Source organism: Mercenaria mercenaria, chromosome 3 (genome assembly GCF_021730395.1).
Source record: "Mercenaria mercenaria strain notata chromosome 3, MADL_Memer_1, whole genome shotgun sequence".
In the NCBI taxonomy this organism is placed as follows: domain Eukaryota; kingdom Metazoa; phylum Mollusca; class Bivalvia; order Venerida; family Veneridae; genus Mercenaria; species Mercenaria mercenaria.
In genome coordinates, this window is record NC_069363.1 from 23,092,308 (window position 1) to 23,164,396 (window position 72,089).

Here is a 72,089-nt window from a genome sequence, read left to right on the forward strand (position 1 = left end):
TCAGTAACCAATATAAAATTAAATGTACTGGGTGCTTAAATGCGTTTTGGGCATGCAACCTTACAAGAGTTTTAATTTTAATTACTTAGACACACAAATGTAACTAAAATAATTCCTTGCTGAGATAGGACAAAATACCACAACTGTCACATTTTTACAAAAACGAAAGTAAAATGAAATATTTAGTGCCAACTTCACCTTTGAAACTAAATCAAAAACATTATCAAACATGGATGTCAAACTGTTTCGGCATTTGGTAAACGTTTTCTGTCTCATCTGTTTTCAATATCCAGCCACACTTCACTAAAAAACAAGTGAAGATGAATGTTAATGTAGATGACTGAAGAAGTAGATAAAACCGAGCCATTCATGCGTGTGGAATGACTATAACTTAGCTGATGATGACCTGCAAATGACGCAAACAGATTTTAAATGTCAAACTAGTCCTGGGATTTCAATATATACTTAACAAAACAGCTAACTCGCCACTTGTTTCTTTGATATTATCTTTGTATTTACTGAAAGTGTTTCTTTTATATTTAGCTTAATTTCAGAGCAATTCTTCAAAATTTTAACAATGTCAAGCTCTGCCGTCATATTCATTCACTCACTTTACGACCTCAGTGCATTTCGAGAAAGTCACATATATACATGAACTTAAAAACTTGCAAAAAATGTTATGAGAGAATGAAATGACAATAAAAAATTAAAATAATGTTTTTTTTTTGTGATGCTCTACCTAAAAATACTTTATTAAATCTGAAAGGTTTTCTTTTTAATACACTTATCTGAAAATTCACGTAACATGAAAAATGCAACCGTTAACTTTAATAAAACATTTCAGTTGTCATTATTTGAAATTTATTTTTTTGTGTTGGGTTTAAACATCACACGACACAATTATAGGTTATATGGCGACTTCCCAGCTTTGATGGTGGAGGATGACCCCAGGTGTCCCTTCTTTACGAGCAGGCATTTGGGTAGAACCATTGACATTCCGTAAGCCAGCTGGATGACTTCCTCACATGATGAATTCAACGCCCCGAGTGAGGCTTGAACCCTCATCGGTGAGGGGCAAGTGATTTGAAGTCAGCGACCATAACCACTCGGCCAAAGAAGCCCCCTTGAAATTTTATGATGTATAATAATCAAAAAATTGATTGAGTCACTTTTCTGGTATAAAAAGTATATAAACAATTATATTCTGACGTTTCAGATCCGTAAACATTTAATCCCATACTGTGCTTATTTACAATTTTTGCATCTGCTTAGACAGCACAAACTGAGTAAGGGAATACTGTTTGCTATGGACATCAGACAACTCCACTAGATGCCGAGTTTATCCTTGTGAAATCTAACATCTGAGAGTTTGATGAAAATGTTATAAATCACCTCTAGTGTTACTGTTACTTATGTGTACGTTTTTTATGTACTGAAAATGGTACAAAAAAATAAACCATATCTCATTTTGTCTTGCTAAAGTGCTGAAGTAGCACTGTTATTTTGATTAAAGAATATTAAGTGTTGCTCCGGTAACTATATATTTGTCTACGCGTTATAAATAAATTTTACGTTATGTATTGCAGGTCAGCAAGAAACAAAACTGATTTAGCCGGCTGAATCAATATTATTGCAGTATTTGAACAGGGTAATGATATTTGTACACCACAGATTAAGGGATTGCAATTTGGCGGCAGTTTTATTGTTGTATATTTGGAAAAATCGGATTTCCCTACCAAATTATCATTTTTCCTTCTGAAGTATAACTTATTTTCACAAGTCGGCAGATATAAATGATAGTGAGGAGTGCATCATTATAGAAAACTTTAAAGGGTAGAGTAGATTTTACATCACGAAGGAAATATATCTGTCTTTTTTGTATCACATTTTGTAGAAAGGTATTTATAATCATCTGCACCAAGACTAATTCTAGATGGCATTAAAATAATACAAAATTGAAATCTAAGCCATCAGTATTAGTGGCAGTGCATCTGAATACAGGATAAACTTTTAAGTGGCACAGTCCTACAATACCTAACTCATGCATAATAAATACGGTTCAAGTCTGTGTGTATTACTAAATATGGCTCTTTACATAATGATTATATCCTAATAAAAGCTAATATTGGTACTTCATAAACACTCATCATCTCATCATGGAGGTCAAAGTAATTATGTACATAATATGTAATTAAAGTATCATAAATAAAGTGTCGAATTAATAAGACAACGGACGAAACGTTTTTGGCACAAGTGCTGAAGAAACATAAATGATTTTCAACTAAACTATAAACCATACGATATATGATAAGAGACCTACTAGACGAAAAGTAGAAACAATTCTGATATCATTTGATTTCATAATATTCCTATTAGTAGATGAGTTCACAAGTAGTGTCATTGGTCTTAGAAGGGTAGATATCAATTCTTTGCATTTAGAAATTTCGACATGGATTTAAAAAAATTACACGGTGTCATCGTTTTCTACATGCGAGTCGTATGGAAAAGAACTTTTGATGACCGAGGATGAACCACCGTTACCACCCCAGGCATTACTTCATCGTGGAGAACAATTGGCGTTCCGAAAGCCAGCTGGAAGGCTTCGTCACACGAAAGAACTTTTTACTCGAAGCAAAGATTAGGGGCAAGAGATTCGAAGTCTGCGACCTTAGCTGCTCGGCCACGGGGGTCCCATTGTCAGACTTTTTGCTGAGATCACGTCAGTTCTGGTGTAGAACCCACAAACTGGTTAGGTTGACTCACCACAGTGGTGTATATTTTGTTTTAATTTGATTTAAACAGTATTTATTGACATAATTATAATTGTTACAGTAAATTGTTAAATGTACAAACATAGAAGATTGAGTAGAAAGCTATAAGCTTTTTTAGAAACCCTCTCCCTTTTATTTGTAATACGATTGTGCTATTTTATAGGTTTTGACATCATAGGTTTAACTACTTTGAAACTGCATTGTACATATGCACTTCTGAAGGCATAACCCCTAAACAAAATTGTATCAAAAATAATTATGTGCTTGAAAGATTTAAATTACAACTATCAATCTGAAAATTGTTTCTTTCAGGACAAAACACTGTATATAAATAATTCCTTGTGACTTTGACACCATGTTTGGCACATCTCTAATCTACTGGCTCGATCAGGATATAACGAGTACGATTCGAATAGATGCAAAATCTGCTTTTGAAAAGGGATAGTGTCAGAGAGCTGTTTATCGTACAAACGAGTGTCACTTGTCGTAGCGTATCAGACACTAACAAGCCGCTAACTAAATTCCGCGAAGTTGCACATATATTTCTACAATGCAGGTAAACATAACGCAGTTGTTTGATTTCGTATTTGTTTAAAATTTGAAAAATGAATTCAAGCTTTACACATTAAAATTTAATATTATTTACTACCATTTTAACGTTTTCAAGCAAGGTTTTTAGTAGGGTTATGAATCACCTTTACTTATAGGTCTCGTTAACTTTATTTTTGTTTAGTGTAATGAATATAGTTTGATAAAAATTGTACTACTCAATGCATTATTAGATTTAAACAAGAAATATCTTTAAAAATGATGGTCGGCGAATTGTAATAAGGAAAGAAGTGTATGAATTTTTCATCGAACATTCATCTTTCATCTAACATGTTTCAAATTGCAAAACTAAACACCGCACTTTAACAATTTAAATGGTTCTCTTTTAATTTTTCGCAAAGGTTTCGTAGGGTTGCAATTTTGTTTCGTTTATCCTAAGACGAATAATTACAGCAGTAGTTTGATGAAGATTCATGAAGCGGTTCATGAGAAGAGGTCATTAAACGTGTTTATATTTTTAGCTAAATTGGTCCCTATCTCCATTTGTAACAAAAGAGGAGACCTTACAATATTGTTACACATCGAGTTTGATAAAAATCCATTACATTTTAGTGGTTAATGCGAAGAAAGGCATATCTACGTTTAGCTAAAGTGGTCCCTAATAGGGCCCAAGTTCCTATATAAATAAATTTGGAAGAGGACCTTATAATGATGCTCCAGACCAAGTATGACAAAGATCCACCAAGCTGTTCATGAGACGCTGTATAAAGGCATTTCTAGTTTTAGCTCTAGCAGCCCCTAAAAGGGGTTAAATGTCCCAGCTGAACAAAGTTGGCTGCGGGCCTAATAAAGATGCTACAAATCAAGTTTGATTAGAATACATGAGAAAAAATCAATTAAAGGATTTTTTTATTTATTTCTAACATAGGCTAACTGATCCCGCTTTAACAAATGCATATTCGCTATTCATGAATCTTTGGACAATGAGGCCACACCTATAAAAAAGTGAAGGTCAAGCAAAACATACACTTGTAATTATTTCAATATTTCTGTTTATAAGCAAAGTTTGACCGTAGTCATATCACATAGATAAACTGTATGCAGCGTACCTTCATTTCAGAGTAATGAGATTCAGTCATTATATAGCATATATATAATAAAACAGATTTCAACTGAGTTCAATATTTGCATTCCATACTAAAGATTAATATTCATATATAATAAATCAGTTAAATAATTTATAACAAATATAGCAAAGCAAACAAGTACTCATTTTAATATGCAATCTGAATAAGTCACAAAAGCAAGAAACCTTTTCATACGCAGACGACAACTGTAACAAGGAATATCTTTTAAAAAGCACTTCTCTACATAAAAGACTCTTATCACACCCTTATTCATGTGATACGCAGACCGTATTCAGCTCTTTCTTTAATTTGATATATGTTGGTATTTGAACAGGTTTTTATCAAATTTATTAAACTTACTTATCATTTTGAGATATATCAATATTCTTGCTAAATATACTGAGCCAAAGTTAGCTTTAAAACTGTGAACAGCGTCGTTTAGGATAAACGCTTTGTCTACATTTCACTCAGCGTAGCACAATCAACAGAGTGAAAGAAATTGACACTCTCGTCCAATCAGGCATAAATCTTCCATTTTGATAAATTATCTATAATGTGTTATCAAGTTGTTTGATTTGCAAACTGAAGTCACGTGGCATAGGTAACGAAAACGAATTTAGACGGCGTCGCCGAAAAAATATTTCATACTAATCATTATTAGTTAGACAGTATCAAAATTGAAACATTGTTTTAACTGTATAAAAACCAATAAAAACAACATAACTCTCAGAGGATGTTGATCCTTAAACACTTTATCCCATACTGTGCATCTTTATATTTTTCCATCTGCTTAGACGAAAAAACCTGATAAGGATTAACGGAGTATTGTTTGCCATGGAATTCACCTCATATCATCAGACAACTCCATGGGATACTTCCATTTTCCTTGTGAAATCTGACATCTCCGATTATTAGGAGAAATGATTAAGACAAAAAATGATCTCTTGTGTTACTGTTACTTTTTCATACATTTTTGCGGCGGGCCACACGTAGGGTGACCCTGCTGCTTCTGTGCCATACACAGAATATTTGCTGCTGCAAGGAAATGCTTGGTAATCTATCAAATAAAACCCAAGCATATGAATAGGCGTTGGTTAAGGTAAGAGTAGCATATACCTTAGACATATGATATGTTATCAATATAAAGTTATTTTAGACACATTTACAAACATATTTTAAGTTGTAGAGACGTGTCTGTTTGACTACGCGTACTCTTTACAGCCTAAACGAATGACAAAAAAAACCAACAACAACAAGAAAATGAGTCTAAGAATCTACCTTTATAAGAGTTAAATATCTTTGACGAAGTCAATACATAATTATTTTTTATCGTAATGGCAAAATTGATAATCAGCTGCATGACCAATTCAGATAAATAGGACTCTAAGTAGAATATGACCTATATCTGTAACATACGGTAAAATACGTTGTCGTAGCAATATTACGAATTAAATGAAAACTGTAATGATATATTTTTACATTTATTATTGGCCCTGTCCCTGTTCTCTAATATGAATAGCAATGCTTAAATGATCACAACGATATTATGTTGACACCACGTCGACGTGATATTTAGCTCTATGTATGCATCTAGAAGTAGCGCTTTCAAATTTGATTAAATAGTTCACTTAATAGCATATTCATAACGAACACCTGTCTTGATTGATTTACAGATATACTGAGGTGACTATTCTTTTTGCGGAAGAATTCGCCATCAGTTTCGTCCGCAAGACGTATTACCATTTCCGGTTCTGGCGTGTATAAACAAAGGAGCGTGATGAGCTACCATTTGGCGCCATGCATGCGCGAAGAAAAGTTCTATTGTATTTGAAGTAAATTTTACAATTAAAGACATACGATCAAAATAGGATCAAAATGGTTTATAGTAAAGCCGTGTTTGAACACTATTTATACACTCGGGCGGATATACGTCGTTTGGAGTAATTTACTCCGTCCGACGTATAAATAATACGTAAACATGGTTTTGCTATAAGTTATTTCTTGATTAGAAAGAGTAATTTGATAGTAAATTCAGTTTATTTATTCTTCATATATAGTTACTGAAATTGATAGAAGCAAACTTCCTGTGCATTTTCTTTCTGTTCTGGTGCCAGTGGCTTAAGCGTCCTATTTTAGGGTAAATAAAGAATGCTGTAATTTTGTTTGGTTTTTAACACTTTCAAATTATTAGAATCCCATCACCTCACCGTTAAAATAAATGGCAACTATTAAAAAAGCACATACCGTCGGGAATATGAAAATGATTGTGTGATTTACCCTGTACGTACTATAGCTGTTAGTCTGAGTTTTATTTTTTGATCGCCTCGGTAGCCTAGTGGTAGAGTGTCCGCTTCGAGTGCGGGAGGTCGTGGGTTCGATCCCCGGCCGCGTCATACCAAAGACGTAAAAAATGATACTAGTAGCTTCCTCGCTTGGCGCTCAGCATTAAGAGGGTAGTGCTAGGACTGGTCAGCCCGGTGTCAGTATAATGTGACTGGGTGGGGTATCGTGTCTACGGCGTGGTATTCCAATGAGGCAGCACTATAAAGTTGGGCATTGTGCTCACTACTACAAGTAGACACCGTCGTTTATATAACTGAAAAATTGTTGAAAAAGATGTTGAACCCGAACACACACACACATAGTCTGAGTTTTGAACATTTCCTTTACCAATTTCAATATAACTATGTCCAAATAAACCCCGCCCTTAAGACTCTTGAAGCTTGAAATTATTTTTCGTGTCTTTCTTTACAATGTAGACAATAAATAGGATACAGTTATACTTTATGCTTTATGGAGAATTCAGGAAAACAAGTATTAATGGCTTTCAAATTTGAGCCAATATTTCCGCAATATGCAAGCCGAACATTTGCGACTATAAAATAGGAATTATACTTACCTAACAGCAAACCATATTGCGTATTGGAGTGCGTTGTATTGCCGATTTTGCATTACATAAAAATGACAAAAGAGCATTATTATCTCAAGCATAAAATGTTTTCAAGGCTATCCTGTACGAATGATTTTCGTGGGATCATCAGTTTCAGAGATCAGGTAAATCACACTATACATACAACACAAAATCTTCAGCTTAACCTCCTATAGACTGGAACTACAACATATTACTTGTCGTTTCGATTAAATTCCTTTCCGTGGAAGCTTATGAATCATATGACGGTTGTGGAAATGCAGGCTATCGTCCACGACCTTAAGCCACAGGTTGAGCAGAAATCAACATTAATAGTTTTACTGGTACAACATAGTATTTATAGACATCCGTAGATACAAAAGTTAAAAAAGAAACAACCTTGATTACCCTAAGCATTTCCTATATTTCAAGATAGCAATAGCTCCTTCTTCTTTCGGTCTTTAAGACATTTATGTGTCGTGGCTTGATCAGAAGTCCACTACGATTTCAGATGTCAAGTGATCACTCATATCTAGCAATGCCGTTTACTTTTTGAAGAACAAACCACGGCATGACTACAATGCGTGTCTATTTAAGTGTACATGCCAGTTAGAATGTTTTGGAAAACGGTACATCAGAAGATGCTCTAACTCCAGAATTGTTTGCTCGTTATTTAACAAGCAAGATGAAATATCCATTTTACATAATTTTCATCTAGAAAAAACTAGAAAAACAAGCAAATTCGATGAATTGGAATCCCCCGCCGAAAGGGTCAGAGTTGAGGAACGGCAAAAAATATATCCAGCAAAAAGTTAAGAATGTTACCAAGAAGCAAATAATTTCATTAGTCAAAATCAAATTAAAAGAAAATGAATGGTTTGTTTGGGTGGGGGTGGGGTGAGGATACAACAGTTTACATGTTGATTATAAATATTGATAGAAAACGAAAAATGAAAAAAAAAAAAAAAAAAAATTGGGGTGGGGTGTGAGGGGGGTGACCAAGGTAAGGTGGTGACCAGGTGTACACAACATCACATGTTTATAATAAATATTCATGGATAAGAATGAAAGAAGTTTAATGAAATTCTTCCAATTGGTTGGTTTGTTATGTACAGATCTGTGGATTTTTAAACAATTAAAGGGCAATAACTATATGGAAAATTGACCAATCGAAAAAAAAAAAACTTGAAGGGCATCGTCGCAGTATCTTGGTTCATGTCTATTTCAAGTTTGATGAAATTCTACCTGCTAGTTACTGAGAAATGGCTGCAGACGGACATTTTTCATTAAATCAAGGGCAATAACTCTGAGGGAAATTGACCTATCAAAGAAAAAACTTGACGGGCATCAGCGCAGTATCTTGGTTCATGTCTATTTCAAATTTGATGAAATTCTACCTGCTAGTTACTGAGAAATGGCTGCAGACAGACATTTTTTATTAAATCAAGGGCAATAACTCTGAGGGAAATTGACCAATCAAAAAAAAAACTTGACGGGCATCATCGCAGTATGTTGGTTCATGTTTATTTCAAGTTTCATGAAATTCTACCAAGTAGTTACTGAGAAATGACTGCGGACGGACGGACTGACGGACTAACGCCATTTCAATACCCCCCTCCCGATTTCATCGGCGGGGGATAAAAATGTTCAAGGCTTCCCCGACTTGAAATATAGACTAACAAGTCACTAAAATGAATTTATCAAATAATGCAGTCTCAGTCTATTAAAAGATAGTTTCTTTGAATGTTTATTTAATTTCACACCTTTATATATCAGTACATTTTATCAATATCTTTCCACACAAGTCGTGATCAAAGTTCAGGCTTATCAGACTTAAGCAGGTACTATGTATAAGGTTGGATAACAGTTTGTTTGTAAAGTTGGATTATGGTGTTTATTATTGTGTATAATGAAGAGTATAGTTTATCGATATAAGGTAAATAATAAACACTGAAGTGCTGAAATAATAATAAACACTGAAGTGCTGAAATGTTTGCATTGAAGTCACGTTTGTGAAGATGGCTGCTATTTAATCTGAACTGTTATAACGATGTATAGTTTTAAAATCTTTAACTGATAATTGTTGTAATCTTAAACTAGATGTAAACGAAAACGTTATATCACAGGGGATGTTTTTGAATAAACGTTTATTCAACCTATAAATATTCCGTGGCTTTCTTGACCGAATTGTTTATGTGGTTAACTTGCTATTTACTCTTCTCGTTTCGAAAACCAGCTTGAGTTGAAAATATTCTTGCATGTAAGAATGCTATCCACCTGACTAACGGAATGTCGATGGTTCTACCCTGGCAGCCGCCAATGTATGACATAATGTTCGGACGGACATGTCGGTCTTCATTCGTCGTCAACAGCTGGAAAGTTGTCATATGATCTACCATAGTTTTAGTTTGACGTCCAGCAAAGCAAATAAAGCAAAAAGACTAAGTTTTGCCTTTGTGATTCTAATCATTTTATACTAATGCAAACCATTTGAAAGGACATGAAATATGTAAATATTTTAGTTGGTATCAGAAATACAAATGAGAGCCCTCTTGATCAGGCGTTTTTTTTTCATGACATTCTTAAATCTTATGAACGGGATTATAATTGTTTATTTTCGTACATGTATAACTTATACACATTTTGATCTAAATTCAATATAAAAGCAGTTAATTCTTTTATTACTGCAAATGTTGCACTCTTTAAACCGATAACGTTAAAATTCTTCTTCTAAACATAAAGTCATAATACAAAAGCCATAATAACTTAGTTAGTATATCCTAGAGTCTTCACATAACCATAGTTTACCAGTCCATTAAACACAATGACACAAATACAATTTTGCCTTTGTAAGAATAACACAATATCTACATTGTCCTGGCTACTGTTCTGACCTCACATCCTGTTTTGGCTGATCAGCATTTGTCGTATTATATAGTTAAACAAGATAGAAGTAAAATTGAGTTAGTATATGCATATGCTAAATAGAAAAGGTATTTTTACGCAAATTCATTTGAAGAGCGCATGGGACGGATTACGGTTTGTGAGCAAAAGAAGTTGAATAAATTTTCAATGTTTTACGTTGGTTTAATATGTAGCAATATACCGGTAATTAAATTTTCTGACCCAAAACGTTTCAAAACGTCATGGTTGTACAAAAATGCTCTTCGTAATCTTGTGATTAAAAGACTCCCGGGACTTCTCCAAACTCTTTAATATTTTATCATTATAGTTTGTGATTGCCATTTAATAAATATTTAGTAAGGTTTCAATGTTCCTCTTGTAATTTCACATACAGTCACATCTATTCCAATCATCGCTCTCATTCACTCCAAACTTTATTTTTTCTATTTAATACTTGCTGCTCTATCCATATTTAGTAATTTCCAAGTGTTTTTGTGACTGGTGGGTGTCTTTGTTTCTCTGTTATTTCTCAATTTGTAAACTTTTTATTCCAGCATTACCGTGACACAAACTCGGTTTAATGTCATTGAAATTCAATTTTATCTTTCAGCTGTTTATGTGGCTTTTGATTGTTTTTTGGGGTGGGTGGGGAGGAGTGGGTAATATAAAATGTCAAATAACATAAAAACCAAAAATACGATTAAACTAAAAGTTGTTGTTTTGAATTGAATGTAAAATGCCCTCGTGATTATAAATGTTAGGAAACAAAAGGAGATAAATCTAACTTGAATATCTGAACTGTGTTTTAAATTATCATTGTTTCAACTTTTAATTTTCGGGCTTTGTTACAATAACAATGTGTTCCTTCAGAAAATGAAAACAAATCTTATTATTCTAATTATTCAGTCATTTTTTGAACATGAAGTAGCCCATTCTGGTTTTATCTAATTAAAATCAATTTCATAATTTCGAACTTCTAAAGTCGTGACCATAGTTAACGCTTAAGTGGCAGGGGCCAGTTTCGTATTTGGCCCGGGTACGCTTTTTAAATAAAATAAGTAAATGTACTTTGAAGGCATTTATATTCAACAGATAAATTATTGGATTTTATAGAAATAAGGATTCCTGCGTACGAGTAGTTATTGTGTAAAATGAATATATGCTTAGTTCCGTGTTGACGGCCGGATCTAAAATCTTACTTGAGGTAACGTAAGTCAGACGAAATGGAAACGGTCATACATCCGTCCAGATTCAGCTCAAATTTGCGGCAAAAATAAACGGTTATGAGACAATTTTCTTCCCACCATTATTTTCGTCTGGTTGCATGCTTTTAGAATATACATATGTTTAAGGTCAGCCATTTGCAGATAATACGGTACAGGTGGCGCAAAGCTTGCATTCTGGGCCATTTTTGCCTCAAAATTAAGTGTCCTGAAACTGGAGCTTTACTCGTTTTTATCATAGAAACAACGGAATCGGCAGACTGAAAATGTCACATGATAATGTGCTAAGTATATGCAATACATCCGCTCAAAACTTACCTGGAATTTCTCCAAACTGGAATTTTTTTATGATTTTTTTGCCCTGGTATCAGCGCAGGTTTGTGGAATTTTCAAATTTACTTTCCCTTGCCCCCATAATCTAATTCTGTAGGAACTACGTCTTAGATTGTATGCCAGATGTGATGTTTGAAGAAAGCTTGTGTTTAATCTGAAGCATGGAAAATGTTGATCTGTTTGTTAGGATAGCACTTGTGAAACCAGTTGTTTTATGCTGTAAATGATTTTATCTTCATCTAGAATTTAATAGAATATAAATACGGTATGAAAACTTAGATGGTATATTCTATGTACATTTCTAATAATAAATGTCAGCTCTTTTATAAAACGCAATTCCCCTGGCATTTCTGAGAATAAACAATACTGCTTACCATCACACAACATGATTCCCAAGATGGTAACAAATTGTATAAAGATTTCTCCTGCCAATTCTATTATCATGTTAACACAAAACTGTATGGCATTATACTTTCGTAGGTAAGTAAACTCCAACTCCAACTCAAACATTTTATTACTATATGGCCACCGTCCTGGTACAGATAATATATACTGAACAAACAATCAGACGATACAATAAACAGTACAGTACAGTAAACAGTTTAGCAGCAGTTATTAAAGAACAACTTACGTCAAACATTTACGTTTCTCAAACGCATAATATATATACATTGCCACATTCCTAACCAACTTTTAATCTTTACTAGTAATAATTGTTACAACTGTAGTAACTGCCGACCAAAATTATTTATTTTACTGTCACAAGACTCGCTATTTCTAATAAACTAACTGCTATCAAAAATGTCACTACAATTACTTAAAACAGGAATGCGTTCGTTAACATGTACTGTATCGCTACATCTACCGACTCTCGCATTCAAACCTCCTGAAACTAGGATAATATTATCGGATGAAAATATATCATACTCTGTTAAAAATGGTTCAACTATTTCTATGCCAGGTCAGTAATATGAAAAACTAGCTTCAGCATTGCCAGCGTTGGGTCATTTTCTCTAAATTAATTAACTTGAATTAAGGTCTTGAAACAAGCAAAGGAGCGTGGTTAACATGATGCATTTACAAAGCTATATTTCAGTGTTTAATGACAAAGTAGAAAGTGTATTATGGCTTTGATTATGCGAAAGGCGTACTTAAAGAATGAAATTGTTTTGTCCTTTTTTGTGTCTCGTGTCATTATTTGCTTCTCCCTAGCTCTAATTTGTACACAGTTATTTGTCTTCTTTTAAGGTTCTCAATAACACTTTTGAATGCTAAAGTTAAAATAATGCCTGATATTCGTCAGTTAGTGTTGCTTTTTGTAAATGTCTTAGGTATGTCATCTAGTCACCCTAGGTGATTAATTCATTAACAATAAAAACCTCACATATTCGATATACTTACACCACAACTACAAAAATAAAGCATAACACACCACATAAGTAAGCTTGGAATAAAATTAATCGTTGATACTTAGACGCATTTTACGGAGGATGTTGTTTGACAAAAGAAAAATCAACAATAAATAGCTAACTGTCAAGTCAATTACAGACATTGCGGTCAGTTCTAGAAATAAGTAAATTTTATAAAAAGTCGAGGTATCCATATTTATTTTATTTCTGCAAATATAGATATGAAATTGTATTTGAGAAATTTCTCTGACAGGCTGGTGATAACTTTCGTTAAGATAAAGATAATAACCTGTTTTTGAGACATCTTTAATTTTAGTTTCATTCTATTGGTCAAATTGCTTTACTTGAAAATTTACAAAAAAATGTAATGAAAACATGTTAAATGTTCATGCCCAAACTGTGTCAAATATATACTCCAGATTGTACCATTTTAGGTATACTGGTATTTTTTCCAAACGGGCATTTTCCGGATCCCCTAAAATAAAATCTCCGCGCGTGGTACACAAAATCCTTGATTCGCCACTGAATATTAGATCCTTTATGGATCAAATATGAAAACTTTAACATGTAACATGCTTAATTAAATTCAATTTCTTTTAGGTGTGCATTAAGTACATTAATTTTCATATTTATCTGTTAACGTTCAAGTGTTCTTCCGCTTTGGACGGAAGTAAGATATCTTACTAACACTTGCTACAATAACATTAAATTCATTAATAGTATTCTTCACTTCTGTGAAAAAAAGTGAAATATCTAAGACCGGCGCTAATCTCGAAAACACACACGCAGATTTAGATTAGAATATTTTCAAAGTGTTCCCTAGAGCAATACAGCGAAGCTGATCCAACCCTTGACAGATCAGAATGGCTTTTATAACTGCAGTAGAGTGTTACCCATATAATGAATTCCGACATGTTGTTAAAGAGAAGATTGCGCTTGAAGACATTCTATTTTCAACTCCGGCGGCCAATTTTGACAATCGGAACAAATTTAGCAATCTTGGCGGAAGGGCAACCAAATGAGCATTGGTGTGAAATCGGACCAGCAGTTCTGACAAAATTTGTAATTCTTCTGTATACATATAAGAAACCAACTTCATCTTGTAGCCATGTTTTATGACGAATTGAAATAATTTGAATACTCTTATTAGCGGCCCACTCAAAGAATATTTGTGTGGTGTTATTCTGGAATCTACGGAAGAGCATTAGTGCCAGGTGCATGTTATTTATTAACTCGAAATTTCGAGTTAATATCTCAAAATTTTGAGAGACGTATCTCGAAATTTCGAGTTACTAACTACAATAGTTTACGTTGATGTAAAGGTCCTGGCCAAGATTAGTGTATCCATTGGGTAGCCCTACAGGGTCATATGATTAAGATGACCGGGCAGCGTTTGCTCATAACAATATCACTATTTAAATCATATTTAAGTCTGGAAGGTTTTTTATGGCAAGGAAATATAGACATACCCTACATGAACGTGTAGTAATGAGTCTGACCAAGATTGGGTATCTGGATAGATCTAGATTTTGGGGAGAGTTCGTGGAAGGTGACCGGGAAGTTTTCAAACTTAGAATATTTCACTTTTTTGACAATATCTGGAAGGTTTTCGACCTAGTCCGAGCCCCTACCACATGAACATACTATACATGTAAATGAAGGTATATATCTTGGATACTGTTTGAAATCTGGAGTGGCTCTAGAGGTTATGGGATAGGTCATACATTGATGTATGGTAGTATATGTTAAAAAAAAAACAAAGAAAAATATCAAACAGGGAATGCCACGCACCAAAAACGTAGCCTCCTCAAAACGAAACCCCCAGCACGCAGACGCTCAAGTCGCTACATGTTGGGTACAATATATATATGTGTAGATAGATGATTCCACTTCGAAGTGTTAAAAGTCGTCCATTATATTTTTGGCCTTTGACAGACGGACAGACGTTCAAATTTTGCAGATTAAAGGGCAAAATACGAAGTCGAAATTTCGAGTTATTTAATTTGAAATTTCGACTTATTAACTCAACATTTCGAGTTACTTACACGGAATGTCGATTTAGTATCTCGAAATTTCGAGTTAGTAACCCGAAATTTTGAGTTAGTATCCCGAAATTTCGAGTTAATAGATAAAACGCACCTGGCACTAATGCTCTTACGTAGGAATCGGGCAAGCAGTGTCAACTATTTTTAAGTTCCCAGTACATACATTTAGGGGAAAATGATTACGGCATTTCACGCATACGTTAAAAATAATAAGAGTTGAAAATATTGCTGTAAATAATGAAATCTTGGAAATGGAAAGATTTTTTCTTTGGCATGAAAATGCTTCTAATAATTTGATCAAAGACATTTACATCAGTAAATTAAATCCGTGTATTTAATTAAAGTCGTGATCATAGCCTAAGCTTATCAAACCGTAGCAGGTACCACGTCTTTGATTACATAACAGTGTTTCCACAGACAGATGTGGTGTTTGTTCTTCTGTGAAATGAAGAGTATAATATTTTAATTTGTGGTTAATCATAGACTTAAATGTAATCAAATGTTTGCCTGGAAGTCACGCACGTGAAAATATTTGTTCTTTGATCTGAACAATTATAATTTAATGTGTATCTTTAGTATCTTTATTGCCATACTTAATAGCTCAGATCTATATGATATTAATTATATATTATAGTATTTAACAGGATATACATAGTGCATGACATTTCACGTGGTATACTATATTACATGTGCATTCTAAAACATTAGTGGCAGCTCTATTTACCAAGCGTATTTTTCACAGGCAATTCCCATCAGAAACAATATTATTTTCCCTAACAATACCATAGACTGAATAATAATAATAATAATATTAACAATATTTTCAGAAGGTAACATGTACAGACATGCAAATAAATATTTACAACATTTTAGCTCAAACATGGCCTTCTATAACATAATGTACAAATGCTAAATTACTCGACAATCACTCAGAAAACATAATCTATAATCGCATTCACACTTAAACATTATGCATAAAACAGAGTAAGTTTTATAGTCAAAGACTTCATATAATCTCGAACCTTAGTTGGTACATTCATGTAACAAATAAGATTTCAGTGACTTTTTAAATGAGTTTAGAGATGTTAGGGAACGAATATTTGCAGGATTGGTATTACAGTAATATGCAGAAATATATGAAAAAGAAGCTTTCATGTAATTAGTTCGTTGTTTAGTTGCTACTAAATTGTTATTTGAAATCGATCTAAGGCTATCTACGTTATTACTGGAAAAGTTGAGCAATTCTTTTATATAATTGGGTGATATGTTTTTTGAGCTTTATACACAAAGACCGCTGCGTGATAATGACACCTGTTTCTAAACGATAACCATTTCAGTTCATTAAATAATACAGAGTTCGGTTTGTCTGATTCATTGCTTTTTTATTAATTTTGTCATTCTTGTCTGAAGCTTATATATTGAGTTAATGCACTTAGTTCCTGTCCCCGACACGGTACAACTAACCTAGTGTCGATAATATGTATGAATTATAGTACATTCTTCTTGAAAGGCGCTATTTTATTATTCTGATACATACTTTGCTTAATTGTAGCTTTCACGATAATGTATTGTCGACGTAAACACCAAGAATCTTTTGTGAAGTTACATTATCAATTTCAGTGTCGGCTATATTTAACTTTAGATACAAATCTTTTTGACTTTTTAATTTGTGACTCGTAGCTAATATCATACATTTGGTTTTTTGTGGGGTTTAAAGACATATTGTTTACTTGGCACCATTTATTGATAGCATTCAAGTTAGTTTGATGTTTATTCTATAATACTAGAATATCAGAGTCAGATTCATATAGTATAGAGTCGTCCGCGTAAAGATAAATATTTCCAGAAGTAGTTTCCAAGGCAATATCATTGATATAAAGGAGAAAAAGGAGAGACCCTGGACAGAACCCTGGGGAACCCCTGAAGTTATATTAAGTTTCTTTGATGTTGTATTTTATGTTTAATAACCTGGGTTCTATTTGAAAGATACGATTTGAATATATTAATTGTATTGTTAGAAAAATGATACAGTTCCAGTTTATACAGGAGAATTTGATGGTTAACTAAATCAAAAGCTTTTCTAAGGTCAAGAAAAACTGACCCAACATATTTCCCAGAACCTATATCTCTTAACCAAGCAGTGTGGCACGAATGATGTTGATGAAAACCTGACTGTGTGGAATGGATGATTTTAGTCGACTTAAAATTGGGCTTATGATTCTGAATATGGTATCATGTATATATGTTTTTCGATAATGTATTTTTTTTTTCAGTGCCATTTCTGTTAGCATGTTTATATAATATTGTATTACTTTTTCACAGCTATGAGACAGATTATCACGAATATCATACCTACATATGTATGTGTGAGATAAACTTATCTTACATAGCTTGTCTCACTGAATGTTTCGTTCATTGTCTTTATAATTTAACTATTGACGCTAACGTTCATTAACTCTATCTATCATACACTGTGAAGATAGCCGTAGTACAAACATTTGATGACGTCATTGTTATACGACATAATACGTGCACGATGCCACTTTACGATTACAAAAATGAGTATCCGTTAAATAAAAAATAATCGAAGCAGAATAAATAGAAATAAATCAACCATGACAATTAAGCTTTGGAAAGAAAGAAATCACATCTTTGGTTTGAGATATGTGTTAACAATCACTAGAACAACGGTTTGGGATCGGCTGGAATTTCCCTTTCCACATTTCAAGTGCGTAATAGTTATTAGATATATCTGTCTATTTCCAGACATCAAATACAATGCAGATATATGTAGACTAACATTTATAGTAAGGCAATGAATAATCGATGAGAAATGAACTATATATTCAGTCAGTTTCGTAAAACAGATCTTAATAACCGAGCAAGTTAATTAACAAGGTAAACAAGAAGATATCATTTCCTTCGTATGATCTATCGATCTACATAGTACATTTCTGACTTTCCTTCTAATAACAAACTGATTTACTTTAGTGGCAGTATTACAACAGTTGTATGACATGGCGTGCAACATCATTCTGCATTTCTCTTATTTATCAGTTACTGTATTATTCTTTGTCTTTCCATAATTGGTTTATGCAGTTCTTGCAGAACCAGTTCTCGTTTTGAGCAAGCAACCTTTCATTTTGAAGGAAAGGTCACGGCTGAGATATTATTTCATTACTTAAATACACAAATGGTATTAAAATTTATTTATATATCTTTATTTACGTCTCATTTTAGCATACAGTTCATACATTTACAATATAATGAAACATACAATCATATGCAAAACCATTCTATTAAAGAATTATGGGAGACTGAAACAGCTACTATACATATCACAGTATTCTATTAAATATTAAGATATATTAAAAAAAATGATGTGTAAAAACCGAGGAGCTGACATTAATCTGGGCTTTTTAATGCTTAAAAACTGCCATAAAGAGAAATTATTTCCTTAAAAAACTGAAAAGCCAAAACAACACTAATGTGTACATGGTAAAAATTGTTTAAAACATCAAGTATTATAACAGATCAGATCTGTTATCAACTGATTAATACCAGCCTCTCGATTAAACATAAACATGATATTCTTTATTACAGTCTATTCCATGTTTTACATATAAATAATAAATTATTACCATGCATAAGACACAACAGTTCTTAAGAATGCATGGCCACTTTCCTAAGTTACAAGCAAGAGACTGTGTAATGTAAACTGTATAAATAAAGCTACTACATTTCTAGTTATTTAAAACAAGTATATAATCATGTTAAAAATACTACCACATTTCTAAAAATATATCCAGGTTATTTACATAAGTTTAAAATTTATAGGTTGTATTACATATTTGCATTTTTAGAATATAATGTATGACTTCTAACTTTAATGATGTTACAGCAGGTTTTTGCTAAGATTCTACTCATATCAGGGTGTGTAAATAGAAACTGAATTTTTTCTGTATTGCTCATAATATAGTAATTGCTGTTAACAGCAGCAGCCTTGCTAGTAAGAACAGATCTATCATACTCATAAATTAGACACTCCAAGAACACATGCGATTCATTTTCTACCCCAGTATTGCATAACGGACATATTCTTTCATGCTCTGTTATGTTTTCATAGCGGCCCGTTTTTAACCTTCATGGAGCGACACCACATCTTAATTTGGCCAGCGCTGATCTATGCGGGTAAGACACGTATAGCTTACAATATTGTTCTACCTGGTATGTGTCCTTAAATAACCTATAAGATCTAAGCTTGTTTCTACTTCTACCTGACAGTCCTGATACTCTGGAAATATCATTATGCCATTGTGTGGTTTGTGCATTCATTATAATACCTGAATATCATTTTGTAAATGTTTTGGGGAAAATGGAACTTGTAAGTATGCAAACCGCTAGCAGTTAACTTTTAACTTTTCTTTTACACTATATGCCCAGTTTTTACAATTACGACCAGCTTTACTTAAACACCAATTAAAAATCTTCTTATTAATTCTATAGTCTTGGTAGTACAAACAACAACTCCAATGGTTACATACAGTTTTCCATTGTTCTAATACAATAGGTTTCCAGCCCATATCGCCTTGTACCGCAACATTTGGTGTGTACTTCCTCGTGCCCAGGTAAAATCTCATCGCCCTGTGGTGCACTGCATTAGTGCAAGAAAATGATCTTACACCCCAAATTGCTGCTACATAATTAATTATGGGTGCAACATTTGTGTAATACAATTTAGTATATGCATCATACGGTACACCACCAAAACTTTTGTATTTGGCGATGGGAAGCCCCAGGGCACGTCCAGCACTTTGTGCGACCATTTTAGCCGTAATGGTATAATCAAGGTATTCTAAAAAAGCAACACCAAGGTAAACATATTAATTAGAAGACTCTATCAGTTTCACCACATTTAAAGGAGAAGTTAGATCTTAGTACAGAGTTTAGTCTAAAGTGAACAATGCTACTTTTATTTGCATTAACAAACATTTTGTTTAATAAACACCAGTTGTTTAACAATGATAACATTTCTTTTAGACCTGCTTCGTTTTCTGCTAACAAAACAATATCATCAGCGTATAACAATATACATACACGTTCATCACCAATGCTAATTCCTTTGTTTAAATTTTTCAACACAATAGCCAGATCATTTACATAGCTGTTAAACAGTACTGTTGACAAAGAACAACCTTGTCTTAAACCATATGTAACATTAAACCATTCAGGACAATAGCCATTTACACATACACAGCATGCGACATCATGATACAAAGATCTTACAGCCGAGAACATCTTTGTCGACATTCCAGCATTTATCAACTTCGACCAAAGCATTTCTATCAACAGAATCGAATGCCTTACGGAAGTCCACAAATGCACAGAATGTAGATTTCTTATGCTTCTTTCTGGTATCTATGATACTTGTTAGACTGGATAAATGGTCTACAGTACTACGATTTCGCCGAAAGCCATTTTGTTCCTCAACAATAAGATCTTTCAAATCAGCCTACTTTATAGTTCGCTCGTTGAGAATAATTGTGTATATTTTGTACATGGTAGAAGCTAACGAAATGATCCTGTATGACATAGGATTTCTTGGATCATTTGTAGATGACTTAGGTATTGGATTGATTATGCTTTTCGACCACAGTGCTGGAACTCGTCCAGTTTGAAAACAGACATTAAACAAACTATGTAAAATAAAACGCGAAGTATCATTCTTTAAAATTTCTGCTGGAATAAGGTCCACACCCGATGTTTTACCAAGTTTTGCCTTAGCTAATGCTTTACTAACTTCTAAAATACATTTATCAGCATCCAAAATATGATCTTTTACATTTTCAGAAATGTTATTATCAAAATTATTAACAGTATTATTGGTATTGTACAAGTTATTGAAATCCATTTTCCATTTATGTAATACCACTTTAAGGTCATCAGAGATTTCACCATTATTCAACACAACCTTTGGTATAGACCTAGTGCTCTCATTTGCTATACCTGTTTTACCAATGATCTTCCAAATCTGTACTTTGTTAGACTCTAAGTCTGACAAAATATCGTTTTGAGTTTTATACCAGTAAAATCTCCTACAACGTTGTACTTCCCTGTCAAACTGCTTTCTAGTACTAACATAAATGTGTTTGAGCTCAGCTTTCTGAGATCTGTTTGAACATTTCAACCAATTACGCTCAGCAGTATATACAGATTTCCACCTTTCAGGCAGTGTTCGATTCCACCAAGGCTTAGATGCTCTACAACTTTTTTTGCAGAATTGTTGGGATATATAGTTTTATAAGACATTTTTTTCATACATTTCTGATCTTACAATACTACACCTTTCATTGTATGCTATATCTATATCTGATTGCAATCTCAGACCCTGTTCAAGTCTTGCTATTAGAGCATTTTGTTGCGTTACTGTACTTTCATCAGACAGTTTCTGAAATACTATAGTCAAATTTTGTCAAAACTTTGTTTTGGTACATTCTCAGACAGTGTTAGATCTTGCAATCCTACAGACACATCAATCTTCCAAAGAACAACAGAATGATCAGGAATATTTCTAGATATAACCGTATCAATATTCAAACTGTTTAAAATATCTGATACATGTTTAACGCTAAAATCTATAAAAAGGTCAATATTTTCATGGTTGACCAGACAATAGTCAACTACAGAGCAACCTCTTGTTGACACTGACGTGTAATCACTGTTGATATAGTTACGATCATTTAGTATACACATATTTGTATCAACAAGAAACTGAATTGAATGATCGCCATATGCGTTTGTAACAGAAATAACAACATTACGCAGTTTAATATCAACTACACCAGATATAAATTCCTCAATGTTTCCACATCGACTATTTCAATCTCCACAAATTTAAATTTTCTTTTCATTTTGGTACTCATATATATACTTTGTAAAAGGTTCTTATAAAAAGTAACTACATCAGAATTTTCTGGAGGTAAATAGCAAACACAAGGAAACTACATAAATCATCAAACCTATGTTGTAGTTTTAACCATAGTAAGGTAGAGACATTAAAATCAAGCAAAAGGCTATTTTTAACAAAAAATCATACTCCGCCTGAACCATTCCTAGCGTTTCTATGAACAACTTTTCTATCATTACCGAACTACGTACAATCTTCAATGTTTAAAATATGTGCTCATACGATATATCCACGATATACATGTGAAAACAATGTATCTGTTATTTTCTAATTTCAACAAAGTGAATGGCTATAATTAGTGTCAGCTGACTGAAACAATAGGAATTCTTACAGGACTTAGGTAGAAAAAGCAACAGTAAAATAGAAAAAGTGGAAACTCCACAGGTCGCTTAACACAACAAAAACGAAAATGTTGCAGGCTCCGTTTGATTGAGCCTGTCCTAGGACGGTAGTTAAAATGCATGCTACCGTCCACGCCCTCTAGCCCCGGGCTGAGCAGAACTCAACATTTACGCATGCTAAAAGTACAAAAAACAATTTAGAGACATCCGCAGATGTGTTCATACGGCGGTGCACATAGTAAGTTAACAGTCAGACCTTTTATTGTATTAATTTATTGATTGGAAGCTACAATATAAAGGGCCACATCAAGAAAATTGAAATGGAATGTAGAAAGCAGAAATAACAGATTTTTTTTATTAAATCATGAGTCATTTTCCACGTCAAATTTTGTCGTCAGTTTTCACAATCTGTAAAAATTATTTTTGTCTCTATTCTTTATATGCGTTGTGTTTGTAAGTATGTTGGTAGGACATTAAGACACATAAGTGCTATTCGAATATACAGAGATTTGGTCGCCGGAGAAGATATCGAATTTACACTTTACTATTTATGACGTCACTGCTTTGGTACAACAGTGTCGATGCTCTCATTATGCGTTACGTACCAATATCTGATAGAAACTATTGAAAAGAAAGGTTTGAGTAAAAATGCGCAATTGAATTAGTACTTTTATCAGAAACCAACATTTTAACATATGGAATACAAAACACTTTATGGTGTGCTCCCACCCGTCAGTCAGTCTCAGAATTGGAGTCCTTCGATAACTTTAGTTTAAACAATATCTTTTTTTTTTAAGCAACATACACATAACATGTACAACAAATTTTTACATGTCAAATACATGGATTGGAAAACAAGCTGATAGCTTATGTAAATTCCTTTCCAAAATAATCGATAACTTTAAAAGTACAAGACATTACTTGAACTCGGTAAATTGGTAGATGGCAATATGGACAATATGCACTTCCTTTTAGTCTGCTGTTCTTACAAAAACATGCGGTTGCTATGGCAACAAGTGAACCAAAATAATGACACAATAAGTACAAGACATTTCTTGAATCTCGGTAAACGGATGGATGGCAATATGCACGTCGTGTTAATTAGTTGCTATGACAACCAATATTGTTGCTATAGCAACAAATAATCCAAAAATATGACATCAAAATCGGATTCTGTGATAACTTAGAAGTACAAAATATTTTATCACGAACTTTATAATGGATATATGGCAATAAGAAGAATATGCACTTCTGTTGTTGCTGTGGCAAAAATGTGGTTACTTTGGCAACAAATAGTCCAGAATTATGACAAAAAGGTGATTCTGCGATAACCAAATACGTAGCAGAGATTCTTTCTGAAATGCTAAAAAGAAGATAATGTGGAGGACATGCACATTAGTTTATATTTTCTGTTCTTTCGTCTGTTCATCGATCTGCCTGTCCTTCCGTTAGTCATAAATGGTGGAGTCCGTTACAACAGATTATTTTATATCATGTTGGTCATATAAAACAATATGTCTCTTTATCTATATGTTCATCTGTGTGTTTGTCCATTAATCACCAAAGACAGATCCTTTGTTTTAGGTACAAAAATATGTTTATGAAACCTGACTTATTGGCGGTAAGTTATTCGGAGAATATGCAGATTTTCCAATTAAGATTCAATTTTAATGGCAGTAATATATGACAAATGCCCCCTCCGGTAGAAGACTTTTATTGCTTTGTATCAGGCTTGTTTCAAAAATATCTTCCTCTTTTGTATTCCCTTGCCTGTATAAACTTATGTAAAATCGAGCACAATCGCGCACACCCGTTCACTGTGTTAAGGTAACAAATACCTGTTTTTGGACTTTTCGCAAGTCGGCCGGAGACCGTCTTTGTTTGATTCAGCAGAAATCAACTAAACACAGAGATTTGAAAGAAATAAAACATATAATTATCACGTATTGGTATGCTTTCTTAAAATCCATTAACAATATTTGTCATTTATAAGACTCTGTAGTCCATACGTAGCTAATAGTGAAACCTAGATGTGCGAAAATATGGACAAATTTTCCAAAACATTACCATATTTGGCCTGGTGACAAAAAGTTGGGAGAAAAGCTGGAGTCCAACAATGCACAGTGCCTTACACACAAACCTCTACCGTACCTATTATGCATAACAAAATTATCTGTCAACCGATAACTTTTTTTCAGTACTTCTTGCTGAATTAGGCCGCTGTTGATTTGACATTTGCATATACAACCAGCGATCGACATTTCGCATCTGACCGACTTCAAGACACTAATTCCGTTAAGGCCTAGAAGTTTTAAAAATGTCCGTTCCAGAGCATCAAAGCACAAAATCCAAAAATGAATATCATTTTGAAGGAAAATAAGGCCTTCAGTTTTGACTCTTACTTTTATTTCAAGATTTTGATCCCCGGCCAATTTGCATCTTAGGCTGAAACTACCAACTGCTACCTAAATCCTGTGTGTGCATACATTTACATTGAATCTTTTCAACTGCATTTCTCTATCTGAAACAACGTTATTGTAAATAACTAATGTGTTGACAAGATCAAAATATATAATGTTCAACAAATGAAAAGGGGTTTACATCTCTTTTATTCTGTAGTTTATAATTGATGTTCTATTGTGAATCACTAAATTGATGTGTTCGTTTAAAATATTTTTTACCTGTGCTGTTCAAACCAATTATGCCGTGAAAACAACCACATGAAATAAATCTAACAAGTAGCGGATTGCTGTGCACATATATAAATTAAACATCACTTAAGCAAATGAAACATAAACAAATTTTAATGGAAAACCCATTATCTGCGTCATTTGTAAAACTGACTAGAAATGTTGGAGAATAAACTCTTTGAAGATGTGGAGACAAAGACATCAAAGAGAAAGAAAAAACATTGTGAATATTGTAAATTCTGTATTTTGACATGAAATAGTAAGCTTCATTATCCATATACATTTTTTTCACTTCAAATGATACCAAAGTCACTGCCTCAGAGTACTAAAATAGTTACGGAATACAAGTGTAAAGATAGAAAATATGTAAAAAATATAAATTATGTTCAATCAAATATTTCATTTTTTTTTCATTAGAAAGTATGTAATAATTACTATGATTGTGTTTTAATGAGCTTGTTAGTATGAAAATAAACAGGGCCTTTTTTGTTGCTTATCGTTTGATCTACTACTGTTCGTCCTACAGATGTTTGGATATTTAACCACTCCTGCTAACGGCTTCATGAAAGTTTTTCTGCCAGTCTGAACTCGGAATCGTTGTAAGTCAGGCGAAAAATAGGGCGTAGACCTTGATCGTTTGAGAAATTAGAATAAGTGGAATCGAAAATGAAATTTTCAATGAAAGTTTAAAATTTGGTGTATGTTTTATTACAGAAATATCAATTAAAAGTCGATTTTTGATCATTAACAACTGTTAACTGTGTAAGCATAGTTAATTTTGATAATTTGATGTTTATATACAGTTGTACATTTCCATGTTTAATGTTTACATACATTTGTTCATTTTTTGCAGACATACTTAATACAAAAAAATGAAAATAAATGTAATATGGTGCACCACTTATGTACATCATTTGTAATATTTTACATATATCAAATAAGACTAAAAATTGTTGTTCACGAAAAACGTAGGTCTCCCACCACTTTACACGCAGAAATTGTAAAATCTCATATATTTAAGGCAAAAACGCCAGGGAAAATCACTGAACCATAACATTTTTATAACTAGACTTGGCAGCGGTAATTCCTATTAAGTATGGTGGATTCAAACCAGTGTATAGAAGAAGTAACACCGATATCAAACAATTGACATATTAAATTAAATTAAGCCAAATGGTATGCAGCAAGTAGTGAAAACACTGTACAATATGACAAATCAAGGGCCGTAACTTGCTGAAAGTTACTAAACAGGAAGATGCCGATAATATACATAACTAGGACTGGCACTGACAACTCCTGTAGGGTTTGGTGGAAATCTGCTCAACGGTGTAAGAGAAGTTGCCAAAATATCATAAAATTTTACAAATAAAGGAATCTATCTGCCCTGAAAATCATTTAAACAGAAAATGCCAACAATGTGCATAATTAGACTTGACAATGATCATTCCTGTAAGGTTTAGTTGAAATATATAAGATAAGTGGCCAAAACAACATAAACTTTGACGAATCGAGGGCTATAACTATGCTGACCAAACCGGATCATGCCGACGATGCGCACAACTTGGTATGGCAGTGATCGCTTTTGCGAAGTTTTGTGTAATTCCTCCTTGTGGTATTGAAGCAGCTATGTGGACAATGTAAAATATTTCAAATCAAGGGCCACAACTCCAGTGAATACCACCGAACCGGAACATACCCACTATATGCTCGATGAGGCTTTGCACTTACCACTTCTGTACGTTTTGGTGGAAATCCGCCTAATAATATAAGAGAAGTGGCCAAATATCATAAAATTTGACGAATAAAGGGTCATAACTACTCTAAATTTCACTAAACCGTAAACAGCCGACGATGATGCTTAGCAATGACCACTCATGAAAAGTTTGGTGTCAATCCGCCCGGTGGTGTCGGAAGAGTTGTGTGGATATACGTACAGACAGACATAGATGGACAGACAGACGGACAACACTAAATCAATTTGTCTCCCGAAGGACAAAGTAAATATCTGACGAAAAATCAGTGCCACATGTGTTTATCTAAGTAAAAAATACGCGTTATAATCGATTTTCATAGGCAGAACACTGGACGTCGGTTTTGACAAGTTCAAGATTAATGGCTAATTTGAGGAACCTTTCGCATTTTCGGAACATTGTGATATGTAGAACGTGTTTGAATTATATTTTCTTGTTGATAGGTGTCTATGAGAATGACAGTGGTTTTAATAATACTTTGAGTGGAGTTGAATTTGTTGCTTCAAAAATACCTTGGCATCCGCAGCTGCCATTTTGTTTACCTTTAGTTTTTATACAGTATATAGCCCATATAGAGCATCCAAATAGTATATTTCAAGCGCCTGTGAAAGGATCGAATGAAATACAACCTGTCCATTTTAGTATGCTTTTAAAGAATGGTTATATCAAAAGACTAAACAGAAAGTGCTGTGAGTGGCTGATATACTGAAACAATTAATTAAACATTATAGCAAGCGTGTTCTTGGATGTATACGTTGCATATAAAGGTCCCATGGAGTCACACGTTAATCACTTTATGCAAAAGAAGGAGTATAAATTGCACAGTGCTGGTAGTTATTATTTTTTTTTATTATTATACCACACTTATACAGCACTCTTTTCATACAAAATATGTACATTCAAAAGTGCTTTACAAAAACATAAAGAACACATACATACATACATACATACATACATATACATACATGTAAATATATTGGTAAAAGATTAAAAGGAATAGTAATTAAAACAAGATCATCCATAAATTATGTTCAACGTTAAATTACATTACGAGAGAAATCCCTTTCTCAACACGAAACAAATCTGTCATGGTTTGTTTTGGGTTTAACGCCATTTTCATCAGTATTTCAGATTTTGTTATTTTATATAACATGTGTCAAAGAGATGCGTTTTCAAAGATTTTTTAAATGCGGACAGTGAGCTTGAATCTCTGATGCTTGCTGGGAGGACATTCCAAAACTTTGGAGCTGCATGCTTGAAACTTCTGTCGCCATGCTTTACTGTTCGACTCCTCGGTACAACCAAAGACACCGGGCCATTTGCCGACCTTAAGTCTCTCCGAGGCTTGTACATGTCCAGCATATCGACAATGTACTTAGGAGATCCATTGTGCATGGCTTTGTACGTAAGTGTCAATATTTTGAACTCAATGCGGTGCTGAACCGGAAGCCAATGCAACTCCTTCAAGACCGGCGTGATGTGATCGTATCGTGGAGTCTTGGTTATGATGCGGGCCGCTGTGTTTTGTACTCATTGAAGTTTTTTACAGTGTGTCCTTGGAAATTCCATACAGCAGCGAGTTACAGTAGTCTACTTTCGAAGTAACCAGAGAGTTCACAAGAGACGTGATAGCATCAGTTGTGATGTACTGCCTAATGTTGCCTATTTGCCGAAGTTGTGCATAACTAGCTCTACAAAGAGAGTTAACATGCTGTGTCATGACCATGTTTGAATCCATCCTAGCACCGAGATTCTTCACACAAATTGATGTTTTAATCTGAGAGGGTCCTATTTTCACGCAGATATCTTCGGGTATTTTTGTGTGATTTATGTGAAACAAAATGACCTCAGTTTTGTCAGTATTGAGCTTCAGCATGTTCTGATGCATCCAAGAGACTATGTCGTTGAGACAGATTTCGATTCGAGACAGGGCTTCATGTTTGTAGGAAATATTTTTTGGCTTAAACGACAAGTATTGTTGTGAGTCATCGGCATAAAAGTGATGATTCAGTCCATGGCTTCAGCAGATTGAGCCAACAGGTTTTGTGTACATGATGTAGTTTTTCGGTCCTAGGACAGATCCTTGTGGTACACTGTAGTTCACAACATATTGTCATGTTATTGTATCAACCGTATAGCGATTTGGAGTATATCTTTAAAACGCAGAAATATTTGATAAAACAAACAACATGTTTACCAACAAGTTACCTGACCATAACATGTTCTGCTGTACTGTCCCGTACGATGGATACTTAATATATTCTCAAAAAGGTTCCCCACTTAAAAAATGAATACCATTTGTAAAGAAATAAAGTAAACAATTGCTGAAAACTGCTTTCAACCTAGTTATGTAAAATTTAAGCACTGGGACATTATTGCAAATGCATCGAAACGAAGATAATGTAAGAGTTCTTTGAAAATGGTGAGATTTTAAAGGCGCTGAACTGTCCGAAATGATGGCCCCTTTATGCAGCCTTTTGCCGAAATTCAATGTATGTATCAGTAAACTGACAATTGTTATGTAGAGTAATATATATGTTTTATATGCCGGTCAATTTTCATGTGAAACAACCTTTTCTTTCTAAGATTTGGTGCTGTTTGAATTTTTTATTCTCAAAATGTAAGGCTAAGTCTTAAAACAATATAGTAGCACTTTCAATGTTACGCCGATATCTAGATAAGTGTATAAATATTGCGTAATAGTTTTCTTGTAAGTTTGTATAGCTAATAAAAAATCATACTTTGCATTTATGTTCCAGGATTCAGACAAAATTACTTATTCTTATGCTCGTGCTTCATACCTATTTAAGCATTGTAAACACATCTATATTCGGTACAGTTAAGAGTACATTGTACCATTCAAAAGGAACTAAAACTAATTGTGTCACAATCCAATCATTTTAAACATGTTCTCTAACGTCCCTCAGAAGCTAATAATACGATCTGTATTTCCGGTGTTAAAAGTTAACTATTTGTTAATTGTTTTTTTCTTCTTAGAATGAGTATAAACAATTATCTTTATTAGTTTAGTTCGTACTCATTTATTTTATCTCGATTGTGAAGAAAGCTTCAGGCTTATTTGAATCACTCCCGAGTCCGCTTCCTGGAAAAACCAGTACTGGTGTCATATGAAAAGACGTTGTCATGACCCCAGTATCAGTGTTTCCAGAAGATTCGCGTGGCCTATTTTACATCGTGATAGAGATGCTTTCATCTCCACAAAAACGTTCTATTGCTTTAAGATATGAATGAGTCCCGTTTTAACAAGGGACAAACTTATACGGACATATTTCGTGTTCGTATTTCACTACATTTTACATTGAATTAAAAAGGAAGCATGACACGTTACCTCTAAGACTTAATATCTCGTACGTTATAAACATATTACAATTAAACACATTCAGCAGTGTTACCGCTGTCATTAGTAGACTACATAATTAAATAGTGTAACTAAAATATGTAGATTTAAAAGTAATGCTAACAATAACTTAAATAAAATTCTTTGCATCAGTTTTTCTATGTTTGCCGTAGCGAGGATTTTGTTGTAGAAACTACGTGCCATTAACGATTCGCCTGGTGGGATTAACTTTGCTTACACTGTCCTATGATTTTAGGTGGGGATAAAAGTAAGTGTTAGTAAACAAATACGTCCTGATGCAGCTGTACCACAAGATCGAAAGTGAACACCAGTTGCCACGGGTAAAACATAAAGTAAGATCTGAGGCTCATGGAGTGTGTGTGTTCGGGTTTAACGTCTTTTTCAATATTTTGATGTCAGACAAGCACATTTTTGTTATCTCATGTCTTTTCAATGATATGTGCTAAATGTACCCATTTCATATTTCCGTACCAGTCAGAAATATATTTGATACTTTTCTCTATTGAAAAACGATATATAATTTACTGTTATATTTCATATTTCAAAATTACACTGAAATAGATATAATCTTCAAGTTTACTGTTAGTCAAAATGGAATTTCAATTAAGAACAGTTAAGATTTGCCGAGATATTGCCATTTGAAACAATGTCCAACGCCTTGTATAAATTCATGAAGTTCGGTATACGTTTGTAGTTAAAACATCTTTTCAATTGTCCAATGTCTGTGAATAATTGAAGCGTGACTGTTCTTACAAAATATATAGAGGATATTCATTTTCACAAATACATACAGTATTTAGCCGTCGCTGCAAAGGGAGACAGACACTGTTTTCACGAATGCGTGACGTGAGTGAAAATGTGTATTTGTCTCCCTTTGCAGAGATGTTATAAAAATTAACGAATTTCTTTTCATTACAGTTGAAAATATGTGCTATTTAGTGTTCCAACAAAAGTTATGCGCGGTGATTCGGATTGTTTGATTTGGGTCTCGGTAATCAGAACGACTAATTCTTTTTTTAAATATGAAATACGTGTTTATGAAACGTGTTTTATCATTCAGTTATCCATAGTTTTGTGAGATTGTTACGTATGCATTTGCAATAATCACAAGTTATTTTTTAACGGAATCGCTATAAAGTAGGTATTTCGTATAAAACCATGAAAACATAACTTTTAAGTTAATCTTGTTATAGATTTTGAGATCATTTTATCAGTAATGTTGACAGAATTGAACATGCTAAAGATTTTGAGATCATTTTATTAGTATTGTTTGAAAGAGCTGAACATTAGTAAACCGTTACCGCTGAACATGGTGGGGAATAATAGTTAGTTTTGGTGAACAGTTAACCCACTAAAACTCCCAGTGGTTTTTCGCAACTGACCGTTCCAAGACGGTACCCAGTTGCATTCCTAAATTTGTTCGTTTCGCACTCGTTGTCTTTATGGTTTAGGTTGTTTATGATTTTTGTATATGTTAGTCATATTCATTCGTACATACACTGCTATAGGGTTGCGGTTTAAGGAACTGGAACCACAGCCGTAACCTTTTATAATCGTTTGTCGCCATACAACCTGTACCTTTTTAATGCGCCATAAAACCCAGATCAATTTTGTTGGTTGTTCGCGCTTGTTTTTCACTGCCCTGTTTATGACGCCTTACTTGTCGTGACATTCGTTGAGAGAAATTGCGTGTACAGTTCATGTCAATATTTGATATCAAAATCGTCATTTGCGCGTAGCATCTGTTTGCTGCAAGAATATTTGACAGCTTTTCGTGCCATATCGGAAGACCGGATTACGTGTATGCGTTTGGACATGAACCTTTTGAATTGTTGTTTATTTTATGGTTCACTCATAACCAGGTTTTACTTTGCTTATGTGACGCATTGTTTTTCTCATTAGTTTTCAACACTGTTGTTTGTTCATCATATAGAACAGATGAAACATTAGTATTAAATGTTGTTATGTACAAGGAGCCTTTAATTAAATTACATAGAGTTTTAGCGTGAACGGTACTTTTACCGCCTAGGTTTCGGCTCATGACGTAAAGGTTCTAGTCATAGCGAACTTAAACTGCAAGCGTTGTCTCTGAATGTTTACAAAATACACCCATTACGTATGAAATGCAAAAATGTTTCTTGAATCATGCTGAATTGCTAACAAAAACTGCGATTAAAACGTTATCTCATGAGTGCATTGTACATAACAGATTTTTGTTTTCAAGTAATTTAATGAAAGTAACAGACGTTTTTGTATTTTTCAGGAGCGGCTTTCTCGTTTAAGCTCATACATTTTGGAAAGTGTGATTATGTTTAAGCTTTAATGTTTAGCTGCTGACTTATATTTATACCTGCCTGCTTATGTTGTCTATTGCATTCACGTGCACTTTACTCTTATTCTATGAAATTGGTTTTTCGTTTAGTAAACGAGGAAATTGGCTGGAGGAAATTGGTATAAGGACTTAAGGACCATATAACATAAATTACAGAAGCTTCTTATTCAGCGTAGTCCTCGCCTGGAATGAATGAAACAGGCGTTACATTTACCTCCCCAGCATCCGATACAGGCGGATACTGATATATGATAATAGTAAATATGAAACGGTTTTTTTTCCATAAATTATTATTATAACAACATCATAAGGTCCTACAATTGTCTCTCATTTGCATTCGACAAATATACTGGGTAGTGACGACCTATATTAGGATGCTCTGACTACTTCCTCAAGCTTTAGACAAACTTAAAAGTAATTCCAATCAACCGTCAGACAGGCCAGACATCGAGTTGATGGTATAATTTAGAGAAATGACAAGGAAATTAGTTTCTTGACAAGGCTGGCTGTAAGCTTACATCATGGTAAAAAGGTATATCTGTTTTACAATGTTTGTTACTGAATAAATTTTGTCTTCGTACAGATGAACTCAAAGACTTATCAATTTCATGAAAAAATGAGTACACAAGCTGATAAAACATGTATTTCTGTTTTCTAATAAGAATTTTGGAATGTGGCGATATGCACTGTCTGAAAATGACAAACACGTTTGATAAGATTCCTCCAATAACCAGTTCATGTTAACCAGTTCACATGAACCAGCTGCCAATGCAATGTGAACGCTTATCATGTAGCACAGGCCATGTTTATAGATTCTTCATAATGTCAGCACATGAAAATATCATTCGGTACAGAATGACATTTATTGCCCAATTAAAACAGTATAGTTCAACCTGCGCTTGATGTTCTTGCTATGTAAATGATAATTTTTCAGTATCTAAATTTTGTTTAAGTGCAAAAAAACAACGTAAGATTACAACGTTTTACGTTAAAAATAAGACATTATGCTCACACGTTCGTTACCGTAGGTGAGACATATAGGTATGGTGAAATCTAGTTAATAAAGTCAAAGACCTGTAATAACATGATAAATCGAGTACACATTTGAGTTGCAAATATTGACAACTAGGGACGCCGAAAAATGCGCTTACGGTATACTAAAGCAAAATATAACTACTTGGCTACAACCTCTTCTGTTAGTGTAATGAAACCAAGACAGTAATATGTTGTAGAACATCCCTCTTATCACCTCATTCTTGTTTATCTCGAGGGCGATATAGAAAGCGGTAGTCTTGCCTATAAAAAAGTAAGAATGTCGGTATTGTGCCTAGATGTTTATTTAACCGCCAGAACGTTTCACTCCCTACAATTTTAAAATGAAAAAAATTGCAACTTGAAAAAGAAAAGTTATCTCTTTTATTTCATCTCTTATGAAAACTTAATGTGGACTTACTTTTATACGTTCGTTTGATTTAAGCGATAACTAATTCTAGCTAATTTACAGGAGTGGTTTCCTCTAATTTCGCATAGATTTTGAATAAATGGTTTTGTTACTTTATGTATCTATTTGATATATTCAACTAACAATAATTAGTGTTGTGCTAGGAGAATCGTGTTTTACTTTTGTAAGGAATTGTCTGAGGAGGTATAGGAATGAAAATAATATTTCTCATTTGTTCTCCCTATTCACAAGTTTTGCCAACCAAGAGGCGTTTATGTTCCTAATTAATTTTCCTTCAATAGTTTTCTGATACTAAACATTGATTCTTTTTTATTTGGCTCTAACTAATGGTAATTCATTACACAACATGATAGTACAACAACACGATTCGTATAATGTAACTCTTTCTTCAATCCTCAAATGTTTGATGGGAAACACTGAAATTTGAATATGACAGCATGCAATGAGAATTCATATCATCAACTGAATACAACCGTATATAAGCAGGAAAATATTTTCTAATGACAAAATATCCTTGACTTGAAACATTACCATATTTATCTTGACAATCATCTATGGTTTTACCGTTTGATTCATCACCGATATTGTATTTATTTGTTAATTGCAAAACAAAATTTTGAATTTCCAAAAAAAGTGAGTGAAATGTTATGGAGGTTGTACTGTTTTCACCAAAATATTACAAAAATGTATTTATAAGTACGTCTTGACGTTACTTTATTTTATACCGTGCATCTTTGCAATGTTTACATATGTGTAGACAGGAAAGCCTGATAACGATTATCGGTGTATTATTGTTTTCCATGAAATTCATTTTATTTCATTATACAAGGCTACAAGATACTTGATTATCAACGCGAGTCTACAGCCTAAAACAAATTTTAAGAAACATTTCAAAGTAATTATTTACTCTTTTTCACACTTCCAAAACAACATGTTTTTGGTGTAAAATATCATGATAATTAATAATTATCAATTAATAATAATTAATCAGATGAGCAGTACGTGAATGATTTAATGATACTTAACTGTCTTACCAGCAAACTTACTGAAGTTGTGTATCAAGCTATATTATATATAATTTATAGCAAAATAAATGCCTTTTTTGATAACTTTACCATTCGTTTGCAAAAATGTCATTGTTAGATTTAAGTGTACTGATTGTATTTAAAAACAGTGGAAACTTGGAACCATTTGCCTAAACATCTGTTGATTTTTTCCTATACATAATAATTTGTTGAATAAGCCTGTCATTTCCACTTTTATGATTTGTGAATTTATATTGCAATTTAAAGCAATAAAATAAAATGTTATTTTGGAAGTCAGATAAAAAGGACTTCTGCAGACGTAAATATACAACACAGAAGTGTTAAGTCACTTCTTGCATAAAATATCACAGAAATACTTTTGACTTCATAATTTCTGTACAATTTCAATTACCATACTGTGGTTCTTATAAATGGTAAACATGTTTTAATGTCATAGACTGGGGTGCACAAACCAACGAGACTACCAAAAGCAAGTATTTAATGTTTTTAAACGATAACTTTTATTTCTCTCTATTCAAAAATGACTTTCAGCATACGTTTGCATATGGTTAGAAACTTCGATAATAAGGAAAATAATTTCAAGCATTATACATACAATATTTCTAGTACTAACCAGTGGACCTGCTTTCAAACTTTATTTGCATTTTATTAGAAAATTAAATAAAAACATACTGTTTATTACTGCCCAGCATCGTTGAAATGATACTTTGAAATAAACAAAACCGACTCAATATAATTTACGCTTATCAATGAAAAACCAAAATGTCTTCACGTTCGAAAGTGAGTAATCCGGCGGAGTGCTTAGCTCCCGCGGCTCTATGTGGGGAGATGGCAGTGCGATAGGGATGATAGATAACGTACAAAAACACAGTGTCGATTGGATTGCATTTTTTTAAACTATAAAAAGAAACTTTTATGTAAAAACAATTGCACAGGAATAAATGTTTACCATGGCTTCGCATCTGAAAAAAAAATCCACAAAAAAACAAAAAAAAAAAACAACAACAACAACAACAATTAAAAGCACATGAAATGCTTCGTTTACATACGTTTTTATCTTCCGTGAATACATGCCGAAATTCTGTGAGAAAAGCAAGTTTAAACAAGAACAGAAAATTCTTTTCACAAACCTCAAACCATATCAGAAATTACACTTCGACAAAGGCGTAACCTGTTCTGATTTTATCAAATGAAGGGAGCCATTTCGCATTAAATTTTCTCTTAATATATTACCGCCTTTTTCGCATTAATGTCAAATCCATTTTAAGTGATTTCTACAAAAAAGTATACATTCAAATATTAGCATAAGATAAGTCAATCGTGAAAATCAGACAATATTTTTGCGGCATTTCACTCATTAATTATGAATTAAAAGATTTATAAATAAGTCTTTATCACATTATGAAATCCCGGTGAATAAGAAGGTCTTTTCTTTGAATAATGATTTAATCTTGGACCTAAGAATCTTTATAAAAGTCGTGAGCATAGTATAAGCTTATCAGACCTTTGCAGGTACCATGTCATAGTTTACATAACACTTTGTTTTTCAGATAGATGTGTTATTTATTCTTGTGTGAAATGAAGAGTATACTACGAGTTGTGGTAAACAATAACTTTTAGATAATATAAAAGCACAGTGTAATTAGAAAACGGCATATTACAGAGCTTTCTTAACAAGTATGTATGCATTCAACCAAAAAATTAAATCAAAATTAGACGACATGCAATCGTCTTGCAATCGTGAATGATTTGTCTTGGTCATTCTAATTAGTCATTCTCATTGGTAGGCTAAGGTAAAAGTAATATTCTGCATGTATGTCGATTTAACTAAATTATTCCCGAATGCCGAATGTTTCATCTACATAAAGCATAAAACACTGAATATAAGGATCTTACATGCCTGCCTGTGTAAGACCTGGTTTTCCCTACCCAAGGGACAGTGTGGAATGGAAAACCGAGTGTTAGCGATGTTTTTTTATCCAAGCTGTCCCGAGGGTTGGGAAAACAGCCGTCTTACATAAGCAGACATGTTAGATCATTTTTCTTGCCTGTCACATTCAAAATAGATCATGGAGACAAATAAATTTGGGTATTTCCTGACATTATTTATATGTTTATGACGACATAATAGTGCCAGTACTATGTGACGTCACCTAAGTGCACGCTATTTTAGACAAGGTTTTTCCTAGGGAAAGACAAGAATATCTATTTAAACCCGACATAAACTAAAACAAAAAACAAATCTACAGAGTTTTGTTTCTTTTCAACAAAACATTTGGTTAATTATAGCGCTCCTTGAACGAGGCTTTGCCTGCTGGATATTTATCCATGTGCTTTATATCTGAAACAGTAGCATTTACAGTATTAATCTTATTTTTTTAGACAGAATTATAATAAATATTTACTGTGCCTGTTTGAAACATTATTTAGAAAAATACTTTCTGACGTTTAAGATCCGAAAACACTTGATCTCATACTGTGCATCTTTACAATATTTGCATCTGTTAAGATAAGAAAGTATGATAAGGATTAACGCCATTAACTGCCACAACAAAAAACGTTTCTAAACACCAGACAACTTCACTGGATACTTCCATTACCCTTAAGATTCTTCAAGGGCTGGTTTTACTTTTTCGTATATTTTCATTTACTGAACGTAGTACAAAATAATATCACTGATATTTATTCAATTATTCTATTATATAATTAACTTTTATTTCTAAATCAAGGCGCCCTAATAACTTTTACGTATTACGAAAATATTTTTTTTTTGTATTTTTCGTCTTCACAAACTACACTACTGCAATTGATTTCAAAAAGGTTAAATCATTGCGCAATTTTAGTACAATGTTTATCTATATGACCCTCTAAAGGATTTTCATATTGAAAGAAGAAGGAAAATATGGTTTTTAACTCTTTTCCGCTTATTTCTACTATTATGTAGTTGATAATTTTATTAGTATGTGCATTAGCTTTCTAATATATGTTGAAAATATGTAAGTCGCGGGACTCATGTTTCCATGGTAACGCATTTTCTCTCGTTTACAAGTAACTATAAATAGTAACGACTTTCTTGTCCTGTACGAAAATAGCCCCTGTTTTACAGCTGTAAAAGACATGTAAGTGGAAAATGACCTGAAATTTAGTTGTTATTTACAGGTGATTTTATATCAGGTCTCAAAACTAAGCAATAAAAGTTTTACAGTTGAAAGTTACATCTTTAAAATTGCAGCTGTAAATATTTTTTGGAGGGAAACATGATATTATTGTCGGTTTATATCTTTAATGCATTTTGGCGGGATATAACTGAAATTCGGGGAGACACCAAATCTTCCTAAAGATTAGAATTTTAACTGTAATGGAGTAAGTGTAGTTGTTAAAACTTCTAATATAGCTGAACAAGGACGCGTATAAGCTTATACATTTATTATCTTATATATGCTTGAAGCTGATAATCACGACTGAAATTTTGAACATAAACACAGGTCTTTTACTGCTGTAAAGTTTCTTACAGGGACTGCTTTAGTGTCATTTTCTTTACAACAAAAATTGACTTTTTGTTTTTGTTGGGTTTAACGTCGCACCGACACAATTTAGGTCATACGTGGACTTTCCAGCTTTGATAGTAGAGAAAGACCCCAGATGTCCCTCTGTGCATTATTTCATCACGGTCGTGTCCCTGGGTAGAACCACCGACCTTCCGTAAGCCTGCTGGATGGCTTCCTCACATGAAGAATTCAACGCCCAGAGTGAGGCTCGAGCTCTCATCGGTGAGGGGCAAATCATTCAAGGTCAGTGACCTTAACCACTCATCCACGGAGGTCCCTACTTAAATGGAATATCTAGGTTAATTTATGAGCAGAATATCAAACATTAAAGAAGATACCTTTCGTATCTTAAAGTTGTAGTAAACATGACAACATGGATGTTTCAAATATCTTATAGCTTGCCTTTTTTTCGTAAATTCTAAATGAATAATAAAATAAGTTGATCTCTCTTGTTTCGTGTAAATAATATATTTGTTTTATATTTATTTATTTTATCAATTGTCAAGGCTTAAAACTGCTGACAGAAGTCCGACTTATATATGTGTGTTTGCAATTAATATTCACATGGATTATTTTGAAATACAGTTCAAAAAGCTGAAACATTTTTTATTTAAACCGTAAATAGGCAAATGTCAAAGCTTTTGAACTTTAAAGTTCAATATACAGGTTGCGTTTTCGTTTCCATGGTAACATTAATTTGTTCACAATATCACAAGTTTCTGCTGAATTCTGGACAATTTTTGCGTAGTATACAGGATATTTTTACCAAATTGTGAAAGACATGGGGCAAATAGATATAACAAATAAAGTTTATTTGAAAATGGCTGTGATATAGTATTTTTCTACCCGCTATCTTCCCAATGTAATCAGTCATCAACAGCCATTTTCTTACATTCAATCCAAGTACCTAAAACCAATTATTCAAAACGGAAGATTCATAAAACATATTTTGGCAAATTACACCCTTTTGAAGTTAGCTCAAATTACAAAAATAGTCAAAATTTTTGTACATTTAAGGTAAAAGCTATCGAAAGCCGACTTCCTCAAATTTAACACGAACTACAGGATCCATACACAATCCGACTCAGTGAGCTTAATTGTCACAGGTGTAGTTATGAGTAAGAGCGCACACATCGTGCCGCCCTTGTCCTTATATTGCTGACATAATGTATTGTGTAATGACATGATTTAAATTCAGGCTTGCAAACTAACTGTTTTGGTATGTTGAGTTTAGAAAGCAGAATATTTTCTCATGAGGCTGGAGGAGTGCTGTTGTTGTCTCATATTTATCTTTCTTGATTTATGCATTCGGAAAATACATACTGTGATTAAAAATATTGTTTCATTTGCATAGGTCAGTCATCTACTTAAAATTCTTCGAAAAATTCTCGTAGATTGAATGGATCAATTTTCATTTGATAGATTCAGCGTTGAAATAGATATCAGTTTGTAGGATTTTTGGGTTAAAGGTGTGGTGGTTGATTCTTTCGCGTTCTATGTGACTTTTTGTCGAGGTATTAGTTTCGTTTTGTCACGTTGGCGTGCGTGCGATTTGTGTAGTGCAATAGTGGAGATATGAAATAGCAGTCACATGAAAAAAAATGTCAAAATAGGCATAACATGACTTTTGGATAGGGCCAGTTTGCCTGTTGGCCGTTCAGAGACTATCCTTCATACGCATGTAACTCGGTGCAAGATGGTGGAAAAAAGAGGATGTCAACCCCAGCTTTATTGTGGCTGGATTTTTTCTCTTGAATAGTTCTGTCTAGTGCAGATAATTTTCTAGGTTTCGAATGCAGGCAAAAGTGCAATATTGTACAGACTCAATATAGAACATAAACATAATAATCGTGGCATCAGACCGTTTTTGCGCGCACGCCAATGCGACAAAACGAAACTAATACCGCGACATAACGTCACATAGAATGCGACAGAACGATACATTTTATTTCGCGTTGGCGTGCGCGCCATTAACAAATATTTTGTTTTGGCGTGCTGCGCGCCAAACCGAAATGAATTGTTTCGTTTCTTAGCGTTTCCGGTTAATTGTCTCCAAAGACAATGAATGAAGCAGCAAGAAGTTATTACATTACAGGCTCTCAACAGTTACTTCTGCGCCATATACGGATTGCAAGTTTAAACCAACATGTCTTTTCATGTTTAAAGGTAACGCTTAGGTAATTTAGATAGGAGAACTACTGGTTCTGCTTATGCTACCCCAACACGTCTGGAACTGGAAACGATCGCGATCGACAATTCGTGATTAATGAGACAACACCACAAACGTGCTTCTAAATGATATTGTATGACAAGCAACCTCAGTTTTATGACAATGGCACACACGTTAATCAGGAAAGGTCAGAAACGTACAATGCAGATACATCGATCACACAAAAGAATTGATATATGTGTTCAGTTAGTAAAATTATAAGAATGTACTAAGAAGTGTTTTACGCAATGTCTTTCTACATTCAATAGTTCAGTAATGAAGAATTTGTTGGCGAACGTGATGATTTTTGTTCAAGCTAAACTTTTAGCTTAGATCAATTAAATTATGTCCAGTTAGTTTACGTAATGTTAAATGTAACAATAAAAGTATTATGTAACACATCTGTAAGCAAATCATTAAAATAATATAAAAATGGCAGTGATAACTAATATATTAAAGATCGGGTCTATGTCTATAACATCAAAATATTGAACCATATGCTCAGATTTATCAAAAAAATAAAAGGTAAGGGTTGTTTTCCCAGAAGCACAGAGCATCCGAAACACCTGAAGATCGGTATATTTTCCTTATCGGATGAGACGTTTTATCGGTTGAATGAATATTAGTAGGGAAAGTTCTGCGCTACTGCGTCTTCGTTTTTGAAAGCTTTAAATGAAAACAACACATAACATTCAAAGCTTTTAACGGAAAGACGACTTCTGTCTTGTGCCTGCTTCCATATGAATATGTCTGCATTTTCCATGTGTATAATTACCCTCAGTTATGACATAATATTTTTATTTCACATAAGAACAAATCCACATCCACCTGTGAAAATAAACTATCATGAATATGTAATCTAACACATGGTACCTGCTGAGATCCGATAAGCCTAAGATTTGTGAAAGATTCGAGACCAGTGACGTATAAGCATTTTCTTTGAGAGAAAAGATCTTTTCTTTCGCTATGATTTCATTATTTGATTAATAATTTCTAACATTTAACAATTTTATATTCTGGAGTAAGCACCTTAACTTGCCTGCCATCTAAATTTTCCAATTTTATATCAGTATAATTTATAATCATATAAGGTTTTAAGAACATATTTGAAACGTGAAAAAGTATGTTTCAACATTAATCTACCTTGTATTGACTCAATTCTTTGGATAAAATCAGACGGATTATGCCTTTGTCGAAATAAGACAATATTTTCGCAATAAACCGATTAAAAATCAAACCTAATATAAATTAGGAACTAAACTCCAAGTGATGTGAGTAGCATATAGTCCGTATGTTAAATTGGTAAAGAATTAAAGAAAGCACTTATGGCAGCTGTAACTGTCATATTTTCGGTTAACGTTGCGTGTCAGGGCCATGATATTTCGTGATGAGATAATGCGCGGAGGGGCTCCTGGGGTCTTCCTCCATTATCAAAGCTGGAAAGTTGACATATTACCTATACTTGTGTCTCTCAACAAAAAATGTAATGCATCACATGCTTTTATCTTTCAGGCAAGACGCGGAGCTCGCGAGATGACTGACAATCTCTCGGGCTTGACACAGACCTGTTGGAAGGTCTATGGAAGACACAGAACTTGCAAGAGGTTTGACACTCTCTCAGGCTTGACATAGACCTATTGGAAGGTCTATGGAAGACACAGAACTCGCAAGAGGTCTGAAACTCTCTCTCAGGCAAACTTGACACCCATATATCATGGTACTTATCTCTGTGTCATAATAAAGTGTTCTTCCATGCCGTAATGCAGACGTTGTATCTTGATGTTAATTATTTCTGCTGTCGGTACATTTAAATAACCCGACTTTATATCTGCAAAACTGGTACTAAACTCTTTGATAAGGCGGGAATCATACATTCCGATAAATGTCAAAGCTTGTCTTTACATCGTAGGATCTACTTATTTTACAGACTGTTGGAAGAGTATACTTCAACTAGCATATAGTTGTCACTTTTGTATTATTTTACTGATGAACATACACCGACCGATACGTTCCTTTCTGCTAACAAATCCTCATCCCAATGAATAAGAAATGTGCTTGTCCAAACAAAGAACTTAAATCTAAAAAAAGTATATTTAATTACACTTTGTACCTGCGGTATTTGTTCCTGGTTTGACAAGTCCTTTTTGTAATGTGCACTTGTGAAAAGTAGTCGAAAAGGATATTCTTGTATTTATTTTGGCTGTGATGAAAGTTATCACCTGCCTTGATGTGATTTTAGAGATAGAACGACTTCAAATAGAAAGAACGAAACTCTTCAGGGGTGTACTCATACTACATAGTTATGTCATGCAACAAATTCCCTAATAGGAAATAAAAAGTGTATTTCATTTTATGCTAACTAATGAAATACTGTATTCTATCAGTTAAATGTTTTCATATCTCATCGCTCACACTGTGAAAATATGAAATCTATATTTTCACACTGTGAGAGATATGAGCTCCGCCCCTCATACATTGTGTATGAATTTTAAATTATTTGCTTAAAACAGGATGAAAATTATAGTCGCACTTTGTAGGCATAGGAAATAGAGATCAATATAATTGCACCTTTACTAATCCTACCAGGTGTTCTGTATTACAAAAGTGGATCTATTGTGACATTTTGATACAAGCAAAACTGTATTATCTGCACTATTATTTACCTACTGGTACTTCGTTTATTATTGGCTTGTTAAAAGTTAATTTTTTACCATATGTAAGTTGACAGAATCATAGGAACCATGTCTTGAGGGGTAAATCAAACACAAATGAATAAATCCTTAATGATTTTGTTGTGCAAAAAAGTATGATATTGTGTCTTAAACAGTTTTCATTTTCCACTCAATTGTGTAATTGCAAGGGAAGTAAACTAATAGATCTCTACTTATAAGTACTAGCCCAAGGCAAGAGTTGTCATTCTTTGTGGATCACAACTTTAAATTAAAAATTAAAACTTCTGTTATTGATATTAACAAAACTATCATAAACTTCACATTTGTGAAATCATTTTTGGTTATTTCAAGGACTTGGAAATTAATTTCTAGACTTTATTTAATGTAATTCTATCATTGAAAATTTTAGGGCCTATCTCTACACTTTGTTCTTTATAATATATTTATCGATTCAAATTATTTTACTTAAAGAGAATTCCATACCCTTATGCAGCAAAATATAAAACAAAATGGAACTTTATGTTGCATGCGTCTTTATAACGTCACAGCACGTCTGACGTCATGTCTGTTTACGCGCGTCTGTTTCCCGCGCAGAGATTAAAACAGTTGTAAAATGCATTTCTCAACGTAATTGAGCATAAAATAAAAAGAAAATTTGTTTGTTTTTCGTGAATATGGAATATATCTCACCTCGAAGTGAGAAAAAGCTATGCGCTCGTGAAAATATTTGAAATTTTCTCACTTCTCAGTGAGATATATACCATATTCACTCAAAACAAACAAATATCCTCTATATATTCTATTATACGGTTCGATATATAATGTGCCCGTATGAAAAGTAGAAAAGAGAAAGTTGGTATGATTGATATTTTTTCTCTCATGCGATAACCCCCTTTTTTCATTGTAAATAAGATATTTGAAAATTTGTCTAGACATTCAGCTATTTTCAGTTAAGAAGACATATTCTATCAGATACCTTTCAGAGCTTACTGGAACCACTATCGAGTCCGCTTCCTGGAAAAACCAGTACTTGTATCATATGAGAAGTCATGGTCGTGACCCCGGTGGGGCTTGAACCCACGACCCCTTGATTGAGCGGCTGACACCTTATCCACTAGACCACCGCTCCCCTTAACCTTAAGCGATTTTCATCTGTTTGTTGCTTAGTAGTTGTCATATAAGACAGTTTCTTATATTCGGCCACCTGTGTAGTTACTCTACAGAGATCTTGGTGACAAAATGGCAATACAAATCCAACATAATTACTACGTTCGCATGCGACCAACGAAATGATAAAGTATGACACACTAAAAAAAGACTCAAACATGGCTGGCTGTTTAACAATATACTGCCCTAAACAAACAATCAAATAAATTTGAACAGGGGAAAATTTAGCGATGAGGTTAACTAAAATAAGCTACCACGGACTTCCTTGTCTATGGAAAAATTGTACATGATCAATAGATTATTCTGTACGCAAAAATACACGACCCGGGTAAATACTAAAATCTAGTGAAAACATTACAATGTTATTTCAGCTTGTGCCCATTATCAAGACAACAAGAATCATCCCAGTTGTCGGTATATTTCCTCAAACTATAATTAAGGAGAAAGAAGTCACCTAGGAGTAATTATACTGAAGGCGATGCTCAGAGACTATATTGAATATATAGATTACAGGATTTACCCAGTGAAAATTTCTGACTTTACTTTAGTAGTTGAGAGAAACGGCTGTAATTAATTACTATCAATGATTGATGCCGAGAGTGCTACGTGGAATGTGTCTGGAAATCGAAGGGATGTTTCCGGATGATATTGCATGTCAAGACACCACGCTTTCACGAATGACACTAACGTTGATTTTGATATTAGAGAGAAGATCTGAAATGTACAAAGTACAAAATCGGAAGGATTTCACGTTTATTGTTTAGTTGTAAATTCTTACTTATTAGGATTTTGTTGGCGAACATCAGTATTATTTTGAAAGTAAATTCTTTTTCATTTTATTACTTGAATTGGTTGTCTTGAGGGGATTTTCTACTGTCCCTAGTAAGTTTAACACAGTTAGAAAATCATAATGCTGATCACATGATTTTGTGCTCGTAATCTTTCGAAATGCAATAGAAAAATATGTCTGATAAAAAGAGGACATTTACGTTTCGAACTGCACATAACAAATACCATTTAGCCACTAGTATCAATTAAATGTTGTAGTAAAGTTGACACACATGATAATTTGGATAACTAAGACACTTGTTTTAAATGGTAATTGAAACACTAAAGTATATCAGATGTGCAGAACACAACCAAGGAAATGTATGTTTGATTGAGTATGTTCATGAGAAGTAATTGAATATACAGCAACAACCACTACATGTAGCACTTAAGTAGCACTGAAAAGTAATTAAAACAAGTTGAATTGCTTGTCTGATCCCAAATAAAAAGTAATGAAATAACAAGAAATTGTTTTGATAGGCCATTTACGGTTTTCATCGGATTTAGATTACTTTAAGGCATTAAAGTAAAGCAATAATAATAAAACTGAAAGAAAACCTTTCTCACATATTTGACATGCAGACATATATAACAGCATTTTCAATGTTTATGAATACCCACAAAGCTTAAATATTATACTTCAAAATTCACATAAGAATAACCCAACATCCATCTGTGAAAACAAACTGTTATGCTATCTAAGACATGGTACCTGCTGAGGTCTGATAAGCCTATCACGACTTTGATGAAATACAATGATAAAATTGACTGACGTAAATGTCCGAGATAAAAGAATTAAAACGAGTTTCCTGTCACAGAAAAAAACAACACATTTCATCTCTTAGAAATTATTATTTGATTAGCTGATGTATAATTTTCTTAGTTTATACTTTATGAGATCTAGAAAAATCACACATTGTCTGGTTTCCTTTTGAGTAACTTATATACATTTAATACTTGAATGGATTTTATAAATCATTTAGAACGAAAATTGATCCCAAAAAATCAGTGGAAACTTATTGACAGAAATTTGATTTGAAACTGCTCCATTCATTAGACAAAACAAGAAAGGGGTACGCGTTTTAAAACATGGCTAGAAAATAGATAAATTATGCACACAGCTTTTACCAAAATTTGAATAGCACTTACAAGCATTTGCAACAGGTATTTCTGTTTTGATACGTTGGGTTGATGTGTGCTTCTGAAAATGAATAGACTAAAACGTTTGATAAAAACGTCAAATATCCAGCACACACTATCATTATAGGCGATACAGATTGCGATACTCCTGCTGACAAAAAATAAGAATGTCGGCATTGTGTGTAGATGTTTATTCCCAACCACTGCGTTTTTACTCCATATAATTTTAAAGCGTAAAAAACGTCCACTTGATGCCAGATGACATGTTAAAACAACTCACTGAAAACACGTTATCTCTTTTATTTCATCTCATAAGAAAAGTTTTATTTGGATTTAGTTTTATACGTTCGTTTGATGAAAGCTTTAACTATTTGGAGCTATTTTCCAGAAGTGGTTTTCTTGTAATTTCTCATAGATTCTGGGAAAGTTTCAGCATTTAATGTGTTTTCGTACAATTTATAATATCCACTTTTGCGTTGAAATCACAATATTGTTTTACTTGATGTTCGTCTTAGAAGTTTTAAGTATATAATTTATATTTCTTATTTGTATTCTTGCCTGAGCCATTTTGTTCTATTACCAGCCATGGTAGTTTATAACGGATTATTTTATAAGCTGCGTCACCAGTGTTCTACAACCGCGGTATTCTTTGACGCACGTCTTTCTATACTTTGACAGCTATTGCATATTATTTGTAGAGATAACGATGTTACATATATGCTACAAGAAGAACATGAAGACTTTTTCATTATATCATTTTTCAGAATAGCCATGTTCGGAGCTGAGGGCTACCAGAAATTATGTTGAGTTGAGAAATGTTTCGAGAGCATAAGCTACCTTAATTCAATGTCCAGTAGTCATGAAATCAACAATCTAGTCCTCAGTGAAAGCCAAATTCACTTCAGCGAATTTTAATTACAGTACAACTATACCATCCATGTGCACAATCGGCTCAAAATTAACTGTACTATCTGTAGTAGTCGTGCCCTTTCGCAAAGTCTAAGACTAACCAAAGAAGACTAGAATTAATACATACATTAAATAATTAATTGTACTTTAACCGGTTCTTTTCCGCACTCTCTCTCTCTCTCTCTCTCAAAGTATACAGTCGTTTTTGGTCACAGTACAATGAGGATAAATACATTAAACACATTACCTCAATCAGTTTAGGGCGCACAATTATTTAACATATTTAAGCAAAGATAGGCAACTCGTATCCGTACTTCAGTGTACTGACCCGATGTTTTGGACATATTTATACACATTGTCGGAGAAAATGTAACCTTTTTTCTATCGGATTATATCTTTTTCTAAAACTACTGAATCTTAGAATGTACTAAACATTTAACTAAAAATCACGAACAAGGCATCTTAACGGTAAGGTCCATATTTTGAAAACAAATTCAAACAACACCAGATCATAGAAAGAAAGAGTTGTTTTGCATGAAAACTGAGCAGCATATTAAACACGTACATTACAAAACAATAGTAAATTACTGATTGAATTCCAGTAAAGGGCTGCATGAAGGGGTCACACTTTTTTTACAGTTCTGCGCCTGTAGAATATCACCATTTTCAAAGAACTTTTACATATTTTCGTTTTGGTGCAATTGTAATGATATCCCAGTGCTAAGGTTTTACATTACTTGGTTTAACGTAGTTTTCAGCAATTGTGTACTTTTAATCCTTTACAAATGGCAGCTAACATGTTTTCCTAATGACACAAATTCCCAATTTTACTAGATTACTCAGGTAAACTAATATCTGAAGAAGAAACATTAGTGATAATTCTAATATGCTTTTCTCTGTTAAAACACTCTTATGCTAGAATGACGTCACGTTAACGTGCGATGACGTCAATGTTTTTGTTGCGACCAAGAAAGAACGCTACTGCATTTTATCTACTGTTTTAGAATAAGGGCATAGAATAGAAATAATTTATAGCAAAACCTGTTTTAACACTATTTATACACTCGGGCGGTAATACGTCGTACAAATAATTTCACTCGGGCTGCGACCTCGTGCAATTATTGAGCCCGACGTATAACCGCCCATCGTGCATAAATAGTGTTGAAACATTCTTTTGTTATAAATTATTTCTTAATTAATGCTACCTTATTCAATACCCTGCCATTAGATTCGCTAAATAACACGTTGCAAGGTAATGAAAATATAAATTATCAAATACAGGTCACTTGAATAGATCTTTGAAGCCATAAGTATGAAAATCTCAGAATATAAAACATATTCTGGTTAAGAATTACTATAATTTGATTCGAATATTGTAGACAACAAAATATATTTGAGCTTTGCAAGATTTTGCATAACTACTAGAACGAAATTCCCATCATCAGCACAATTTGAATCAAATAACTGAACTGTCAACATATATCGACAACGTTATTTCTCAGAACCAGAACCACGCAATATGGCGTGTCCTCTAAAAAAGAGGGCCTGTGAAACATTAGAATTTCATAACAAATCCTTAAAGCATCGCAGTCTAAACATACTAGCGCATTGGGAACATCGTAATTGTAGAAATCTGAGAAATCTGAAGTACCATTTTACTAATGAAAACGACACATTATTCATTCATTCATTTATTCTTTCTTAAATTGGTATAAAATTTGACAAAACAGATAGATAAATTGTAAGCAAAAGAAACAAATCCTCGATTAATAATTATTCTTTTTTTCCAAATATAATCAGATTGTCTCAGATGTAGCCAATGGTTATAAAAATTAAGTGAGCTCTTGCACAAACAGATAAAAGATACAACGATCAGCATCCTTTTGTCAGGTGTGATCTTTTTTTAAAGCGCTACTCTACTGTGTTCCTCCTTTATGTCTGTATAGGTTTGAATACATAGCAGCCGTTGGGTTTCGGTTTAAGGTGAGCAACAGAGAAAACTACGATCCAATAACGCAGTCTCCCTACACCGCATACCACAGTAGCGCAAATACGCACGCACGCATCACACAAATTAAACAAACAGACAAGCTCGAAAAAACAACACATTGGGGCACCGCCCAGTGGCCAAAAATATACTGGTCACCCAACATCACTCATAGTAACAGGAGAGGGGGCATAAATGCAAGGAGGTGATGAGGGAGTGGAAGAAGAAAGAAACACCAACAACAAAAAAAATTTGTTTTCTTTTCAGTTTCATTCTGCTACAGGATAGTATGAATGAAGCTTTCCATATCACATATGCAAACAAAAATCTTTGTTTTCTATAAATACAGCCTTCAGTCTTTATTCAGATAAAATTTCACTTGTGTGCGTTATGTTTTTGTATTTTTCGTCTAAGGGTCCGGAACCACCTTAAATGTATGTTTGTTTAAAGAGGTATGTAAAAGGTACCCAACCTATATTATTTAGGTGCATTTTCAAAAAAGAATCTATAAACTGCACGTGTCAGCTAAATGTTGACATGAAACTGTCAAAACTATTGGTGTACATGTTTTGAACATAAAATACGGTGTATGTATTGAGACAAACTAATATAAATTGGTCCAAACTGTTACCTTTCACAACGATTACATGTCATATGCGATGTTGTTTTTATTTGCTGTTTATTTTATTTATTTACAGACGGATCAGAAAAAAGTCTTCACAGAAAACTAATATAACTTCATCTCCTAATGAAACGTTCACTTGTGATGACAGTGTGTTCAAATGTAGAAGTTAGCGTTTCCTGTACGATTTATTTTTATGGCAAGATAAAACTCTGTATTTGCAAAAGAAAAGGGGAAAATGAAAAAAGTTCCAGCCGATAGCAAGTCCACCCAACCACAACTACGCCGCAAAGCGTTTAGTGGCAATGATATGTAAGAATACGACGGTGTTTTCATCTTAACTTAAGTCTTCGAAGCTATATAAGAGACTTTGGTAATAGATGGCCAAGAGGTTTCGGCGATGTATGTCGTACTTTTAACAGACCAATAGGTAGTGACTTTCGATTTCAATTTTATCACATGCGCTTGAGAAAAAGTTGACGATAGAAATGAAAAGGTCGAAGTTTTAAATAACTACCGCCAAGAGTAAAATATGGCCATTTCTTCTTCCGCTTTTATAATACGTAGGGCCTGAAGTTATACATGTACTGTTCTTTGTCTTCTCTTGAACATACATAGTGATGTACATGACCTACGTTGCATTCCAATCGCGTATTGTTGAAGGGAGAAAGGAGACTTGGTATAAATGGCTCGAGCATGTATTTGCGGAGAGTTAAGTTTCTTAGTTGAAACCGGTTTCATATGTATTAGGCATATTCTACAACTAGGATTTGAATGTTGCAATTCGAAATTTTGAGATTTCCTTAAATGCTTCTCATTCAAACAAATTGAATGTAATAGCATTTACATATTTTTTATTTATAGACCTAGCGATGACTTGACAATGATTCTATGAATATAATTCGTTCTCAGTCTCTTTACTTTTTGTCATAGAATATAATAGTTACGTTAACGAATATTTTATTTTCAAAACCGGTATGACATGGTAAATGCACGGTAAATGGAAGCAGAAAAACACCCTAAAACTTATACATTCTTATTCTTATGAAAAAGAAATACATGTACATGTACTTTTTCCAAAATGTCTAAAATCTAATTAAGTCAATTTAAGTATACTTCGATCATGTTACATTAGTCCCTGGCCAGAAATGTCTTTGGTCCTTCCAAGTTTTTATAGCATCATTATATTATGCCCATGAGGAAAGATCCCGATTACGCACTCTTAATTAACGTAAACTCTACCATTTCGAGAGATTTTTTCCAGAAGATTTTCAGAAGATTTTCTGAAATGATTTCAAAAATGTCATGTTATCTAAAAGGTTCATCTGGGCTGGATTTCTATAATATAGATTGGAAAACAAGACTTCGGGGTGATACATCGAGTGATTATGTATGTGACAGATAACTTCTATCGTTGACTATTATGTTGTCTGGCGACATGCTCGGCAACATGTATCTCAGAATCAACGGGTAATTGTATTGAATATTTTGACAGTTAATCAATATTATATGAAATATATAACATAAGCTATTGTCTCTCAATACAACTTTGAATGGCATTTTAATGTTGAAATAGTATTAATAAAAATAGTTTCAGCCTACCTTGAAGCTGTTCTAACAATATTTGTGAGCCAGGCTATCAACACTAACAAGTGATACATATATCAGTATTTAGTATCACCCTTTAGGAAAATAGTCCAAGTTCAAATATAGTCAGGGATCTAAGAACTTTCTCAAGTAAAGTATTTTTTTATTCTCTAGTAAGATAAATGGTCTTCTAAAGAGACGGCCACTTCCCCATTACACCTAATTGTCCTTTTGTAACAAATGAACAAATGAACAAATATAGGGGAGCGGTTGCCTAGTCGATAAGGTGTCGGCCGATCAATCCAGGGGTCGTGGGTTCGAGCCCCACTGGGGTCACGACCATCACTTCTCATATGACACCAGTACTTGTTTTTCCAGGAAGCGGACTCGAGAGTGGTTCCAATAAGTTTGAAGCTTTTATCACAATCGAGCTAAAACAAATTTGTATAAACTAAATTAACAAATGAAACTATTGGCCTCTATAATTATGACAAACATAAGATTACATTCTCTTTGAAAAATAAAAAGAGCGGTGGGCTTTTGATAAAAGTCTATACACAGGTATCACACCAGCACTTGTGCCCTTTATTACGGAAATTGACTGCGTTCTTTGTGAACGGTGATATGTGGTAAAATGTTTGATGCCGGTGAGAAAAATGCTGATATATAATGAAAGCAAAGCAAAACTTATTACTACCGCTCAATTGCAACCACGTAACGATTGATAGATTACCACGACAACTGTAAATTATTCTATCTAGAACTAGTTTATAACACTTATGATAGGAATATATTCTAAGCATACTATGCACCATAAAACTTACAGTCATGTCATTGCGTCGCAAAATATATGTCGATGGTTGCAGATAGTTAGAGGGTGTTCAAAAAGTAATACAACTGGGTCATTATTTTTTAGTCTGTGCTTATTTTGTTATTTGTTTATTTTTATTAAATGTTTTTGTCTCCAATACATCAGATAAAATGGGGCTCTTTTAAGCCCTATTTCAGGTATATCTAAAGGTAACTAGACATACAAGAAAGGACCAAAATGTTTTAGTCAAATTTCTAAGGTGCAGCTCTTGTAATTGTTCAATCAAATTCTTATTGAAACACATTTCTTCTTTTTAAAATGTTGGTGTGTTGAACGCCAACGTCAACGTGACAAAAGCGCAAATGATGAGCATATATGATTTAAAATATTGTGCATATAGACAGGGGCAGTATTAATACGGCGGGTAATTATAGCCAAAAATACGTAGTAATAAAATATTTCCTACATTTATTTGTATTTTTCATATTTCAATACTACCAGTTTACACGTTTACAACTTAGTGTTCACTTCTTACAAATTTAGTCTTCATGAAAGTTTTTTTTCAAATCGTATAATTATCTCTGTCTTGTGAATCAAAAAGATTTTTTCATACAAAAACTCTTTGTTTGGGCATTCATATTTTCTGCACTACATGCCTTTAGGATGAATGTCAACTTTGAGTGGACTGTTGCTACATGAATGTATTAAGTATTCCATCTATAGAATCACAAATACTTAATTTCACTTTTGATTGTTGATTTATAGAGCTCAGCCACATTTTGTTTAGACAAAGCATCTATGCCGTCAAGTCAAATTACATTTTATTCCTAGTGGATACGATAGTACCCTAATAAAACTTATGTAGCAAAGTTACTGGTTATCTGATTCTGGTGGAATTTTTACTGAACAAATCTAAAAAGTCAGTCATTAATTTTAATCCTTTTCTTGACTGTAAGATCAGTAAATTGGAAGATTGGTTCTTCGTTTCGAATATCCCCATACACGTAATGAAGAAATATGCACAGCTCCTTTTCAAAATAATACATACCGGTGAGAGAATGCATGAGAAAATAGCGGAAACATGTTGCAAGTTTTACATGTTTGCACCCTGAACAGGCATTACATTCCTTACAGATTAAAATATGTAACAAACATGTTCCTAAAAATAAAACAAAAATCCAAATAATATACAAAAGTTCACATTGCAGAAAAGACAAACCTGTACTTATCAAGAATGATAAGCGGCTATGAACAATCATACACGGATATAAACATACATACAGACATACATACATACGTGCACGCGCCATTCTACCAAGGTTACATATTTCAACAGTTTAATTATTGCTTTTTGCTATCTGATTTTGAAACTAGTGATAATTACTTCTATTTTAAACAATTTAATTCAACTATACTGGCTAGCGACCACCAAATCCGGACGACCACCAAACCGGACAGTCCCGTAAACGCTTTATTTCTGTCTGCAGCCTTGCTTATCTATTTACCATCAAATGAACGTTTTATATTCAACAACACAGCGAAGTGCAACAATGGTTAAATTTAAGTATTTTACAAGAAATGCTACATTTCATTTCATCTGCACTCACGAAGCATGTTTACATGTTGGGGGAAGTCGGAAGTGTCGCGTTGCGCATGCGCAGTTTTCCGTAGGGTTCCGCCATTAAAATCAAAGGCCCCATGCAAACTTGAGGTAAGCAGACGAGACGTTTAGTAAACACTGAAACCGAGGAAATACAGCTTTGATTATTAAGTGCATGATTTTAATACACCCTAAAACACATTGTCCGATTGTAGGACGTTAGCCAGTAAACGTTGCTTAAGCTTTTTGCGTGTAGCGTCTATGTTTATAGATGTCTTTGAAATTATAATTAAACTGCTTTCAACTTTCAACATATTTTTGTCGGATTTAACGTCACACCTACAAATTTATAGGTCATGTGGCGACTTTTCTGTTTTTTAATGGTGGAGGAAGACCTCAATTGCCCTTCCGTATATAATAACATCACGGAAATTCAAGATAATGTTTCATACATTGATTGTACGTTACATTACAAAGTTATACAAGCCTTATTTAACATTATACATGTATCTTATGTGCCTATCACTTTTTCAATCATTTATTTGTAATTTATTATTTAGTAACAAGTCCAGTATTTGTGTGACGTATTTCTCTAATGTTTCCTACATCATCAGATTGCATTACTTAGGTCACGTTTCAGACGACCAAAGAAAGATATAGAGTCTGACGGAAAGCTGAACCTTTGTTTCATTCGAAAACATATTGTTTAAATATGTACTATAAACCAATTTGACTCCTACATCTGTAAAGCAAATCATTGCCTTAGAATGTACATGTGTTAATTATCTCATTGCACCTAGGGGCTATTGCACTTTCTAACAGAGTCAAGTTGGAGACGCTATTTTGGGATATACGTTCCTCTGGTTAACATTTTCTTGGCAAACATTTCATTACAATAAATATTTATTTGTGTATAAACAGCAGCCTTTCAAGTGTTTTATCAAATTCATCAATAAAATGGATTTATCTGTCAAGATAAATATGACAAACATGCATACATAACAGATATTTTTATATACAAACAAGAATAAATAGCAGTCTCTGTTGGAATTGCACATATTCTATATCTGTGTAAGTAGGTAATGTTTCATTATTATGATTAATTGTTAAATTATGAAGTTAACCATCATCAGCTGACTACAGCAATCACTAAATGCGATTGATAACCCCACAAAACGACTTTGTCAAAAGAAATAAAGACCTGCAACTCTGCGATGCTTTGACCAACTCTAAAATTATGGCAAGCTCATCTGTCCTTAATGTTTAATTGGGATCCTTTAAATATAGATTCAGCGTTGTTATATTTTTAGGTGTACATTTATTTTATTTACTATGATAGAATTCCGCTTAAGCAGCTGGGGCGTGAGCGTATTGCGTATTTCTTACCTCTCATGAACAGACTCAAACCGAGTCTGCTATGTTGCATTCTATGCTTCCAAAGGATAGTCTTACTGATTTTATTTGCAAGGGAACTCATGACCATGCAACGGACCGCATGTGCACGCAGTGGTCTACATGGGCACGCAATGAACCGCATCGGCACACAATGGTTCGAATGGAGACGCAATGGTCCGCATGGACACGCGATGGACCGCATGGGCACACAGTGGACCGCATGGTCATTAAACGGACCGCAACCGCATGAATTCATACAATGGACTGTATGACGACGCGGCGGACCGCACGGTTGACAGTAGTGTGACCTTTTATATATACACTTAAAACTTTGTTTGCGGATAAAAACATAAAACAGATAGACCATATGATATAAGAATGTATTCCATTTCTACAAAGCTTGTCCGATTCATTTGCTCCAATTTCCCTCAAATGAAAAAAACTTCTTCTATATTTAGTTGTTATATAAGGTACAAAAAATTATACACGAAGTTACATTATACAAAGAAATCTAAAACAGAAGAAAATGTAACAGAGAAAAATCATTGCTCCAATACATATATCTTCCGAACATTTAAACAATCTTTTTTCAAAATATGACAACTACGTTTTTATCTTTGATTGCGTAGTTTCACGTGATACCAATTTAGTACCAGTTACGCGAGATTTGATCTTTCCAGCAAAATATCTGCAAATATTGTTGAAAACAAGTATGCGATCCCCGCATTGTCTCTAGATGATTAGCAGCAACATTTTTGTAACCTGTTATCTTTAAAATACAATTGCTACATTTTTATACCTGCTGAAAAAAGAAAACAGTATTTCGTCAAGTGCGTTTTGTATAATAATAACTTTAGATGAGAACGATAAATGATTCCAGCTATTTTGCTGGAGGGATTTTTCATATTTCCACAGCTATTTTGGTATAGTTTTTGTAATTGTTGAGCTTTAAGTCCAAGAGAAAAGACTATGCTGCTTTAACAGATTTTATTTAATTGTTTAGCTATACAAACGCAGTATTATATTTTCGAGAATGAAAATGAATGTCGTAACATTTGAACCTCTGCTTATAAAACCGACAATGCTTTAGTCATTATAATTCATTTGAATACTATTCTTGTCTAGTTACAACAAATGTGAGCATCTCAGCCATTCATCCTGCGTTATCAATTCAAACCAAACGTTATCTTTTTGAAGCACACAGCTGTGTTTGTGTAAGAAGACATTGGTTTTAGCAATATTTATCGTGGTTGGAAATCAGGGTATATGTTGGCGTTGTCGGGAAAAACTGAGAAGTGTCAAATATCAAATACGACTTGTTGGGTGGGTATTATGTCCTTGATCCCGTGTCAAATCTAAAAACTTTAACACTTATAAGGGGTACCGGAAGTAAACTGCAGTGATTATATAGTTCATATTTAACGCCCGTTAAGTACGTATTCCTCCATGGTGTATTGGCCAATAACCCAGGAAAAATGTTATTGCCGTGCGTACTCGGACAAGTCTATTTTTCTTTTGTTTTGCTTTGGTATTTTTAAGATAGATTGGAAACAAAATCTCATTTTCTGATATTCATAAAATGACAAAAATTCGATTTAAAAAAAAAAGATCTTTTTTAGCCAAAATTTTGAGGTGTCTTCAAGATAAATGAAAATAAAACGAATAGATTACTTACTTTATATTCCTTTTAGGTCATTAAGGAAATGCCAATGAAGCTGAAAAAATCCCGTTATGATAATAAGTTGCTTAAAACTGAGAGAACTAGCGTTTCCATGGAAACACGAGTCCCACAATTACCTTTTGAGCTTGTATTAGAAAGCTATTGCATAGAATAATAAAATGATACAATTATCAAACAAACAGACGTGTTAAATATCCACATTAAGGAGGTAGGTTACCTTCATATTTGTATGTGCGCATGTCCAACCGGAAGCTAACGTGACGATTTACGACGACGTTTACGACAATTAAATGTGTTTGTATATTCATTCTCCTGAAAACAAATCAGTACCTGCCTCCGATCTGATATTATGGTTTAATAATGCAGAAATAATGAATCAATTGCCGCAGAAACGCTTCAAAACAATGTTGCCTTAAAATGACGTCATTGACGTCATGACGTTACATGTCATTACCGCGCAAAAGTAATAGCTTTTATCTTGAAAGTACGTAATTCTGTGCATTTTCTTTATTTTAACTATTTCAAATAACAATATTTGCTGAAATATTGTTATGAATCTTCTGCTCTGAATAATCATCAATATTTGCTCTTTTATGTAGTTATATTGAAACGTTATGCGGATTGTAAGAAAATGGATGATGGTAACCAATGTTATTTGGATAAGTTGGATGAAAGGTTACTTGTAACGGCCATTTTCAAATAAAAAATCTAGCAGTTTGATTTGTAATACCTATTTTTCAGGTTCCGTTGATAATTTGTTACTTATATACTAAACTAGATCTAAAATTGTTCAAATTTCAGTAAAAAAAATGTGGTTTCTTGAATTTATTGATGTTACCATGGAAACGAAGCCCGTGACCTATGTATCTAAATGTAAATTCAAAAGCGTTGACACTGGTCTATTAAGAAACACAGCTTCGGCTTTTTATTTTCATTTCAACAATATCCATGAGAATAATAGCACATGCTGAACGATTTTTCCATGAAAATGCCAGACGAGGGTACTGCCGTATGTATTCTAAGCTGTGAAATTTGTTTGAATCATTCAAATAACAAAAATATAACTTACGTTAAAATAATATGTTTTAAAGCTACATTAACTAGAAAGATAATCTTATTCAATTTTTTCATAAGAAATTACGACAAAAAGCAAGATATAAGCTATTTTAAACATCTTGTTGCCATGGTTACTGTAAACTTTTAAGAAAATAGGGTACCATGTAAAGTGCTTGGTATTTTGCTTATAATATTTCCAAATATTCCATGTTGTCATTAACAGAATGCCACTTAAGCCGTCGAAAACCCTATTTTTATACATAGTTGTTTAAAAATGAGAAAAATGCGTTACATGGAAACACGAGCCCGCGACATATACATTAAAGTTATATTAGAAAGCTAACGTGCATACTGGTAAAATTATCAATTATGCAGACTTCTACGGATATCAATGAAACTAAAATACACTGAAAAGTGTTAAATATCCGTATTTTCCTTCTTCTTTCAATATGAAATACCTTTAGAGGGTCATGTTCTTCAAACCTGGATAAAAATTGAATTCGAAGGGACAGAGACAAACGAAATTGAGATTGTAGCAGGTAAAACTTCATATTACACGAAATATAAACAAATGCTGTGGTTAAACTAACTTGAATTTACCCTTGTAACAAGGTCACCTACCTCCTTAACCTTCTCCCTTCAATGTAGAATACCTTTAAGAGGTCATGTACCTCAAAGCTGGATAAAAGATTATACTTGAGACAAACAAACATAAGTATTAAGCAGCTAAAACATTTAATTACATTAATTACACGAATTACAATGAAATGTTACAGTTCAATTAATTTGAGCCTTCCTTGGTGACAAGGTATACTACATCCTTAAAGTGTCATTCATAAACAGAACTGATTTTTACAAACGGGCCACAAATTCTTGAATAATTAATTATGCAAATGGACTACTGCAAAGAAAATACGCCAGAGTTTTTTAACAGAAAAGATGTTTTAAAAAAGATCACAAAAAGACATTCATTCTTAATTCAAGCATGCACTTGGCTTAATGCTTTTTATTTCAAGAGTTTCCAATTTTAAACCAAATTTACACAAAAGAACAGTACGTCTTTAGTGGAAATGTTAAAATCTTAATAAAAGGAAAACATATATAACTAATCAACAAAACTGATAATAGATCTTTATGACTAAAGCCATACCTTACAATGTAAGCAAGGCATTTATAACACTGATTATATATCAAGATAAATGGATTGCTCCCTAAATTCATTAAATATTAAAACGTTCGTCTCCCTTATCTGTCGAGTTTCAAGTAAGATTTAGCTCCTAGGATTGTGCATAGATTCTAAACTCTTTAGTTCAAATGAGCATCATTTCTTTCAAACCTGTACTATCATTCTTACGTACTTTAAATTAATGACTAGGTCATTTTACTAAATTTTTGTTTATTTGATATTTTATAGAGGCTGAGTTTATAGATTCTATATGCGTCCACATGTTGAAAATCAACTGTATTTACAGTTGCAGAAAGTCAACTGAAAACGTTTGTAAAACCAAATGTTTGGAAAGTCACAAGTATGCATTAAAAGTCAAGAATTCACATACTAACTACAAATAACAAATATCATGTAATTGTCTATCAAATGTTGTAGTAAAGTTGACACACATGAGAATTCAAAATGAGGATAACTAAGACACTTGTTTTAAATGGTAACTGATTGAAAGACAACAATATATCAGATGTCCAACCAAGAAAATGTATATTTGATCGAATATGTTTATGAGAAGTAATAGAATGTACAGCAACACCCACTACATTTAGCACTAAGAAACACAGAAAGTTATTTAAAGAAACATTGAATTGATTTTCTGATCCAAAAAGGAGAAGTTAACCAGCACCATATAGGAAAGAATGCTCTTCTTTAGATAATTTTAAAGCATAAAAGTAAAGCAATTATTATCAATCAACTCAAAGAAAAAACAAGAGCTGTCTCCATAGGATGACACATGCCCCCGATGGCACTTTGAATGAATAGTTATGGCCGATGATAGAGTTTAGGACCTTTGACCTACGGAGCTGGGTCTTGCGCGCGACACGTTGCCTTACTGTGTCACACATTCATGCATAGTTATTTTAAAATCCATGCATGAATGACAAAGATATGGACCGGACATGCCCATCAATGCACTATCATGAAAAATGGCCTTTAACGTCTAAGTGTGACCTTGACCTTTGAGCTACGAACCTGGGTCTTGCGTGTGACACGTCGTCTTACTGTTGTACACATTCATGCCAAGTTATTTGAAAATCCATCCATCGATGACAAAGATATGGACCGGACACGCCCATCAATGCACTATCCTTTAACGTCTAAGTGTGACCTTGACCTTTGAGCTACGGACCTGGGTCTTGCGCGCGACACGTCGTCTTACTGTGGTACACATTCATGCCAAGTTATTTGAAAATCCATCCATCGATGACAAAGATATGGACCGGAGACGAAAATTGCGGACAGACCGACAGACTGATAGACAGACAGACCGACAGACAGACAGACGGTTCAAAAACTATATGCCTCCCTTCGGGGGCATAAAAAACTACCTAAATGCGTGACAAACTTAACAGCGTTTTCCATGCGTACGATTACCCACAAACATACTATTATACATTTTAGTGACGTAAGCATAACACGACATATATTTATGAAAAACGTGCTATCTAAGACATGGTACCTGCTGAGGTCTGATAAGCATATGCCGTGACCACGACTTTGAATAAATACTCTGATAAAAATTACTGACGTAAATGTCCGAGATTGCAGAAAAAAAAACAAATTTCCAGTCAAAGAAAAGAATAATTTCATTTCTTAGAAATTATTATTTGATAAGTTGATGTCTAAATGCTGTTGGTTTATAAATCATGAGTAAAATTCCAGAAAAAATCACACATTGTATGGTTTCCTTTCGAGTAACTTATATACTGTTAATACCTGGATGCATTTTTATGAAATCATTTAGAACGAACATTTATGCAAAGAAAAGAAGAAAATAAAACAAAACCACATTGGAAACTTATTGAAAGGAATTTCATTTGAAACTGCCACCTTCAATAGACAACATAGAAAGGGGTACGCGTTTTAAAACATGGCTAGAAAATAGATAAATTGTGTACACAGCTTATTATTTGCAAGCATTTGAAACATGTATGTTTGTTTTAGAACGTTGAGTTGGAGTGTGTTGTCTGAAAATGACTAGACTAAAACGTTTGATAAAAGCGTCAAATATGCAGCACATATTATCAGATCAGTTTTTGTTTCTCTCGCGGGCGATTCAGATTGCGATACTCCTGCTGACAAAAAGTAAGAATGTCGTCATTGTGTCTAGATGTTTATTCCTAACTACTGCGTTTTCACTCCCTATAGTTTTGAAGCGAAAAAAAACACGACCACTTGATGCCAGCTGACATGTAAAAACAACTCACTATAAACACGTTATCTCTTTCGTTCCATCTCATATGAAAAGTTTTATTTCGACTAAGTTTTATACGTTCGTTTGATAAAAGCTACAACTATTTGGAGCTATTTTTCCGAAGTGGTTTTCCTTGTAATTTCTCATAGATTCTGTGAAAGTTTCAGCGTTTAATGTATTTCATACAATCTACAATAGCCACTTAATACTTTGCCCTGAAGTCATTATGTTGTTTTACTTAATGTTCATCTCAGAAGTTTTAGGTATATAATTTCTTATTTGCCTGGACCAGTTCGTTCTATTACCAGCCATGATATTTTATAAAGGATTATTTTATCAGCTTCGTCCCCATTGCCCTACAACCGCGGTATTCTTTGACGCACGTCTTTCTTTACTTTGACAGCTTAAAAAACAATTACAGATGAATTACAGAGATAACGTTTGCGTGATGTTACCTTTATGCTACAAGAAGAACATTAAAACTTTTTCATATATTATATTTCAGAAGTGCGATGTCTTGAGATGAGGGGTTACCAGAAATTATGTTGAGCTGAGCATGCCTGACGGGCAGACGGGCTACCCTTATTCAATGTCCAGTAGTCCTGAAATCAACAATCTGGTCCTCAGTGAAAGCCGAATTCACTTCAGAGAACCTGTCAATCATTCTTTGTCTACAACGTTTTTATTATAGCACAACTTATCACCCATGGACACAACTGGCTCAAAAGTGTCGATAGTAGCCGTGCCTTTCGGCAGATTTATATTTAAAAAAGCATGCGGGTGCGAGATTTTAGACTGATGAAATAGAATTAAAATCAATACTTCGGCTATTGATAATACAACTTTAACTTGTTCCTTTTGGCACACTGTGTCAAAGTATACTGTAGTTTTCGCTCACAATTCAGTGAAGATAAATACGTCGAAGAAAGGGCAAATGCTCGGCGCATTTTGTTATTTAAAATACGGAAACGGTTGGCGAAAACAATGAATCTTGTTTATTGACACGGTGTGAACAAACGAAGGTAGAACGTTATAAATATCATCCTGTTAATTAGTTAAGAAGTTAAATACTAAAAGATAAGCAAAGATCGGCAACTCTTATCCCTACTTCAGGGACCAGATATTTCGGGCAGACACATTTTCAGATACTAGTACATGGATACACATTGTTGGAGAAAATGAAGCTTTTCCTCTATCTGGTCATATCTTTTTCTAAAACAACTGAATCCTAGAATGCACAACACATTCAACTAAAAACCACGAACAAGACGTCTTAATGGATAGATACATATCTCGAAAGAAATTCAAACAATACCAAATCATAGAAAGAAAGGGTTGTTTTGCATAGCATATAAAACACGTACATTACTCTACAAAACGATTGTCAAGTTTTACTGATTGAATGCCAGAAAAGGGCTGCATAAATGGGCAACACTTTTGGACAGTTCAACGCCTTTAAAAGCTCACCACTTTCAAAGAGCTCACCACTCACGTTCAAAGAGCTCACCACTTTCAAAAAACTGTTACATATCTTCGTATTGATACCTTAGCAATAATATCCCAGTGTGTACTTTTATTCTTTTAAATAGCATTCATTTTAAAGGGGGACAAATGTTTCAGAATATTTAAGTATCCGGTTTTATGGGAGAGTACAGTAAACATATACTTGGTAGATAGATTGTTGATAAAGATGTTGTTTGTTTACCAAAAATTTCTGTGGTTTAGTGATATAGTGTAAAACCTTAAATGATTTTAAAACAATTTAAGGGACAGATTGACATGCTTTCCTAATCCTAAATCCCGTGAATGTCACATCCGGGCATTCGATGCACACAATGAGAGGGTCGCAATGGGGTTTGTTATCACATACTGACCATGCATTTGAAGGTACCGACGTATGTTAACCTTTGTGACAAATAAGATGTTTGGCATGTTTGAGCAACGCTACTTTTTCATCCTCGGGTTTAGTAATATGTTATCCGCGTAGCGCGTTCAACCAGAGAGTCGCCTCAATTAGGAAAGAATAATTTTAACGTCTCAAGAGAAGGAACAATTACATAAGATATATTCAACAACTGGGACTTCTCGTACGTTACCATTCGTTTTGAGATTTCCTTAAATGCTTCTCATATCAACTTCTACCAAGTTGAATGGAATAGTATTTTTACATTTGTTTTCTTATAGACTATGTGGTGAGTGCACTTGACACTGTTTCTGTGAATATAGTCCTGATATATATGTTCGTTCTCAGCTGGTTTACGTTATGTCATAGAATGTAATATTTATATTAATGAAAAATATATTTTCAAAACAAGTATGAAATAGTAAAATGTACGACGCATACACCGGGAGCAGAAAAAACACCCTAAATATTTATACATCCTTATTCTAATGAAAAAGAAATGTACTTGTTTCAAAATGTCTAAAATCTAATTACATCAACTATACCTCGATCATGTTACATTAGTCCCTGGCCAGAAATGTCTTTGGTCGTTCCAAGTGTTTAAAGCATACTTATATTATGCCCTTGAGAAAAGTCCTCGATTACTTACTCTTAATTAACGTAAACTCAACCATTCCAAGAGATTTTTTCAGAGATTTTCTGAAATTATTTCAACACTGTCATGTCATTTAAACTGTTCATATGGACTGGATTTCTATAATACAAACTGGAAACAGGACTTCAGGGTGATACATCAAATGATTATTTGTAACCCTTACCGACGAAGTCTGTAATAGACCGGCGATGTCTGTGACAGATAACTACTATCGTGGATTATTCTATTACCTGGCAACATTCCCGGTAACATGTGTGTCATTTTGTCGAATATTTTAACAGTTCACCAATATTAAAAATAATTATGTAACATAAGCAATGACGATTCAAATAGTGCACTGCAGGCAGAAGTATATTTAACATTGAAACAAAAATTGGAAGTACAAAAGTGTTGCATGAGAAAGTTAATTTACTTTCAAAAAATGCTGTAAAAGGCTTTAATCACTGACAAAAGCTTACGTAAGTATTTAGTATTTCCCTTTAAGAGACTAGTCCAGGGTCAAATATAATCAGAGAACTAATAACTTTCTCGAGTAAAGTATTTTGTTTGATTTTTAGTAAGATAAATGGTCCTCAGACTGAGCAGATCTAAAACCTCAGACATCATTTCAAATCCTTTACCTGACTGTAAGATCAATAACTGGTAAGACTGTTTTTTCTTTTATTTTCGAATATCGTTGTAAACGTAACGAAGAAATGGCCACAGTTTGTAAAATAGTTTTTAATTGTGTAATGAAATCGTTCTTTCTGAAAATGATACACCTCAGTGGGAGAATGCATGAGAAAACAACCGAAATGCTAAATGTTTATTGCTGTGGCATACACTTGAACAGGCATTGTATTCCTTACAGATTAATTTTAAAATATGTAGCACGTTTTCCTAAAAATCAAAAATGCAAATAATATGAAAAAGCCAATACATGAATATAATTATCTCATTCTTTGTGATTTTACCTGATGCGTGATACAGTCTATATATTCACGAGTCATTCAACCAAGCGTACATATTTCAACAATTTAAGTATTGCTTTTAGTTATTTTGAAACTAGTAATCATTTCTTTTTTGTTAGCAACTGAATTCAAGTATAAACGTTACTTACGATTTTTATCGTCCTCAGCAAAATGCACAAATAGATGTCTTTTAAGTTATAATTAAACTGCTTTCAACATATCAAGGCTGTTATGTTTCATGTTGTTATTGTAATTTTGTTGGGTTTAACTTCACACCGACAAAATCATAGGACATGTGGCGATTTTCCATTTTTCCGGCGTGCCGTATTAAGCACGATTTTATGACCTCGCATGACCTTATGCCGCCTGAATAATGTACCAGTCAGATTGCTTGGTAAGGTATTCTCGGTATTTTCAGCCATAATGAGAGATTTTGTAAGAGTGGCGCTGATTGGAGGAAAGGCTGAAAATGCTTCACTCTAAGTCATGTGTGACACCGAGTGAAATGACAACGCTTCGTCATTTATAACCTCTGTAAGTACAGCACCATCGGGTTGTCTGGGTACCACTTGAACAGGTGTGCGTAACCAAATATTCATCCGCTCATCCGGACGTATTTCTGTTCTGTTAAGTTTTCTTGTTATGTTATTTCTATTTTGTTAAGTTTCCTTTCCTTAAGTTTTGTTTTTACAAAAAGGTTATTTGTTTTATACAGTCATTCACTCTTATCCTGCATTACAGCAACACTTTCTAACCAGTGCAAATCATTACTAACCTGCAACAACATGTGCGATACTATTAAACTTTAGACTCTAGATTTTAAATTAATCTTTCCGGTGAAATCAGTACTGTACATATTCTGAATGATAGACAAATTTGATAATAAGCTGAAGTAGGGTAAGGGTTCATGTTGCTTCCAACAATACCAGAAATAAAGTATAGAACATATTTTAATATTGTTTGCTTACTGGTACCATCTTTTAAGCACCAAAGGCTCAAAGTGAGCTTTTGTGATTGTCTGGTGTCCGTCGTGTGTCCCTCCACAATTTCTAAACAGTCTTCTTCAGAACTACTGTCCTCATTTATACAAAACTTCTCAGAGGCCCTTTTCAACATTGCCAAAAGATTTAAAATACAGGTTTCTGCCCATATATAACTTGTGCTCCAGTTACATCACGCCGACCATCTTTTTTTTAAAGATATTTCTTGTTTGATGTTGGAAAGGACGTAAGGTGCACTTCCGTGCATTATTTCATCACGGAGTCATACAAGCCTTATAAAACATTGTATCTTATATGTCGATCGCTTTTTCCATCATTTACTGGTAACGTATTTTTAAGTAATTAGTCCAGTATTTGTGTGACGTATTTCTCTGATGTTTCCTACATCATCAGATTGCAATACCTAGGTCACGTTTTAAACGACCAAAGAAAGATATAGAGTCTGACGGAAAGCAGAATCTTTGTGTTATTCGAAAACGCATAATAAACATATTGTTTACATATATTCTATAAAACAATTTGACTCCTACATCTATAAAGCAAACCATTTAACTGCTTCAGAATGTACATATGTTAATTATCTTATTGCACCCAGAGGCTATTGCGCTTTCTAACACAGTCAAGTTTGAGACGCTATTTTGGGATATACGTTCATGTGGTTAACATTTTCTTCTCAAGCATTTCATTACAATAAATACTTCTTATTTGTTTATAAACCACATCCTTGCGAGTGATTTATAAAATTCGTCAATAAAATACATTTGTCTGTCAAGATATTTTATTTACAAACAAGAATAAATAGCAGTCTCTGTTGGAATTGCACATGCTCTTTACCTGTGTAAGTAGGTAATGTTTCATTATTATGGTTAATTGTTGAATTATGAAGTTAAGCATCATCAGCTGACTACAGCAATCACTTAATGCGATTGATAACCCCACAATACGACTTTGTTAAAAAAAATAAAGACCAACAACACTGCAATCTCACTCCAGGAGAACTACGTTCCAACGTAAGTCAAGTCTCATCGATATCATGTGACATACCTCAACGATGAAGCTACGGTATCGCTTCGAATGACCTTGTTGATTCACTTATTATGTGTAATTAAGCATATGTTTTACGTTTTCATAACTGAAAAGATAAGTTTGATGTGTAGAAGATATATTAGCTTTTTGCAGCATTTTGCAAGATACAACGAACTAGTTACAAATACACTTATGTAAGCTACATAAATGTTGCAAGGCCGCAACGATAACATACATTATGTGACAACGTCTCACATACAGTGTTGCAAAGTCTCAGCATCATAATTACCATTTGAACTTGTAGAAAATTACACTTATTAGATAGTACGTACATGCGTACGCCGGTAATCAATACGGTATAGATAATTAGGATCGTAAAGCATTACTTCAAGAACTTTCCACATAAATTAGCTATTTCGTAACAAATGTTTTCGACACCATGTGCAGGAGTATTGCTCATTTTGTCCGCATATAATAATTATTATTACGTCGTGCAAATGTATAAGGAACCTGAGACGTCATAACTCGTAACCATAAACGGCGCAAATGCCCTCAGGACGGATATTTCTGTCGAGTTCGTAAACACATAACTGATTTATTTTCTTGCATATCGTATAAAAATTAGCGTTTCATTCTGAAAGATCATTTGTGTTGCATGCCGTATTTTACAAATAACAACAGAAATCTAAAAGCAATTAAAAACACTTCATTTGCAGTACTCATTCTTATGGCAGAGCATGCACCTACAGGGCGGGAAATGAACGTCCGTAAGCCGAAGTGACGTCATTACATTCAAGTGAAGCACAATTAATAACAAAGTTCCACTTTAGTTTTATCGTTTAAAGTGTAACGGTATGTTCTCTCCGTAAAATAACGTATTTCAGACCGACAAAAATACTACATGTATTAAAATAGGACGAAGAGAAGGTCTCAAGGTACATGATATTGTCTAAGTTCACAAATACAATACCATATAATATCAAAGCAGCACAAGTTGTCATAACCAGCACGAGAGCCATCGCATGGGGTGCCAGATGGGTTTTGCAGGCATTGGTAAAGTCGACGGAAAGGCCAGTCCGGTGTATTTTTCCTTATTACGTATCTAAAATTATTTCAATTGAGTTTCAATCGACTGCAATCGTGCAATATTTTTCCTTATTATATACGTTACTATAAATAGTAACAAAACGCCGTTTAAAACGGTCATTACGGCTTCTGTTTATGTATCCATAATGGCGCAGTGCGCCTCTGGCGCCATAACCATAACGGCCCCGGGTAACCAGAACGTCAGCGCGTTTTGATGTTGACGTCATGAAGCAACATTATTTATGGAAAGGTCGCTGAATCAGATCGATTGTCAAATATTGATGGCATTGTTGATAAAAAAAGTAAAACAAATAATTCTTTTAGGTGTTTGGAAAATATATAAAATGAAAATACCAAAATAAATATGAAGTGAACGTATATGATAAAAAAAAGTCAATAAACGGCTGGTTGTGCCTTCTAGCCGCAATGGCACACCTAGTTTCATAATGGTCCTCGGAATAAAGCCCTTGGGCGATTATAACACTAGACGTGCCATTATGGCAAGAAAGCACAACCCAGTCGTATATTAATTTCGTAGCAATTCTTCATGAAATGTTTTTCTTTTCAACCCTAAATTATGCTTTATGTAAGAAAGTACAACTATCAAGGCATTTGATTTTATACAACATGTAGCCCCTTATCCAAATGGTATAGAAACTGAAAAACCCCAGTAAATGCTTGAACAAATGAAAAATGCACTTTAAACTTTTCTTAAACGATTATAGGTACACGTGTAATAAACAGGTAAATAGATGGGAGAACGGTGTCTTTTAGTGATAATGGCCCTAAAAGAAAATAATAGCCCTCGGGCTATTATCACCTTGGCAGGGCCATTATTACTCAAAGGCACCACTCTCCCATATATTAAACTGTACATATTGCAGACAACGCTTTCATATCGGAGAGTAATGTTTTCTAAACGTTTAAATGGAAAGAATCGCGTGATGTCTATGACGTACGTCCATGCGCACGTTGCGACATCTATTTGACGTTTCAACTTGTGGAAAATATGAATACGCGGCAGCTTGATTTGTTTATTAGATTTTCGGAGAAATTCTTCTCGTATTTTTTCCTGTTTTTCGTACCAGAAAGAGAATTTAGACATAAAGTAATTACTTGATAGTAGGTATGTAATAAAAACATTATCAACTTTGTACGTAGATATGCACTCGTTCTTTCGCTCCTAAAGTCGCGCAATCTTACTGCTGCAGAACAAGTGCATTATATCCACATACAAAGTCAATAACCTATAAATATTGACGTTTTAGTTTTATTTCGGGTGCGTATCGTCAATTGTGGCGTCAGTTTCATGGATGTCGTAATGTTTTTAAGTTCTTTAACTAGGACATTTTCAGTTCCACTTGGGTTAAAGAATAATAATATCTGTCATGTGTTTGCGAATCGGATAGCAATATCCGTCCCGAGGGCACCTGCGCATTGGGCGGTAATGAGGCTTGCCGAATTACCGCCCATGCGCAGGTGGCCGAGGGACAGATATTTCCATCCGATTCGTAAACACATGACTGATATTTTTTCTTGCATATCGTATACATGTTAGCATTTTATTCTGGCAGACGTTTTTTCTTGCATACCGTAATTTACAAAAGGTAGAAATAGTTTCTTTTTAGCACTCTTTCTTATAGTGGAGGATGAACACAAAGCGCGGGAAATTAACGTCTGTAAGCAGAAGTGACGTCATGATGTTTTGCGTTACGCACAATAACAAAGTTCCACTTTAGTTTGTCGTTTGTAGCGTAACGTTATGTTTTTATGGTAAACTAACGTATTTTGAATCGAGAAATATACTATAAGGAACGGAGAGAAACTATGAAGGTACCTGCTTTTTTCGTATTTTACATAAACAATATATTATTAGTGTATGAACCTGTAGTTGTTATTAACAGCACAAGAGTCATCTGGCATGGGGGGTGCCAGATAGGTTTTGCCGGCATGGGTAAAATAACCGGAAACGCCAGTCCGATATGCAAGAACAACTTTTTTTATCATTGATATAAGGATCGAATAATACACACGTAGTAATTATAAAAAGATTTTTAGATTTGCATGGATAAATAAGAATTCATTCTTCATAAAGTCGCGCAATATGTCTCTATTTCCGCTGCAGAACGCGTGCATAGACCTAGATACAAATCTAATAACCTATGATTACATGCTAACTTCAGGTTTCTTAGTTGCGTCCTGTGCTTCAAAAGAATCTTTTTACAGACTTAATAATAATTAAGGTGTGCGCATGCAATAGTATAAGTCAACTCTGCGCTACCCCGTACATATTGCTAGTAAGATATCTTGGAAAAACCGTCAAATGATAATAAAAGAAACGGATAAAAAATATTAGTACATACTTTGGACAAAATCTGATTTTCAGTCACAGACTTGCTGGTACATTTCACTCGAATATAAGTAATGTTTAGCCGCAAGACTTCGATGAGTGTCAGTAACGCTTACCTATGTCGCGTTTAGAGTTAGTAACATCATCGGTTAGAGTGAGGAACATGATATTAAATAAATATTGCCTGTTTTTGATAAAGCAGTTGCAGTAATATATTTCTAAGATTATAACTGGCATTGCCTTTAATCGATCATTGACTGTCAGTAAGTATTGCTGTTGAAAAATGTAGTATATTTGTTTTATTCTGGAAAATAGCAAAATGCTTCTATTTTCTAAATAACAGAAAACTGTTTTTAAAATTTAAATGTTTTGATAAATTTATGCGATTACTTTTAGAATCTGAATACATGTTCAAGTCAAGACATAAGTAAATATTACAAAAGTAATTGCTATATATGAAAATAATATATGCCGTGTCATATTGAGCGATACGGTAACCAGAAGTCGTTGAGATATGTCACATCATATCGTTGAGACATGACTTACGTTGGAACGTAGTTCTCCCGGAGTGAATCTAAGATAATGGCAAGCTCATCTGTCATTCATATTTCATTGGAATCCTTTGAAAATAGACTCAGTGTTGTTATATTTTCTAGGAGTGCGTTCGATTTTACAGTGATAGAATTCCGCGTATGCCGGTGGGGGCGTATTTAATTACCTGTCATTAACAGACCCAGTCAAACCAAGTCTGCTATTATTTTGCTTGGTTGCATTCTATGCGTCTAAAGAGTATTCTTACAGAATTTATTTGCAACGGGACTCTTGACCATGCAACGGACCGCATGATCACACAACGGATTGCATGACCACACAATTGACCGTATAACGAAGCGACATTTTATATATCCACTAAGAACTTTGTTTGCGGATGAAAACATAAAACATATGATATAAGAATGAAAGCTTGTCCGATTCATTTTTCCTTTGACGACTACAAATGTCCCTCAAATAAGAAAAAACTTCTTGTTATACCATCGAATATCTATTTGGTTATTATAAAAGATAAAAAAGAATTTTGTACACAAAGTTGGATTAAATCTAAAACAGAAAAAAAATGATAAAGAAGATTCATTGCTCCAATACATATATCTTCTGAACATTTAAATAAACTTTACAAAATATCAACAACGACAAGGACAACAACGTTTTCATCTTTGTTTGCGTAGTTTCATGTGATACCATTTTAGTTC